The 60948-nt window shown below is 58.0% G+C and overlaps 1 protein-coding gene across 1 annotated transcript; it reads right to left on the reverse strand.

Moving 5' to 3' along the window:
• Window positions 1–33439: 33439 nt before the first annotated feature.
• Window positions 33440–48331, reverse strand: LOC105485925 (MAPK interacting serine/threonine kinase 2). Its single transcript, XM_011748563.3, has 14 exons — window positions 48186–48331; window positions 47891–48037; window positions 43712–43799; window positions 43475–43576; window positions 43294–43391; window positions 39433–39512; window positions 39065–39138; window positions 38712–38816; window positions 38553–38608; window positions 38374–38469; window positions 37798–37992; window positions 36989–37153; window positions 36095–36138; window positions 33440–35816 (listed from the first exon to the last, which is right to left on the reverse strand). The coding sequence occupies exons 2-14, from the start codon at window positions 47939–47941 to the stop codon at window positions 35573–35575; spliced, it is 1398 nt and encodes a 465-aa protein (XP_011746865.1). The 5' UTR covers window positions 47942–48037; window positions 48186–48331; the 3' UTR covers window positions 33440–35572.
• Window positions 48332–60948: the final 12617 nt, after the last annotated feature.

A 60948-nucleotide genomic window follows, 5' to 3' on the forward strand; every position in this document is an offset into this window, starting at 1 on the left:
CTGTCCTGGCTTGTGATACTTCAGCCAGAAGTCTGGGGACCCCCACTGCAGCCCCCCAAGCCCTCACCTGCCAAGCTGCCTCCTCTCCTGGCCACAGGAACTCGCTTCCTCCAAAGAGGACCTGCATCCTCTACCCCTCATTTCTGCCATCCCCACTGAGCCCCCCGCTGTCTCCCGCCTAGAGTCTGCAGCTGCTGCTTCCCAGCCTCACTCCTGGGCCCTCCATGGCGCATTCCACCCTCAACGCGGATCTGGTCATGCTGGGCCACAGGGCTTCCCTCACTCCTCCTGCTCCGGCCTTGCCATGGCTCCCACTTGCCCAGCTCCTCTGGGCTCTGGGCCTTCCATCCCTGAGCCAGGGGCACGGCATCCCCGTCAACATCACTTGCTCAGGGGGTCGTTCTGGACCAGGTCAGTGCCCCCTCTCCATTTTCAGCCCTCCTGAAATGCTCAGGAAATACAGATGACCTTTCAACAAGGCGGTTTTGAACTGCACGAGTCACTGATACATGAATGTTTCCAATAGGTTGCCCCAAGGGTGCCGGCCTCCCTGCCTCGCCTTCCACCTCTGCCACCCCCGAGACAGAGAGACCCGCCCTCCTACTCCTCCTCCTCAGCCTCAACATGAACACAAGGACAGAGGCCTTCATGATGGTCACTTCCACTGTGCGAACAGCAAACAGGTTTTCTCCTTTCACTTTTATTTTTCCTTTTTTTTTTTTTTTTTTTTTTTTTTTTTTTTTGAGACGGAGTCTCGCTCTGCCGCCAGGCTGGAGTGCAGTGGCCGGATCTCAGCTCACTGCAGGCTCCGCCTCCCGGGTTCACGCCATTCTCCTGCCTCACCCTCCCCAGTAGCTGGGACTACAGGCGCCCGCCACCTCGCCCGGCTAGTTTTTGTATTTTTTAGTAGAGACGGGGTTTCACCGTGTCAGCCAGGATGGTCTCGATCTCCTGACCTCGTGATCCGCCCGCCTCGGCCTCCCAAAGTGCTGGGATTACAGGCTTGAGCCACCGCGCCCGGCCTTTTTTCTTTTTTTTGAGACAGAGTCTCGCTCTTGTCACCCAGGCTGGAGTGCAATGGCGCAGTCTTGGCTCACTGCAACCTCTGCCTCCCAGGTTCAAGTCACTCTCCTGCCTCAGCCTCCCGAGTAGCTGGGATTACAGGTGCACACACCACGCCCGGCTAATTTTTTGTATTTTTAGTAGAGACGGGGGTTTCACCGTGTTGGCCAGGATGGTCTCGAACTCTGACCTCATGATTCACCTGCCTCGGCCTCCCAAAGTGCTGGGATTACAGGCGTGAGCCACCGCGCCAGCCTGTCCTTTATTTTTATTTTTTTGAGATGGAGTGTCCACTGTGTCGCCTGGGCTGGAGTACAGCGGCGCAATCTCTGTTCCCTGCAACCGCTGCCTCCTGGGTTCACGAGATTCTCCTGCCTCAGCCTCCTGAGTAGCTGGATTACAGATGTGCGCCACCATGCCCGGTTAATTTTGTATTTTTGTGGAGACAGGGATTCACTGTGTTGGCCAGGCTGGTCTCAATCTCCTGACCTCAGGTGATCCACCTGCCTCAGCCTCCCAAAGTGCTGGGATTCCAGGCGTGACCCCCACGCCTGGTCCCTTAGGCTTTTCTGAGTATATTTTCTGGTCTCCAGCCTCCGTTATTGTGAGAACAGGAAGCGGGTGTGCACAGACTAGGTGTCCTCACAAGGCCTCCGGTCGGTGAGAAGCCGTTCCTAGTTAAGTTCCTAGCTAAGTTTGTGGAGTCAAAAGTTGTACTCAGATTTGAGCTAAGTGATGGTCCACACCCCTAACCCCACGTCGAGGGTCGCTGTTCCAGGCCCGCCCACCTTACCTCGCTGCCAATCTCCCGCTGGGCCTCACTGCCCTCTCCTGAGCCCCCCAGGGGCAGACCCCTGGCCTACTTTTCTCCAAGGGGTCCTTGTCCTGCCTCCATCCTCCCCACTTGCAACCGAGCCAGCAGTCCCTCAAGTGCAATCGCGTACATGTCCCAAGGTCAGCCGGCGCTCAAGGGGCCCCACCTGCCCCCTCAAACAGAAAGCCTGGGGTTCTCCAACCTGCTGTGGGGTGAGTTCAGCTGCAACCAACCCGCCCCTCCCCAAAGAGCACGAGGGACCACACAGGCGGAGGGGGCAAACCCACCGCCCCCACTCCAAGCTAGTGGAGGCCCAGCAGCTAAGGACGACAGAGACAGGGACAGCGACAGGGACGGCACGAGCCACAGGAGGTCCCGGAACCATCCAGGGCAGGAGCCCGCCAGAAGACACCCAGCTGCCCATAAACACCCAGGAAGAGCCAGATCAGGTTAACAAAAGCACCCGAAGGTCAGAAGGGAGGGCAGGACACAACCCCTCCAGGCCCCGCAACAACAAAATCCAGCCCTGCCTCCCCCCCAGCCAATGAGGGGCAGGGTAAGAGGGACCCGGGAGGGGGAACCTGGGGCCTGGGGCCAGTGCCTGGCACACTGGCAGAGACCGATACTGGACCAAACCCGCTCCTTTCCCAGAAAGGAGGCCTGGGGCTGGGGAGGGAGGGACCCCGGAGCTGGGGGTCTCTGGGTTGGAAGGGCTGAAAGGTGGGAGTCTGGGCGGGGGTCTAGGGTGGTGGCCTGGTGGCAGGGGGTCACAGGATGTGGCACAGGCGGTGGCAGGGCCCAGGGTCAGGAGCCTGGCAGTGGTGGAGCTGGAGGCGAGTGGTCACTGAAGTGGGAGGCGGCACAGCCCAGGGGTCTCTGGCTGAGGTGGAGGTCTGGGGCTGAGTAGCTGTGGGCAGTAGTCTACAATCTGGACTGAAGGGCAGGCAGAGGTATCCCTGGAGGGGAGCGGCATGGTTTGAGGGTCCCTGATTGAGATCATGTGCTGAGCCTGGGGGTCTCCGGTGGGGGTTAGTGGCTCTGGAGGCAGCGGGGATGACACAGGGAGGGAGCGGCCCAGGGGTCTTGGGGCACGGGGGTGTGGGTGGGAGTGACAGGGTCCCTGGATGGTGGGGGAAGAGGAAGGGGTCTTGGGGGTCATGGGTGGGGGTGGAGGATATAGCAGGACCCCTGGAGGGAGGGGTCCTGGAGTTCTGGGGTCATAGGCTGGGGTTACGGACTGAGGTGGTGAGGACTGGGGATGGTGGGGGTCTCAGGTGAGAGTGAAGGAGTCTCGCATCCTGGGATGCAGGTCCTAGGGACAGTGGGTTGGGGTCCTGGAATGGAGGAGCAGATGGGAGTACACGTCCCAGGGTTGGAGGGTCCCGGGGTGGTGGGTAGGGGTGCAGGGCCAGGGCATGGAGGGGACCCAGGAATGCAGGCCGAGTGGGGTCCAGGGATGAGGAGCCCGGGGTGCAGGCAGGGGTTTTCCGCCAGAGGTGGAGAGGCCAGGGGATCTGGAGGCAGAGGTGTCTGGGGACCTGAGGTGCAGGGAGGGGTCAGGTCCAGGGGTGGAGGGTCCCTGGACATGGGGTATCCAGGGTCCTGGGGTGCAGGCTGGGTGGGGTTCAAGGATGGAGGGGCCCAGGGGTCCCAGGTGCAAGCCGAGTTGGAGGGTCCCAGGAACGGAGGGTCTCGGAGTGCAGGCTGGGTGGGTGCAGGGATGGAGGAGAGCAGGGTCCCAGGGTACAGGGCCTGGGGTCCCGGGGAACAGGCTGGGGGCACAAGCCAGGGGTGGAGGATCCAGGAGTCCTGGGGATGCAGGGGTGCAGAGGCCCAGAGTGCAGGCCTGGTGGGGTCTGGGGACAGAGAGGTGCAGGGTGGCAGGGACAGAGGGGTGCAGAGCCCAGGGAACTGGGTGGAGTCTGGGGATGGAGGGGTGCAGGCCGGGTCGGGTTCAGGGCCGGAGGGGTGCAGGGGTGCCAGGGACAGAGGGGTGCAGGGCGTTAGGTGCAGGCCGAGCTGGGTTCGGGGCCTGAGGCTGCAGGGGTGCAGCGGTCCCGCGGAGAGAGGGGTGCAGGGCCTTAGGTGCAGGCCCGGGACGGAGGGGTGCAGGAGTTCTGGGGCCGAAGGGGTGCAGGGGTCTCGGGAACACAGGGGTGCAGGGCCTCAGGTGCAGGGCCGGGGAGCAGGCCGGGAGGGTCGGGCCGGGGCTGGCGGGGTCGGGGCGCCCACCTGTGCGCGGGATGCGCTGCGAGCTGAGGCCCCTGCCCACCAGGAAGTGCACGTCGCACAGCACCTCGTTGTTGAAGAGGAAGGCGAAGCGCTCCTGCACGGTGGGCTTGCTGGCCTGCCAGGTTGTACGCGGCCTCGCGCTGCAGCGCCGCCGCCCCCGGGCCCGCCGCCTCCTCCGCCCGCTCCGCGCCCGCGGCCTGCGCGTCTGTCCCGGGGCCCGGCGGGGCGGGCGGGGTCGGCCCGGGGGCGGCGGCGGCGGCGGCGGCGGCCGCCGCCGCGTTGCCGGGGGCCGGGGCGGCGGCGGCGTTGGCGCTGGGGCCCGGGGCTGCCCCCCACGCCCGGGCCGACCCCGACCCCCGGCGGGCAGGACGCGCGCCCGCCGCTCCCACCCGCCGCCATTTTGTCGCTGCGGCGCGGGCGGGGAAGGGGAGGAGGGAGGGAGGGAAGAGGAGGGAGGGAGGAGAGGAGGGAGGGAGGAGAGGAGGGAGGGAGGAGGAGGGAGGGAGGAGGAGGGAGGGAGGGGAAAGAAGGAGGGGGGAGGGAGGGAGGAGAGGAGGGAGAGAAAGGGAAGGAGAAGGAGAGAGGGGAGGAGAGAGAGGGGAGGGGAGGAGGGAGGAGAGGAGGAAAGGAGGAGGGGAGGAGGGAGGGAGGAGGGAAGGAGGGGGCAGGAGGTGAGGAGAGGGGGAGGGGAAGGGAAGGAGGGAGGGGAGGAGGGAGGAAAGGGGAGGAGGGAGGGGAGGGGATGGGGAGGGTGTTGCAGGGGAGGGGAGGGAGGGACAGAGAGGAGAGGGAAGAGGAGGAGGGGCCTGCAGACGGGGAGGGGCTGGTGAAAGACCCTCTTGCTCCACTCCCTAAGCATCCTCACCTGAAGCCCAGACTCCAGACCAAGTTCCAGAATTTGGGGTCCAGGGCCCGGACTCCAGACCGGGGATCCTAAACACTGGAGCACAGACCTCAGTGCGGGACCCCAGGCCTCGGACCTTGAATCCCTAGATCCCAGACTCAACCCCAGACTTCAGACCCCAGCTTCTAGATCCCAGACCCCGGACCCAGGTGGTGGGTCCGCCCCGTGGCACGGGCTCCACTGTACAGAGACATAGCCTGAGGCCGGAGCTGCTGATGAGCGGGCGGAGTTCAGGCCTCGTTCTCTCACACTCAGCAGACGCCCGGCACCCTCTCCAGGTCAGCGTGGACGGAGCTGGGACTTCCCCAAAACGCTTACTATATACATAACGTCAAGGTAGACAAGTGCCACAAAGATTGAGGAACCAGGCTTGGGCGCAGTGGCTCACGCCTGTAATCCCAGCACTTCAGGAGGCCGAGGCGGGTACATCACCTGAGGTCAGGAGTTCGAGACCAGCCTGGGCACATGGCAAAACCCTATCTATACAAAAAATACAAAAATTAGCCAGGCAGGCGTGGTGGTTCACGACTGTAATCCCAGCACTTTGGGAGGCCGAGGCAGGAGGATCACGAGGTCAGGAGGATCGAGACCATCCTGGCTAACACGGTGAAACCCTGTCTCTACTGAAAATACAAAAAATTAGCCGGGTGTGGTGGCAGGCGCCTGTAGTCCCAGCTACTTGGGAGGCTGAGGCAGGGGCGTGAACCTGAGAGGCGGAGCTTGCAATGAGCCGAGATCGTGCCACTGCACTACAGCCTGGGTGACAGAGCAAGACTCTGTCTCAAAAAACAACAGAAAAAAAAAAATACGAAAATTAGCCAGGCGTGGTGGCCGGCACCTGTAATCCAGCTACTGGGGAGGCTGAGGCAAGAGAATCACTTGAACCCGGGGAAGCAGAGTTTGCAGTGAGCCAAGACCGTGCATTGCACTCCAGCCTGGCAACAAGAACAAAACGCTGTCTCAAAAAAAAAAAAAAAAAGGCCGGGCGCGGTACCTCATGCCTGTAATCTCAGCACTTTGGGAGGCCGAGGAGGGTGGATCATGAGGTCAGGAGATCGAGACCATCCTGGCTAACATGGTGAAACTCCATCTCTACTAAAAATACAAAAAATTAGCCAGGCGTGGTGGCGGGCGCCTGAAGTCCCAGGTACTCAGGAGGCTGAGACAGGAGAATGGCTTGAACCTGGGAGGTGGAGCTTGCGGTGAGCCGAGATCGTGCCACTGCACTCCAGCCTGGGCAACAGAGCGAGAGTCCATATAAAAAAAAAAACAAAAACAAAACTAGGTGTGGTGGTATGTACCTGTTGTCCCAGCTACTCAAGAGGCTGAGACAGGAGGAGCATCACTTGAGCCTGGAAGGTTGAGCTTTTGATGAGGTATGATTCCACCACTGCACTCCAGCCTGGGCAACAGAGCAAGATCCTGTCTCAAAAAAAAAAAAAAAAGAAAATAGAGTATTAAGAAAACCCAAGTGATAATGCTATTTTCAGTTCTCCATGGTTGGGTGGTTGAGGTAGTTACAATTATTTTTTATTTATTTTTTATTTTTTATTTTTAGAGTTTCCCTCTATCGCCCAATCTGTAATGCAGTGACGTGATCTTGGCTCACTGCAACCTCAGCCTCTTGGTTCAAGCAATTCTCCTGCCTCAGCCTCCTGAGTAGCTGGGGTTACAGGTACCCGCCACCACGCCTGGCTAAGGCTAATTTTGTTTTGTTTTTGAGACGGAGTCTCGCTCTGTTGCCCAGGCTGGAGTGCAGTGGCACGATCTCGGCTCCGCCTCCCGGGTTCACGCCATTCTCTTTTTTTTTTTTTTTTTTTTTTTTTTTGAGACGGAGTCTTGCTCTGTAGCCCCGGGCTGGAGTACAGTGGCCGGATCTCAGCTCACTGCAAGCTCCGCCTCCCAGGTTTATGCCATTCTCCTGCCTCAGCCTCCGGAGTAGCTGGGACTACAGGCGCCCGCCACCTCGCCCGGCTAGTTTTTTTGTATTTTTAGTAGAGATGGGGTTTCACGGTGTTAGCGATGGTCTCGATCTCCTGACCTCGTGATCCACCCGTCTCGGCCTCCCAAAGTGCTGGGATTACAGGCTTGAGCCACCGCGCCCGGCCCACGCCATTCTCTTGCCTGAGCCTCCTGAGTAGCTGGGACTTGCCCGCCACCACGTCCGACCAATTTTTTTTTTTTTTAGACGGAGTCTTGCTCTGTCGCCCAGGCTGGAGTGCAGTGGCGCGATCTCGGCTCACCGCAAGCTCCGCCTCCCGGGTTCACGCCATTCTCCTGCCTCAGCCTCCTGAGTAGCTGGGACTACAGGCGCCCACAACCGCGCCCCGGCTAATTTTTTGTATTTTTAGTAGAGACGGGGTTTCACCGTGGTCTCGATCTCCTGACCTTGTGATCCGCCCGCCTCGGCCTCCCAAAGTGCTGGGATTACAGGCGTGAGCCACCGCGCCCGGCCCGACTAATTTTTTGCATTTTTAGTAGAGACGCGGTTTCACCATGTTAGCCAGGATAGTCTTGATCTCCTGACCTCGTGATCCGCCCGCCTCAACCTCCCGAAGTGCTGGGATTACAGGCGTGAGCCACCGTGCCCTGCCCATATTTTTAGTAGAGACAGAGTTTGCCTGTATGGGCCAGGATGGTCTCAATTTCCTTACCTCAGGTGATCCGCCCACTTCGGTCTCCCAAAGTGCTGGGATTACAGGCGTGAGCCACCACGTCCAGCCAGCTACAATTGTTTTGAGTTATAATTTACAAGATCGTTATTTTTACTTTATTTTATTACTATTATTATTATTATTTTGAGGCAGAGTCTGGCTCTGTCTCCCAGGCTGGAGCGCAGTGACACAATCTCAGCTCACTGCAACCTCGGCCTCCTAGGGTTCAAATAATTCTCCTGCCTCAGGCTCGCGAGTAGCTGGCACTATCTGCCACCATGTTGGGCTAATTTCTATATTTTCAGTAGAGATGGGGTTTTGCCATGTGGGCCAGACTGGTCTCGAACTCCTGACCTCAAGTGATCCACCCACTTCAGCTTCCCAAAGTGCTGGGATTATAGGCATGGGCCACCACACCCGGCCAATTTCTACTTTAATTTTTATTTTAATTATTATTATTATTTTTAAATAAAGTCTTGCTGTGTCACCCAGGCTGGAGTGCAGCTGCAGAATCATGGCTCACCGCGGCCTTGAACTCCTGGGCTTCAGTAATCCTCCCCCTTGGATTCCCGAAATGCTGGGATTACAAGCAACTGAACCCAGCTTTTCCCTTCCTTCCTTCCTTCCTTCCTCCCTCCCTCCCTCCCTCTCTTTTACTTTTTTTTTTTTTTTGACAGAGTTTCCCGCTGTTGCCCAGGCTGAAGTGTAATGGCGTGACCTCAACTCACTACAACTTCCGCCTCCTGGGTTCAAACGATTCTATTCTCTTGCCTCAGCCTCTTGAGTAGCTGGGATTACAGCTGTGCACCACAGCAAATATATATATATATTTTTTTGAGACAGAGTTTCGCTCTTGTTGCCCAGGCTGGTGTGCAGTGGTGCGATCTAGGCTCACCACAACCTCCGCCTCCCGGATTCAAGTGATCCTCCTGCCTCGTCCTCCTGAGTAGCTGGGATTACATGCGCCACCATGCCCGGCTAATTCTGTATTTTTAGTAGAGACGGGGTTTCTCCATGTTGGCAAGGCTGGTCTCGAACTCCTGACCTCAGGTGATCTGCCTGCCTTGGCCTCCCAAGGTGCTGGGATTACAGGCAGGAGTCATCACAGCCAGCCTCTAAATGTCAACTTTCTTATCTCTCATTTCATACATTTGCAAAGTGACATATTTCCAGCCAGACCCTAAAGAGGACATCTGTGCAGTCCCTTCTAGAAGAGGTTCCAGAACAGACATACCTGCCACGGTGATGGAAATTAACAAAACAGTAGATTGTCTGAGGAAAGGGTGAACTTTACAGAATGCTGAGATGTTCAAGTGTTTTTTTGTTTGTTTGTTTGTTTGTTTTTTAAGAGATGGAGGCCAGCCATGGTGGCTCATGCCTGTAATCCCAGCACTTTGGGAAGCTGAGGCAGGCAGATTACTTGAGTTCAGGAGTTCAAGACCAGCCTGGCCAACATAGTGAAACCCTGTCTCCACAAAAAATTACAAAATTAACTAGGTGTGGTGGTGCGTGCCTGTAGTCCCAGCTTTTGGGAGGCTGAAGTGGGAGGATGGCTACAGATGGGGAGGCTGAGATTGTACCACTGCACTGCAGCCTGGGCGACAAAGTGAGGCCCTGCCTAACACACACACACACACAGATGGGATCTCACTTTGTTGCCCAGGCTGCTCCTGAACTCCTAGGCTCAAGCAATCCTCCCACTAGGACTCCCAAAACGCTGGGATGACGGGTGTAAGCCACCTGGCCATGTGGAGATTTTTTTTGTTTGTTTTGATTTTTTTTTTTTTTTTTTTTTGAGACGGAGTCTCGCTCTGTTGCCCAGGCGGGAGTGCAGTGGCCGGATCTCAGCTCACTGCAAGCTCCACCTCCCGGGTTTACGCCATTCTCCTGCCTCAGCCTCCCGAGTAGCTGGGACTACAGGTGCCCGCCACCTCGCCCGGCTAGTTTTTTGTTATTTTTTAGTAGAGACGGGGTTTCACCGTGCTAGCCAGGATGGTCTCGATCTCCTGACCTCGTGATCCACCCGTCTCGGCCTCCCAAAGTGCTGGGATTACAGGCTTGAGCCACCGCGCCCGGCCTGTTTTGATTTGTTTTTTTTGTGAGACAGAGTCTCGCTCTATCGCCCAGGCTGGAGTGCAGTGGCGCAATCTCGGCTCACTGTAAGCTCCGCCTCCCGGGTTCATGCCATTCTCCTGCCTCAGCCTCCCGAGTGGCGAGTGGCTAGGACTACAGGCGCCCGCCACCACGCCCAGCTAATTTTTTGTTTTTTTCATAGAGAAGGGGTTTCACCGTGTCAGCCAGGATGGTCTCGATCTCCTGACGTTGTGATCTGCCAGCCTCGGCCTCCCAAAGTGCTGGGATTATAGGGGTGAGCCACCACGCCCAGCCTAATTTTTGTATTTTTAATGGCGGGGGGGTTTCCATGTTGGCTAGGCTGGTGTCGAACTCCTGACCTCCTGATCTGCCAGCCTCGGCCTCCCAAAATATTGGGATTACAGGTGTGAGCCAACGCACCCAGCCCACGTGATTTTGAGAGGGGTGTGAGTGAAACAGGTTAATGTATGTGCCTCAATTAACCAAACTACACTTAAGATTTGTGCATTTGCGGCCGGGCGTGGTGGCTCAAGCCTGTAATCCTAGCACTTTGGGAGGCCGAGACGGGCGGATCACGAGGTCAGGAGATCGAGACCATCCTGGTGAACACGGTGAAACCCCGTCTCTACTAAAAAATACAAAAAAAAAAACTAGCCGGGTGAGGTGGCGGGCGCCACCGAGTAGCTGTAGTCCCAGCTACTCGGGAGGCTGAGGCAGGAGAATGGTCTAAACCCGGCAGGCGGAGCTTGCAGTGAGCTGAGATCCGGCCACTGCACCCCAGCCTGGGCGACAGAGCAAGACTCTGTCTCAAAAAAAAAAAAAAAAAAAAAAAGATTTGTGCATTTGCTGTAGGTAAATCATGCCTCTCACTAGACCTAAACATATTACAGATGGAGATTATCTGCGAGGGCAGAAACATGAGCCCACCTCAGCCGCAGGGGTGGCAAGGGAAGCTTGCTGAGCCTTTTTGTTCTTTGTTACTGCTATTTTTATATATTTTATTTTATTTCATTTTTTTGCTGGCTATTGAGCCAACACCTGCCCCAGTCCCTGGCACTGTGTTTTGAGCGTTTTTGAGTTTTTCCCCGGGTTTCTGGAACCAATCCCAGCCCTGTCTATGCGGTGGTGGCCTCTAGAGGGCGCCAGTCACCAAGCTGATGGCTGGATTTCCATTCATTTCTAGAGACGTGTGCAATTCATACAATAAAACTATCCTTGGCCAGGACGGTGTGATGTCATTTTCTTCCCTCCCACGGCCCCCTTTCCTCTCCTCTGGCTCCAGGATGCTCAGACTGGCTTGCTTGCTTGCTTGCTTGCTTGCTTGCTTGCTTGCTTTTCTTTCTTTCTTTCTTTCTTTTTTCTGAGACAGTCTCACTCTATCTTCCAGGGCTAGAGTGCCGTGGTGCAGTCACAGCTCACTGCAGCCTCCACCTCCTGGGCTCGAGCGATCCTCCTGCCTCAGCCTCCTGAGTAGCTGGGACCACAGGCGCGCACCACCATGCCTAATTTTTTTTTTTTTTTTTAAAGAGTCTCGGGCCGGGCGCGGTGGCTCAAGCCTGTAATCCCAGCACTTTGGGAGGCCGAGACGGGCGGATCACGAGGTCAGGAGATCGAGACCATCGTGGCTAACACGGTGAAACCCCGTCTCTACTAAAAAATACAAAAAACTAGCCGGGCGAGGTGGCGGGCGCCTGTAGTCCCAGCTACTCGGGAGGCTGAGGCAGGAGAATGGCGTAAACCCGGGAGGCGGAGCTTGCAGTGAGCTGAGATCCGGCCACTGCACTCCAGCCTGGGCAACAGAGCGAGACTCCGTCTCAAAAAAAAAAAAAAAGGAGTCTCACTCAGTTGCCCAGGCTGGAGTGCAGTGGTGTGATCTCGGCTCACCGTAACCTCCGTCTCCCGGGTTCAAGCGATTCTCCTGCCTCAGCTTCCTGAATAGCTGGGATTCCAGGCACCCACCACTACACCCGGCTAGTTTTTGTATTTTTAGTCGAGACACAGTTTCACCATGTTGGCCAGGCTAGTCTCAAACTCCTCACCTCAGGTGATCCTCCTGCCTCAGTCTCCCAAAATGCTGGGATTGCAGGCATGAACCACCATGGCAGCCAACACTAGGACTTTCATTCAGGAATATTATGCACACCAGAAAGACCTGATGTGGACGAAAATATTTAAAGAGTTCACAAAAAAATTTAGAGGGAGCAACTGAAGGAGATTAGAATATGCCATGTCAAAATATGCCAATTTAGGAACCGGGTGCAGTGGCTCATAGCTGCAATCCCAGCATTTTGGGAGACTGAGGCAGGCGGATCACCTGAGTTCAAGAGTTTGAGACCAGCCTGGCCAACATGGTGAAACACCATCTCTACTAAAAATATAAAATTAAGGCTGGGCACGGTGGCTCACGCCTGTAATCCCAGCACTTTGGGAGGCCGAGGCGGGTGGATCACGAGGTCAGGAGATCGAGACCACCCTGGCTAACACGGTGAAACTAAAAAATACTAAAAAAATACAAAAAATTAGCCAGGCATGCTGACGGGCGCCTGTAGTCCCAGCTACCCAGGAGGCTGAGGCAGGAGAATGGCATGAACCCGGGAGGTGGAGCTTGCAATGAGCCAAGATCGCACCACTGCACTCCAGCCTGGGCAACAGAGGGAGACTCCGTCTAAAAAAAAAAAAAATTAGCTGGGCGTGGTGGCACGCACCTGTAATTCCAGTTACTCGAGAGGCCGAGCCAGGAGAATCCCTTGAACCTGGGAGGGAGAGGCTGCAGCAAGCCAAGATCGCGCCGCTGCACCCCATCCTGGGTGAAAGAGGGAGACTTCCTCATGAGATAAGAGAAGGGAAGATAAGATAAGCCAAGCCTCAGGAGGAAATAAAGCAGAGACCTTTGGATTGAATTGTGGCCAGGACAGAAGGGGGCATGTCAACCTCTCTGTCTCACTGGGCTCTCCGTGCCCTTCAAGTGCTGGCCCTGAGCCCCCTTCTCTGCAAGCCCTGCCCACCAGCCCCTCTCCCTGGCTGCAGGGAAAAGCCAATGCTGGCGGATGCCTGGGGACAGCCATGTCCTGGCCACCTGGCCCAGCCCCCGGCTGGGGCAAGCAGTGAGGCTCTTCCTTGTGGATTTCAGGTACTCTCATTGGCAATGAAGGGCTGTGTGCCTAGTTCCTGACAGCTGTGTCACCTGAACAGTTCTACCCAGAAGGGGTGTGACTCCTCTGGCCTGTAGCATTTAATGGCCAGGGCAAGACCCTCCAGAGACCTGTCCTGTGTGCTGCATTGGAGGTGATGGCTGTGAGCCAGGAGTGAAGAGATGTGGGCAGAGCCACAGCCTCCCAGCAACAGAGCTGGAAATCAACCTGTGGGTGGTTTATACTTCATTTTTTGTTGTAGTGGTAAATAAAATACACGTAATGTAAATCTGCCTTCTTTTGTTTTGAGATGGATTCTCACCCTGTCACCCAGGCTGAAGTGCAGTGGCACGATCTCAGCTCACTACAACCTCCGCCTCCTGGGTTCAAGTGCTTCTCCTGCCTCAGCCTCCAAAGTAGCTGGGATTACAGGTGTGCGCCACCACGCCCAGCTAATTTTTGTATTTTTAGTAGAGACAGGGTTATGTCATGTTGCCCAGGCTGGTCTTGAATTCCTGGGCTCAAGTGATTCTTCCCCTGTCTTGGTCTCCCAAAGTGCTGGGATTACAGGTGTGAACCACCGCGCCTGACTTTGAATATTTTTTGTTTTTTGGTGGGGGATGGAGTCTCCTTCTGTTGCCCAGGCTGGAGTCCAGTGGCACAATCTCGGCTCACGGCAACCTCCGCCTCCCAGGTTCAAGCCATTCTCCTGCCTCAGACTCCTGAGTAGCTGGGATTACAGGCGCACACCACCACATCTGGCTAATTTTTGTATTTTTTTTTTTTCAGTAGAGATGATGTTTCACCATGTTGGCCAGGCTGATGTCGAACTCATGACCTCCGGTGATCCGTCCACCTCAGCCTTCCAAAGTGTTGGATTACAGGCATGAGCCGCTGCACCTGGCTTGCTTGCTTTCTCTTTCTTTCTTTTTCTTTCTTCTTTCCTTCCTTTTCTTTCTTTCCTTTTCTTTCATTCCTTCCTTCCTTCCTCCCTCTATCCCTTCCTCCTTCCTCTCTCCTTCCTTCCTTCCACCCTCCCATCCTCCCTCTTTTTCTTCTTTCCTTTCCTTCCTTCCTTCCTTCCTTCCTTCCTTCCTTCCTTCCTTCCTTCCTTCCTTCCTTCCTTCCTTCCTTCCTTCCTTTCTTTCTTTCTTTCTTTCTTTCTTTTTCTTTTTTTTTTTTTTTTTGAGACGGAGTCTCGCTCTGTCGCCCAGGCTGGAGTGCAGTGGCCGGATCTCAGCTCACTGCAAGCTCCGCCTCCCGGGTTCACGCCATTCTCCTGCCTCAGCCTCCCGAGTAGCTGGGACTACAGGCGCCCGCCACCTCGCCCGGCTAGTTTTTTTGTAGTTTTAGTAGAGACGGGGTTTCACTGTGTTCACCAGGATGGTCTCGATCTCCTGACCTCGTGATCCACCCGTCTAGGCCTCCCAAAGTGCTGGGATTACAGGCTTGAGCCACCGCGCCCGGCCGCTTTCTTTCCTTCCTTCCTTCCTTGTTTCCTTCCTTCATTTTATTTCTTTCTCTCTCTCTTTTTTCTTCCTTTTTTTTTTTTTTTTTTTTTTTCCTGAGACAGGGTCTTGCTCTGTCACTCAGGCTGGAGTGCAGTGGTACAATCATGGCTCACCCACTGCAGCCTTGACTTCCTGGGCTCAAGCAATCCTCTTGCCTCAGCCTCCCAAGTAGCTGGGACCACAGGTGCACACCACCCCACACGGCTAATTTTTTTTTTTATTTTTTTGTAGAGATGGGGCTTCACCATGTTGCCCAGGCTGGCCTCAAACTCCTGAGCTCAAGTGATCCTCCCACCTTGGCCTCCCAAAGTGTTGGGATTACGGGCGTGAGCCCCTGGCGTTAAGTCCTTACAGGAGAGTAAGGTGTGTGCAGGTAAACCAGATCCCAGGTGGGCATCTCCCACCTGAGGTCTAAAGGACACTGCCTCAACACACCCGGCGGTCGCTTGGTTCCAAGAAGGCAGCCATTGGTCTCTTCCTTCCCATCAGGACACTGAGATCATTCTTCCAGCTCCTTGAATCTGAGCTGGCTTTGACCAAGAGAAGATGATGGAAGTGACTGCGCCAGTCCCTGGCCTCAAAGTTCCTGCTTCCTTTCTCTGAGGTCACTTGTGCTTATGGAAGCCATGTGTCATGCAAGAGATGTGACTGCTGGGCATGGGGGTCACGCCTGTAATCCCAGCAGGTTGGGAAGCTCAGGCGGGTGGATCACCTGAGGTCCACCAAAACAAAAACAAAAATGAGCCGGGCGTGGTGACGCGCGCCTGGAATCCCAGCAACTCGGGAGGCTGAGGCAGGACAATGGCTTGAACCCGGGAGTCGGAGGTTGCAGTGAGCCGAGATTGTGCTATTGCACTGCAACCTGGGTGACAAGAGCAAGACTCCGTCTCAAAAAAAAAAAAGAGATGTGACCACCTCAATGTGTGTGAAAAGCCATGAAGGGTGGAACATGCCAGCCATGAAAACAGAGAGGGCCGGGCGCTGTGGCTCAAGCCTGTAATCCCAGCACTTTGGGAGGCCGAGACGGGCGGATCACGAGGTCAGGAGATCGAGACCATCCTGGTTAACACGGTGAAACCCCGTCTCTACTACAAAATACAAAAAACTAGCCAGCCGAGGTGGCGGACGCCTGTAGTCCCAGCTACTCGGGAGGTGGAGGCAGGAGAATGGCGTGAACCCGGGAGGCGGAGCTTGCAGTGAGCTGAGATCCGGCCACTGCACTCCAGCCTGGGTGACAGCGCGAGACTCCGTCTCAGAAAAAAAAAAAAAAAGAAAAGAAAACAGAGAGAAGCCAGGGAGCACAGAGGGGTTGGACGTGTCTGAAGAAGCCTCCTTGTTGGGAGGCCAAGGCAGGCAGATCACCTGAGGTCAGGAGTTCGAGACTAACCTGGCCACCATGGCAAAACCCCGTCTCTACTAAAAATACAAAAAAAAGGCCGGGATCCGTGGCTCACGCCTGTAATCCCAGCACTTTGGGAGGCCCAGACAGGTGGATCACAAAGTCAGGAGATCGAGACCATCCTGGCTAACATGGTGAAACCCCGTCTCTACTAAAGATACAAAAAGGCCGGGCGCGGTGGCTCAAGCCTGTAATCCCAGCACTATGGGAGGCCGAGACGGGCGGATCACGAGGTCAGGAGATCGAGACCATCCTGGCTAACACAGTGAAACCCCGTCTCTACTAAAAAATACAAAAAACTAGCCGGGCGAGGTGACGGGCGCCTGTAGTCCCAGCTACTCGGGAGGCTGAGGCAGGAGAAATGGCGTGAACCCGGGAGGCAGAGGTTGCAGTGAGCTGAGATCGCACCATTGCACTCCAGCCTGGGTGACACAGGGAGACTCCATCCCCCAAAAAAAAAAAAGCCAGGCATGGTAGCACATGCCTGTAATCCAATCTTCCCATCTACTCAGGAAGCTGAGGCAGGAGAATAATTTGAACTTGGGAGGCAGAGCTTGCAGTGAGCCAAGATCATACCACTGCACTCCAGCTTGGGCAACAGAGCAAGACTCTGTCTCAAAAAAAAAACACAATAAACAAATAAACAAACAAAAAGAAGCCAACTCAAGTGGATCCTCCTTCCCAGTGGCCTCAGCCAACGCTGCGTGGATCCAAGACATATTGCCTAGGCGGGATGAACCACCCAGCTGATCCCTTCCTAAACTCCTGACCTACAAAATCCTGAGCAAAATAAAATGGTTGCTTTTGAAACCACCCCCATGGGGTTGACACAAATTGCACGCTAGGTTCTGGGCAGAAGCACAGGTAGAAGGAAGCATGACGCAGGCTGCACTCTGGCCCACTTCTTTGGTACTAACAGACACAGAGCTCTGGACTCTGAGAACGTGTATCCTGTTGCTTCTGTAGAAAGGATTTCTGATGTTAGGACTCTAAGACTGTTGAAGAATTGATTTGGGGACCGGGTGCGGTGGGTCACACCTGGAATCCCAGCACTTTGGGAGGCTGAAATGGGCAGATCACGAGGTCAGGAGATCGAGACCATCCTGGCTAACACGGTGAAACCCCATCTCTACTAAAAATACAAAAAAAAAAAAAAATTTAGCCAGGCAAGGTGGCGGGCGCCTGTAGTCCCAGCTACTCGGGAAGCTGAGGCAGGAAAATGGTGTGAACCCGGGAGGCGGAGCTGGCAATGAGCTGAGATCGCGCCACTGCACTCCAGCCTGGCGACAGAGCGAGACTCCGTCTCAAAAACAGAAAAAAAAAAAAATTGATTTGGGGTCAGGTACAGTGGCTCAAGCCTGTAATCCCAGCACTTTGGGAGGCCCAGACAGGTGGATCACAAAGTCAGGAGATCGAGACCATCCTGGCTAACATGGTGAAACCCCGTCTCTACTAAAGATACAAAAAGGCCGGGCGCGGTGGCTCAAGCCTGTAATCCCAGCACTATGGGAGGCCGAGACGGGCGGATCACGAGGTCAGGAGATCGAGACCATCCTGGCTAACACAGTGAAACCCCGTCTCTACTAAAAAATACAAAAAACTAGCCGGGCGAGGTGACGGGCGCCTGTAGTCCCAGCTACTTGGGAGGCTGAGGCAGGAGAATGGCGTGAACCCGGGAGGCGGAGCTTGCAGTGAGCTGAGATCCGGCCACTGTACTCCAGCCCGGGCGACAGAGCGAGACTCCGTCTCAAAAAAAAAAAAAAAAAAAAAAAGATACAAAAAAAGTAGCCGGGCGTGGTGGTGAGAGCCTGTAGTCCCAGCTACTCGGGAGGCTGAGGCAGGAGAAATGGCGTGAACCCGGGAGGCAGAGGTTGCAGTGAGCTGAGATCGCACCATTGCACTCCAGCCTGGGTGACACAGGGAGACTCCATCCCAAAAAAAAAAAAAAGCCAGGCATGGTAGCACATGCCTGTAATCCAATCTTCCCATCTACTCAGGAAGCTGAGGCAGGAGAATAATTTGAACTTGGGAGGCAGAGCTTGCAGTGAGCCAAGATCATACCACTGCACTCCAGCTTGGGCAACAGAGCAAGACTCTGTCTCAAAAAAAAAAACACAATAAACAAATAAACAAACAAAAAGAAGCCAACTCAAGTGGATCCTCCTTCCCAGTGGCCTCAGCCAACGCTGCGTGGATCCAAGACATATTGCCTAGGCGGGATGAACCACCCAGCTGATCCCTTCCTAAACTCCTGACCTACAAAATCCTGAGCAAAATAAAATGGTTGCTTTTGAAACCACCCCCATGGGGTTGACACAAATTGCACGCTAGGTTCTGGGCAGAAGCACAGGTAGAAGGAAGCATGACGCAGGCTGCACTCTGGCCCACTTCTTTGGTACTAACAGACACAGAGCTCTGGACTCTGAGAACGTGTATCCTGTTGCTTCTGTAGAAAGGATTTCTGATGTTAGGACTCTAAGACTGTTGAAGAATTGATTTGGGGACCGGGTGCGGTGGGTCACACCTGGAATCCCAGCACTTTGGGAGGCTGAAATGGGCAGATCACGAGGTCAGGAGATCGAGACCATCCTGGCTAACACGGTGAAACCCCATCTCTACTAAAAATACAAAAAAAAAAAAAAAAAATTTAGCCAGGCAAGGTGGCGGGCGCCTGTAGTCCCAGCTACTCGGGAAGCTGAGGCAGGAAAATGGTGTGAACCCGGGAGGCGGAGCTGGCAATGAGCTGAGATCGCGCCACTGCACTCCAGCCTGGCGACAGAGCGAGACTCCGTCTCAAAAACAGAAAAAAAAAAAAATTGATTTGGGGTCAGGTACAGTGGCTCAAGCCTGTAATCCCAGTGTTTTGGGAGGTTGAGTCAGGGTATCGCTTGAGCCCAGGAATTCCAGACCAGCCTGGGGAACATAGCAAACCTCTGTCCCTACAAAGAATTTGAAAACATTACTGGAAGTGGTGTCACGTGCCTGTGGCTTCAGCTACTTCAGAAGCTAAGGTGGGAGGATTGGTTGAGCTGGGGAGGTTGAGGTTGCAGTGAGCTAAGAACAGGCCACGGCACTGCAGCCTGGGTGACAGAGCGAGACCCTGTCTCAAAAAAAAAAAAAAAAAAAAAAAAGAATTGATTACAGGATCTCTGATGTTAGACTCATAAACCTCTTTTTTTGTTTTTCTTTTCTTTTCTTTTCTTTTTGAGACAGAGTCTCACTCCGTTGCCCAGGCTGGAGTGCAGTGGCGCGATCTCGGATCTCGGCTCGCTGCAACTGTCACCTCCCGGGTTCGAGTGATTCTCCTGCCTCAGCCTCCTGAGTAACTGGAATTACAGGCACCTGCCACCACGCCCGGCTAATTTTTGTTTGTTTTTGTATTTTTAGTAGAAACGGGGGTTTCACCACATTGGCCAGGCTGGTCTTGAACTCTTGACCTCAAGTTATCTGCCCACTGCAGCCTCCCAAAGAGCTGGGATTACAGGTGTGAGCTACTGCACCTGGTGCCTATATTTTCATTCTGGAAACTAAGACAGTTCCTGACACACAGTATACCAAATATATGTTACTTCTTTTATGATAGGAGGGCAGGAGGAAGGGAGAGAGGAAAGGATAAAGAGAGTGAAAGAGGTTGGGCGCGGTGGCTCACACCTGTAACCCCAGCACTTTGGGAAGCTGGGGCGGGTGGATCACCTGAGGTCAGGAGTTCGAGACCAGCCTGACCAACGTGGTGAAACCCCGTCTCTACTAAAAATACAAAAAAATTAGCCGGGCATGGTGGCTCATGCCTGTAATCCCAGCTACTGGGGAGGCTGAGGCAGGAGAATCCCTTGAACCTGGGAGGCAGAGTTCGCAGTGACCCAAGATGGCACCATTGCACTCTAGCCTGGGTGGCAGAGCGAGACTCCATCTAAGGAAAAAAAAAAAAAAAGAAGACAGGAGGAGGCCGTCTCCTGGTACAATCACCCGCCCACACCCCATTTTACAGATGACCATGGTGAGGCCCGGGGTGGAGAGAAGCCCGGGCTCACATGGAGGGTCCAGAGTCCGGATTAGGAGGCCCAGCCAGAGATTACCGCCCATTCAGCCCCCTGGGTTGCATGGTTCAGTCTGATGCACTTTTATTTCCAAGAACAAAGGGTAAACGGACTGTTATTAAACTATACCACCAGTGCCCTGCACAAGCACACACGCCAGATACACACACACCAGACACACACACAACCAGACACACACACACACGCACCAGACACACACACACACCAGACACACACACACACCAGACACGCACAAGCACACACGCCAGATACACACACACCAGACACACACACAACCAGACACACATACACACGCACCACACACACACACCAGACACACACACACACCAGACACACACACACCACACACACCAGACACACACCAGACACACACACACCAGACACACACACACCAGACACACACACACACCAGACACGCACACCACACACCAGACACACACACACCAGACACACACACCAGACAGATACACACCAGACACACACACACCAGACACACACACACCAGACACACACACCAGACACACACACACCAGACACACACACCAGACACGCACACCAGACACACACACACACCAGACACGCACACCAGACAGACACACACCAGACACACACACACACCAGACACGCACACACACCAGACACACACACCAGACACACACACCAGACACGCACAGACACCACACACACACACCAGATACACACATACCAGACACACACACCAGACACGCACACACACCAGACACACACACACCAGACAGACTCACACACCAGACACATACACACAGGGGCACAAGTGAAGCTGGCCAGGTCTGGCCAGGCGCAGGGGCTCACACCTGTCATCCCAGCACTTTGGGAGGCCGAAGCAGGTGGATCACCTGAAGTCAGGAGTTCGAGATCAGCCTGGCCAACATGGAGAAACCTGCATCTCTACTAAAAATACAAAAATTAGCCGGGCGTGGTGGTGTGCACCTGTAATCCCAGTTACTTGGGAGGCTGAGGCAGGAAAATCGCTTGAACCCAGGAGGCGGAGGTTGGAGTGAGCCGAGATCATGCCACTGCACTACAGCCTGGCGAGAGAGCGAGACTCCATCAAGAAAGAAATAAAAGAAAGAAAAGAAAAGAAAGAAAAGAAACAAACAAAAACAAACAAACTGGCCAGGTATGAATAAAGTGGGTGAATTGTGTCAATGCCAACAGCCAGGTTACGACACTGTAATAGACTGTTGCAAAATGTTACCATTGGGAAGAAACTAGGCACAGTGTTATTTCTTACAACTGCATGTGTTTCCAATCATTACAGCAAAAAATTCAATTACAAAATATATATATATTTTGAAACATGATCCAGAGTGCAGTGGCATGATCACAGCTCACTGCAGCCTCAAACTCCTGGGCTCAGTTACTTCTCCCTCACCTCAACCTCCTATGTAGCTGGGACCACAGGCACACATGACCACACCCGGCTAATTTTTTTTTTTTTTTTTAGACAGAGTCTTGCTCTGTCGCCCAGGCTGGAGTGCAGTGGCCAGATCTCAGCTCACTGCAAGTTCCGCCTCCCGGGTTCACGCCATTCTCCTGCCTCAGCCTCCCGAGTAGCTGAGACTACAGACGCCCGCCACCACGCCCAGCTAGTTTTTTTGTATTTTTAGTAGAGACGGGGTTTCACCATGTTGGCCAGGATGGTCTCGATCTCCTGACCTCCTGATCCGCCCGCCTCGGCCTCCCAAAGTGCTGGGATTACAGGCCTGAGCCACCGCGCCTGGCAACACCCAGTTAATTTTTTATTTTTTGTAGAGATGGGGCCTCACTACATTGCCCGGGCTGGTCTCAAACTCCTGGGCTCAAGCAGTCCTCCGGCCTTGACCTCCGAAAGTGCTGGGACCACAGGCATGAGCCACCAAGCTTGACTATGATTATCTTGAGGAACGATGCTGCTGGTGACCCTCCGCCTACATTTCGTGCCCAGGCAAGGGCCCTGCCTGCCTCCCCTGTGTCCTGGCTGGAAGTGGTGGCTGTGAGGGTTTCTTTTTTTTTTTTTTTTTTTTGAGACGGAGTCTCACTGTGTCGCCCAGCCTGGAGTGCAGTGGCGCGATCTCGGCTCACTGCAAGCTCCGCCTCCCGGGTTCACGCCATTTTCCTGCCTCAGCCTCCGAGTAGCTGGGACTACAGGCGCCCGCCACCACGCCCAGCTAGTTTTTTGTATTTTTAGTAGAGACGGGGTTTCACCGTGTTAGCCAGGATGGTCTCGATCTCCTGACCTTGTGATCCGCCCGTCTCGGCCTCCCAAAGTGCTGGGATTACAGGCTTGAGCCACCGCGCCCGGCCGAGGGTTTCTTAATGTTGCCTGCCTGGCCCTAGGCCCACAGGGGAGGGATGAAGTCATTCCTGGGAGGGCAGGACTGCTGGGTGAAGGACCAGGGACTCTGCAGGGGTGAGTCAAGTTGGCCAATGAGCCCCTGTACAGAGTGGCCAGGGCTGGAACCCACCTCATCATGTAGCCTCCTTGCAAGGGGGGACACTTTGGTTTGGTTTTGGTTTTTGTTTTGTTTTTGAGGCGGAGTCTTGCCCTGTCTCCCAGGCTGAGTGCAGTGGCGTGATCTCAGCTCACCGCAACCTCTACCTCCTAATTGCTTAAACTCCTAGGGTTCAAGCAATTCTCCTGCCCCAGCCTCCCAAGTAGCTAGGACTACAAGTGTGCACCACCACGTCAGGCTAATTTTTGCATTTTTAGTAGAAATGGGTTTCACCACGTTGGCCAGGCTGGTCTCAAACTCCTGACAAGTGATCCACCTTCAGCCTCTCAAAGTGCTGGGATTATAGGCGTGAGCTACCGAGCCTGGCCAGGTGACACTTTTACCATACTGATAAAATGCTGCAACCCTGTTTGTGTTTCTGACGGCTGGGGGGCGGCAGGTACTCACTGACTCCAAGCTGGGCACTTTCCACATGTCTATGGAAGGGGATTTGGGAACCTGAGGCGTCTGTGGCCCCCCAAACCAAGGCTGTGGGGGTTGACCAACCCCCTTTACTTTTTCTTTTCTTTTTTTCTTTTTTAAGAGATGGGGTTTCACTATGTTGCCCAGGCTGGTCTTGAACTCCTGGGCTCACTGAATCCACCCACGTCAGCCCCTTAAAGTGCTGGGATTACAGGCGTGAGCCATCGTGCCTGGCCCAGACACGCCCTCTTTTTTTTTTTTTGAGACGGAGTTTCACTCTGTCACCCAGGCTGGAGTGCAGCGGCACGATCTTGGCTCACTGCAACCTCCGCCTCCCGGGTTCGAGTAATTCTCTGTGTCAGCCTCCCGAGTAGTTGGGATTACAGGCACCCACCACCACGCCCGGCTAATTTTTTCTATTTTTAGTAGAGACGGGGTTTCACCATCTTGGCCAGGCTGATCTTGAACTTCTGACCTCATGATCCACCCATCTCGGCCTCCCAAAGTTATGGGATTACAGGCGTGAGCCACCGCACCTGGCCGACAAGCCCTCTTTGTTGGTGTCTGTACCTTCTGCCATTTCGCAAAAGGTGCTCACAAAAGGGAAACTGAGGCAGGACATGGTGGTTCACACCTGTCACCCTAGCACTTTGGGAGGTCAAGGCAGGGGGATCACTTGAGCCCAGGGACTCCAGACCAGCCTGTGCAACATAGTGAAACCCCATCTCTACAAAAAATTACAAAAATTAGCTGGGTGTGGTGGCGCACACCTGAGGTCACAGTTACTTGGGAGATTGAGGTGGGAGGATGATTTGAACATGGGAGGTCAAGGCTGCAGTGAGCCATGACAGCACCACTGCACTCCAGCCTGGGTGACAGAATGAGTCCTTATCTCAAAAAAGGGAAACTGAGGCAGGGGAGCGCTGGAGCTGTTGCCCTCACACTTCATACGGGGAAACCGAGTCTCCCTTGGGGTGGTGGGATGAATGTACCCTAGGGCATCTTCCCAAGGCTGCCCACAGACCCCAAACCCTGCGTGGCAGGGAGTGAAATGTTTGCTTGATAGAAGGAACGAACACAGCTAGAAATGGAATGAATAAAGGGCCGGGCGCGGTGGCTCAAGCCTGTAATCCCAGCACTTTGGGAGGCCGAGACGGGCGGATCACAAGGTCAGGAGATCGAGACCATCCTGGCTAATACGGTGAAACCCCGTCTCTACTAAAAAATAACAAAAAATTAGCCAGGCGAGGTGGCGGGCGCCTGTAGTCCCAGCTACTCGGGAGGCTGAGGCAGGAGAATGGCGTAAACCCGGGAGGCGGAGCTTGCAGTGAGCTGAGATCCGGCTGCACTCCAGCCTGGGCGACAGAGCGAGACTCCGTCTCAAAAAAAAAAAAGAAATGGAATGAATAGGGCAGGTGCCCCTGGGGAGTCAGTGAGGTTCCAACCTAGGGGTGCCATCTTCTATCGGGCCACCCAAACCCCGGATGGGAACACTTGTGTCAGCGGGTCCCCCAGCTCACCCAGGCATCCCTGACACAGGGAGCCAGCCCTCCCACACTCCCTCCCGCAAGCTTACCCCAACCCAGCTTTTTTTTTTTTTTTTTTTTTTTTTTTTTTTGAGACGGAGTCTCGCTCTGTCGCCCAGGCTGGAGTGCAGTGGCGCGATCTCGGCTCACTGCAAGCTCCGCCTCCCGGGTTCACGCCATTCTCCTGCCTCAGCCTCCCGAGTAGCTGGGACTACAGGCGCCCACAACCGCGCCCGGCTAATTTTTTGTATTTTTAGTAGAGACGGGGTTTCACCGTGGTCTCGATCTCCTGACCTTGTGATCCGCCCGCCTCGGCCTCCCAAAGTGCTGGGATTACAGGCGTGAGCCACCGCGCCCGGCCTACCCAGCTTTGACCAAGGAGGTAGGGTCACGTCTGACTTGATTCCATCACACTTCACTTTAAATAGGTTTCTCATTCTTCAGGGTGAGGCAGAGACCAGGACACGCCACAGGGTTGCCTTTGGCAAGAGGACAATTAAAGGCCAGAATGAAAGGGGCTGATTCAGCAGGAGGGATCCCTGTGGTTCGTGACAATGGCAGGAAATAAAATGTGTGTGCGTCCTTCCACTCTGCAGAGGGAGGAGAGAGATCCTGCTGGCCTCCTCCCCGCCCTGGGGCAATAAATCAACCCTCAACACATTCTGTTTTTGTTTTGAGAAGGAATCTCGCTCTGTCACCCAGGCTGGAGTGTGGTGGCACAATCTCGGCTCACTGCCGCCTCCATCTCCTGAGCTCAAGGGATTCTTCTGCCTCAGCCTCCCAATAGCTGGGACTACAGGCGTGAGCCACCATGCCCGCCTAATTTTTGTACTTTTTAATAGAGACGGGGTTTCACCATGTCGGCCAGGCTCGTCTCAAACTCCTGACCTTGTGATCCGCCCGCCTCAGCCTCCCAAAGTGCTGGGATTACAGGCGTGAGCCACCTCACCTGGCCAATCCTCAACACATTTATTGAGCACTTATTGTGTTCCAGACCCTATGCAGACTTGATCCTGTTGACTTTTGAATTCATTATTATTATTACTTTATTTTTTTTAACAATAGAGATGGAGGTCTCACTATGTTGCCCAGGCTGGTGTCAAACTCCTAGCCTCAAGCGATCCACTGGTCTCAGCCTCCCAAAGTGTTGGAATTACAGGCATGAGCCACTGTGCCCAGCCATTATTATTATTTTTATTTATTTATTTATTTTTTTTGAGACGGAGTCTTGCTCTGTCGCCCGGGCTGGAGTGCTGTGGCCGGATCTCTCAGCTCACTGCAAGCTCCGCCTGCCGGGTTTAGGCCATTCTCCTGCCTTAGCCTCCCAAGTAGCTGGGACTACAGGCGCTCGCCACCGCGCCCAGCTAGTTTTTTGTATTTTTTAGTAGAGACGGGGTTTAACTGTGTTAGCCAGGATGGTCTCGATCTCCTGACCTCGTGATCCGCCCGTCTTGGCCTCCCAAAGTGCTGGGATTACAGGCTTGAGCCACCGCACCCGGCCTGTGAACAGGTTTCTTGACTATTTCTCGGTCTCTCGGTCTATATCCTCCCAACTCAGGCTTGTCTCTCACCGCAGTGGGGCTCAAGGCAGTTGCACCTCGGCACAATTTTCTTCGTGGTTTTAGCTTTTTCTGGAAAATCAGCTTAGTCTGCCTACCACAGCCGCTCTGCTTCCTGTGGTAAGGCCACTTTCCCTGGGCACAGAGAGAGTCCTTGCCCCTCTAGCGCCGCCTCCCTTTGTGGGACTGGTGCTGGCCACACTTCTTACAGAAAGGCTCTTGGGGCCGGGCGCGGTGGCTCACGCCTGTAATCCCAGCACTTTGGGAGGCCGAGGCAGGTGGATCACGAGGTCAGGAGATTGAGACCATCCTGGCTAACACGGTGAAACGCTGTCTCTACCGAAAATACAAAAAATTAGCCGGGCGTGGTGGCAGGCGCCTGTAGCCCCAGGAGAATGGCGTGAACGCGGGAGGCGGAGTTTGCAGTGAGCCAAGATCACGCCACTGCACTCCAGCTTGGGCAACAGAGCGAGACTCCGTCTCAAAAAAAAAAAAAGAACCTGGGTTTTCGGAACGTTCACCATGTTTGCAGGAGCGCTATTGGCATGGAAAAAAAAGGTTTTTTTTTTTTTGTTGTTGTTGTTGTTGTTGTTTTTTGCCAGAGTCTTGTTCTTGTCGCCTAGGCTGGGGTGCAGTGGTGCAATCTCAGTTCACTGCAACCTCCGCCTCCCAGGTTCAAGCGATTTTGCTGCCTCAGCCTCCTGAGTAGCTGGGATTACAGGTGCCCGACACCACGCCCGGCTAATTTTTTTACTTTTAGTAGAGACAGGTTTTCACCACGTTAGTCAAGCTAGTCTCGAACCCCTGACCTCAGGTATCTGCCCGCCTCGGCCTTCCAAAGTGCTGAGATTACAGGTATGAGCCACCACACCTGGCCAAATACGTATTTTTTTTAAAGAACAGCTTTGGGTTTCGAAGAAATTGTGAAGGTCACAGGGTTTCCGCACAGTCCGCACCCCACACCTGGTTTCTCCAACAATCTGTGTGTGTGCTGCTGTCTTTTTTTTTTTTTTTTTTTTTTTTTTGAGACGGAGTCTCGCTCTGTCGCCCAGGCTGGAGTGCAGTGGCACAATCTCGGCTCACTGCAAGCTCCGCTCCGCCTCCCGGGTTCCCGCCATTCTCCTGCCTCAGCTTCCCAAGTAGCTGGGACTACAGGCACACGCCACCACGCCCAGCTAATTTTTTGTAATTTTAGTAGAGACGGGGTTTCACCATGTTAGCCAGGATGGTCTCGAACTCCTGACCTCGTGATCCACCCGCCTCGGCCTCCCAAAGTGCTGGGATTACAGACGTGAGCCACTGCGCCCGGCCATGTGCTGCTGTCTTTTCAAAGGATCCCGAATCACTGCTGCAATGTAGAGGTGATTCTGCCATGAAGGATTCAGTCTGCTCCCGCCCCTGACCCGGTGGGACACATGCGCAAACCCTGGCCTGGGCACCTGTGAGCCAGAGCTGGTAGTTCCCTTCACAGAGGGGCAGACTGGGCTCTGGAGGCTGGGGGTGGCCTCGGTCACAGCCTGTGAAAGCCTCCCAGTTCCTCCAGCTCCAGAATTTTCCTGCCACTCTACAAGAAGAGACTGGAAGAGGGCGGGATTGGCAGAGAGGAAACCACAAAAACAGGATTGAGAGCAGCAGCTCAGAAGACAAGCTGTTCCTGGCAGGCGGCCGGGGGCAGGCAGCGGTCAGCGGGGGGGCCTGGCAGGGCCGGGCGGGGCTCGGTGCCACCCGGGAGGGAAGTGACTTGGCCTATGGGACCTCCCACACTTCCTACACACAAGCCAGGCTGGGCAAGGGAGAAGGACAGCAGGCCAGGGAGCCCTGAGGATGGCCGGGTGGGGCCGTCTGTGCGCTTTCATTCATTCATTCATTCATTCATTCAATCTGTTATGTGTGAGGTCACAAACTAGGACAAAGGAGGAGACAGCTAAGCTCAGCCCACCTTCCAGTGTGGCGGATGAGTAACCCAGGGCGAGAAACGTTCACAGATGGTCATGCGGGCTGTGACGTGGCCTGAACTCCTAGGGAGCACCTGCAGAAGTGCTCCCAGATCCGCGGCTGAAGGGTGCAGGGGAGAAACCAAGTGCAAAGGATGTTCGGGAGGCCCCGCTGGAAGGGGGAGCAGGTGCATAGACCCTGCATCCAGAAGCAACTGGGGCCGGAGAAATTGAGAGGAGGGCAGGGTTTGAGGGGGAGGCTTGGAGGCTGGGAGCCCTGAGCCTTGAACTCCTGGGCTCAAGCTATCCTCCCACCTCAGCCTTCCAAAGTATTGAGATTACAGGTGTGGGTCACTGCACCCAGACTAAATAAAATTATTATTAGGCCGGGCGCGGTGGCTCGGGCCTGTGATCCCAGCACTTTGGGAGGCCGAGGCGGGCGGATCGCGAGGTCAGGAGATCGAGACCACAGTGAAACCCCGTCTCTACTAAAAATACAAAAAATTAGCCGGGCGCGGTGGCGGGCGCCTGTGGTCCCAGCTGCTCAGGAGGCTGAGGCGGGAGGGTGGCGGGAACCCGGGAGGCGGAGCTTGCACTGAGCCGAGATCGGGCCACTGCACTCCAGCCTGGGCGACAGCGTGAGACTCCGTCTCAAAAAAAAAAAAAATAAATAAAATAAAATAAAATAATAATAATTATTATTATTATTTGAACCTAAACTAGGTGCCAGGGCAACCAAGAGCACTTTGTTTTTGTGCTGTGGGCAATGGTGAGCCATGGGAGGTATTAGAGCAGGGGAGGGCCATGATTGGTTTTAATTCACTAGGAGAAAGGAGGCAGAGGCAGGAATGGGAGCTGGAAGGTCAGCAAGGAGTCTGGGGCCTTGGCCTGGGGTAGCAGTTGCAGGGAGGACAAAAGTGGGGGTGATTTTGAGAGGAGACTTGGGAGTTGAGATTCAAAGGGTGTGATGGGGGGAAAGGAGGAGAAGACAGGGAAGACCAGAGCCAGGAGAGAAGAGAGACCCCAGGGATGGGGCTGAGGAGGGAGCGCTGTCCGCAGCTTGGACGAGGCTCAGCCAGGTTGGCCGCAGCACCCAGAGAAAACCTGGGGGCTTGGGCCCTGTGGGTTTCTGGGGGCTGCTACTGTCAAGGGTAGAGGCCAGACCCCACCCTGTGCTCATCTGGCCCAGCCCTCTGTTCTCCGGATGGGGAAACTGAGGCCCGGGTTGGCAGTCCTTATCTTGCCAGCTCCATAACCCCTGCTCCAGGGGACAGCTCGGAACCTCGATTTCCAGTCTGTGCCTTGAGGCTGTGGGGGAAGCTAGCAGAGGACCCTGGCCCCTCCCTCCCACGGCAGCTGCAGAACAGGGCTAGAAGGACTGGACTGCATGGGTCGTGGGGTTCAGTCAAGACCATGGGGTGGCCACGAAGTGCCCTGCAGGGGGTGACAGACCCCCCAAGTGCCCGGCCCACCCTTCACCTCCCCCAGCAGTCAGCCCTGCAGGGCTGGGCCCCTCCTGACCATGGCTGTGGTCTCTGCTCCAACTGGGTCTCCCAGGAGCCCTCCTCCTTTAGGCCCAGCTGGAATCCATCCCCGGGCCATTCACATGAAAAGTCCAGAACAGGCAAATCCCCAGAGACAGAGAGTGTACTAGTGGCCCCCGGGGGCTGGGGAGGTGGGGAGAGGCGGTGACTGCCGATGGGACAGGCTTGCTTTCCCGGGGGATGAGAATGTTGCAGAATTGGATTAGAGGCAAAGGTTGCACAACTTTACATGTGCTAAAAAAAACCATTGAATTTTAGACGAAGTGGGTGAATTACGGTGCTGAGTTTTTTTTTGTTTTGTTTTGTCTTGTTTTTTGAGGCGTCTGCCTATGTTGCCCAGGCTGGAGTGCAATGGTGCAATCTCGGCTCACTGCAACCTCAGCTTCCTGAGCTCAAGCGATTCTCCTGCCTCAGCCTCCCTAGCAGCTGGGATTACAGGCACCTGCCACCACGCCAGGCTAATTTTGTATTTTTAGTGGAGATGGGGTTTCAGTGTTGGCCAGGCTGGTCTCAAACTCCTGACCTCAGGTGATCCTCCCACCTCGGCCTCCCAAAGTGCTGGGATTAGGAGAGTGAGCCACCGCGCCCGGCCAGGTGCTGAGTTTTATCACAGTAAAACGGTTATCCGAAAAAATAAAATGCTGCCTGGGTTCCCTGTTGCCTTTGGGGTGCAGCCCCCTCCCCCGCCGTGGTCGAGTGTGTCCCCCACACGGTGCTTACTCTCGCGCTCCAGCCTCTCGGTGTGCGGGTACCATAACCTTCCTTCCCCTCCTCACGCCTTCTCCCACGCAGGCTCCTGGGGCAGGGCAGGGAACCCTCCCGTCCTGAGCGCCATCTCTCTGGCCTCCAACCCGCTCCGCTTCCAAAGCCCGCCCCTCCAGACCTCAAGCCCCGCGTTTCCAGGCCCAGACTTGGCCCCAGACACAAGCTCCACCCCGACCTCCAGTTCACAAGCCCCGCCCCTCTGGGCAAAAGCTCCGCCCCCCAGGCCGTAAGTCTCTGCCTTCCAGGCCTCAGACCTCACCCGATACGCAAGCCCCGCCCCTTCTGGGAACCTCCCCCATGCCCCGGCCCTCCAGGCCTCAAACCTCGACCCAGACGAGGCCCCGCCCCTTCAGATTCCAAGCTCCGCCCCCCAAGTCCACGGCTCCGCCTCCAAATTATAAACCCCCATTCCCAGACCCCAAGTCTCGCCCCCTCCAGGCCTCAAGTCCCGCCCCCTCCGGCGACGTCATCGGTTTCTTTGTTGCTGGGTTTCGTCGCTGCCCTGCGCTACCAGCCTGTAGCTCACCTGGCTGCCCTTGGATCCCGCTTGGATCCAGAAACTGAGGCACACAGTAGCCTGGACACAGCTGGGATTTCAGCCCAGGCTGGCCTCCTTAACCATCAGGCTTCGCTGTCCTCCTTCCGCTCCCGCCTCCAGGAAGCCCTTCCTGGTCTACACCCAATCCCGGGATGTGAGGTCAGCCCTTGGCCGTCCAGCTCATCTTCACTGCCACCAGCCCCAGCACAGAGTCCTGACTGCAACAAAAACTTAATAATGGCTTGGCGAGTGAACCCTAGAGCAGGCAGGGGCCGGCCATGCGCGGAAGGTTAGAATTACTAGGACTTGTTAGGTCTCACAGTCTCAAGGTAGCGGCAACAACGTCTGTCACCCTCTCCCAGGAGGAGACTCTGCCCTCCCCCTCCCTTTGAACCTGGGCGGGCCTCGCGCCTCCTGTGAAACCAGAGAAGGTGGCCGGGGTGGCGCCGCCTGACTTCCCAGCAGGTCAGCCTGGCAGCTTCTGCTTTGTTCGCTTGGAACCCTGCTTACTGGAGACCGTACTGGGAACACAGCTGCCATGTTGTGAGGGAGCCCAAGCCACACGGGGAGGCTCCCTGCAGGCGCTGGTCCCCGTTCACAGCTCGCAGCTGAGCCCTGGCTGGGTGTGGGGCTCACGCCTGTAATCCCAGCACGTTGGGAGGCCGAGGCAGCTGGATCACTGGGCCAGGAGTTCGAGACCAGCCTGGCCAACATAGCGAAACCCTGTCTCTACTAAAAATACAAAAAATTGGCCGGGCGCGGTGGCTCAAGCCTGTAATCCCAGCACTTTGGGAGGCCGAGACGGGTGGATCACGAGGTCAGGAGATCGAGAGCATCCTGGCTAACACGGTAAAACCCCGTCTCTACTAAAAAAATACAAAAAACTAGCCGGGCGCAGTGGCAGGCGCCTATAGTCCCAGCTACTCGGGAGGCTGAGGCAGGAGAATGGCGCAAACCCGGGAGGCAGAGCTTGCAGTGAGCTGAGATCCAGCCACTGCACTCCAGCCTGGGCGACAGAGCCAGACTCCATCTCAAAAAAAAAAAAAAAAATACAAAAAATTGGCTGGGCATGGTGGCTCACGCCTGTAATCTCAGCACTTTGGGAGGCTGAGATGGGCAGATCACCTGAGGCCGGGAGTTCGAGACCAACCTGACCAACGTGGAGAAACCCGACTCTACTAAAAATACAAAATTAGCTGGGCATGGTGGCACATGTCTGTGATCCCAGCTACTCGGGAGGCTGAGGTGAGAGAATCACTTGAACCTGGGAGGTGGAGGTTGCGGTGAGCTGAGATCACACCATTGCACTCCAGCCTGGGCAACAAGATTGAAACTCCGTCTCAAAGAGGAAAAAAAAAAAATTACAAAAAATTAGCTGGGCCGTGGTGACACACGCCTGTAATCCCAACTACTCAGGAGGCTAAGGCAGGAGAATCCCTTGAACTCAGGAGGCGGAGGTTGCAGTGAACCGAGACATAGCACCACTGCACTCCATCCAGCCTGGGCTGTGAGTGAGATTCCGTCTCGGAAAAAAAAAAGGACAGGGTCTCACTCTATCACTCAGCCTAGAGTCAGTGGCATGATCACGGCTCACTGCAGCCTCGACCTCCTGGGCTCAAGTTGTCCAACTGTTTCGGCCTCCCATGCAGCTGGGACCACGGGTATGCACCACCACGCCTGGGTTTTTTGTTTTGTTTTGTTTTGTTTTGTTTTTTGAGACAGAGTCTTGCTCATCACCCAGACTGGAGTGCAGTGGTACCATCTCGGCTCACTGCAGCCTCCGCCTCCCAGGTTCAAGCAATTCTTGTGTTCTTGTGCCTCAGCCTCCTGAGTAGCTGGGATTACAGGCATGTTGCACCACACCGGGCTAATTTTTGTATTTTCAGTAGAGGCAGGGTTTCATCATGTTGGCCAGACCTCAAGTGATCTGCCTGTCTTGGCCTCCCAAAGTGCTGGGATTACAGGCATGAGCCACTGCACCCGGCTGATAGCCTGTCCGTTTTTTTTTTTTGAGACAGAGTCTTGCTATGTCACCCAGGCTGGAGTGCAGTGGCGCGATCTCGGCTCACTACAAGCTCCACCTCCTGGGTTCACGCCATTCTGCTGCCTCAACCTCCCCAGCAGCTGAGACTACAGGCGACCACCGCCATGCCAGGCTGATTGTTTTGTATTTTCAGTAGAGACGGGGTTTCACCATGTTACCCAGGATGGTCTCCATCTCCTGACCTTGTGATCCGCCCGCCTCGGCCTCCCAAAGTGCCAGGATTACAGGTGTGAGCCACCACACCCGTTTTTTTTTTTTTTTTTTAGAGATGGACTCTCGCTCTGTCGCCCAAGCTGGAGTGCAGTGGCGCGATCTTGACTCACTGCAACCTCCGCCTTCCGGGTTCAAGTGATTCTCCTACCTCAGTCTCCTGAGTAGCTGGGATTACAGGTGTGCACCATCATGTCCGGCTAATTTTTGTATTTTTAGTAGGGACGGGGTTTCACCCTGTTGATTAGGCTGGTCTAGAACTGCTGACCTCGTGATCTGCCCACCTCTGCCTCCCAAAGTGCTGGGTAATTACAGGCATGAGCCACCGCGCCCAGCCGAGCTCAGCTTTTGGCCGCTGTCTTCCCAGCGGTGCATCCAGGCATCCTGGGGCAGAGACAGACCCCACAGGAGCCACTACCTCAAAACTCCTGACTCAGCACCACTGCCAACAACGTGGTTTTGCAACAATAGGTTGGGGGCGGCTCCTTATGCAGTGACAGAAAACTTGAACTCAGGCACACACAGCAGGTTTTTTGACTTTTATTAAATCTTTACAAAACAGAATACAAAATTCCGGCATTGACAGTTGGTGTAAAGGAAAACTTCTGAGCTCCGTCAGTTCACCTGGTACAATGGAATTAAAGTGCTTGGATGTTTTTCCCCCACTTAAAAAAAACTTTGAGGTTTTTTTTTTTTTTTTTTTGTCTTTTAAAAACATCGTAACATTAACACATGGCCGTTCACTGTCCCCCAGCGCTGGGAGCTGGCCTGGGGCCCAGGGTTCTCCAGGATCTTCACTCATTCACAGTAATGGTTCTGACCAGTCCTCCAGGTCGCACATGGATGCGACAGGGGTGGGGAGGGAGGAGGAAGTGACTGTCCCACCTTCAGGAAAAAAAAAAAAGCTGCTAGCAGCTCAGACGCGATGGCTGTGGGCGCCTGCAGCGGGCGGGGGTCTGTTTGCTTGTTCTTTTATACAAAAAGGCAGAGAATCCCCCGTTACAAAACATAGAATCACTGACGGGCGAGACATGATGGGGGAGGGGGGTGGGCGGCCTGCCCCACCCCCCAGGGGTCTTTGGAAGGGGCAGTCCACAGATATGGGCAGTGGGGACCAGGGAGGGCAGAGCACCCCCACGGCCACCGGACTGTGACCATCGTACGAGATTCGGGAGGGGCAGCAGGGCCAGGCGGACGGTCTCCGAGGCCCCCACCCCCAGACCCCCCGACATTCAAGTATTCTTCAAGAACAGGGAAGCAAAGTCAACCGATGTTTTTTTTTCCTTAAAAAAAAAAAACAACTAAAAAACTAAACACAAGGAATCCCGACTGCGGATTTAGAAGCCAGAGGGGGCTGCCCCAGGCGTGGAGTTTGGGGACTGGGCTGGGAAGGGCGGGTGGTGACCCTAGCTGCCCCCGCAGCACAGCCCCGCACACTTCCAAAGTGGAACCCTGTATTGCATAGAACGTCCCCACCCGCAGGGAGGGGCGGCAGGCTCCGCAGCCCCCAGGGGTTGGAGCGTGGAGGGTGGGGGGACTGAGCAGGCCCCTCCATTCCTGGGTGCCCGAAGGGGGGCCAAGGCCGCGGCCATTTTCCTGAAGGTGGCAGACCAAAAACGCTGCCCTGGGGGTGGGGATTCGGCCAGACCCTGGGGTCTGGGCCCAGCTCTAAGGACAAGGACGGAGCTGACAGAGCTTCCAGGCCAGGCCCGAGGGGTGGCGCGAGGCAGGACGTGGCCACGGTCAGACTGAGCCCTGAGAAGGGGCACTCGGTTGCCCCAAGGGGGTGTCTTCAGGACCCCCCACGTTGGCTGACAGTGCCTGTCCAGTCCCTCTGCCTGCTTCGGTGGAAATAGCCTCAGGCCGGGCGGGGCTCCTGCCGTCTCAGGCCCTGGAGCGGTGGAGAGGGGCAGCGGCGAGCCCCTGGGGTCAGCTGCAGTTTAAGGTCAAGGTTGGAGGCCGAATCTGGCCACCAGGAGTCCTGGGCAGACAGACAGGCCTTGCAGGAAGCCCCGATTGTCAACTATCATGGGGACAAGGCAGGCGCGGGTGAAGGGCTGGGGGATCCCATGGGGCGGGTGGCTGGGCTGCCCTCCACCTGCCTGCCTGGCCCCTCTGGAGACAGGCAGGTCCTCCCTCCCCAACCAAGCCACCAGGGGTGCTCTCAGGGTGAGGGATAGAGGGGAAGAGCCTGTCCCTGAAATACTGCGGGCTGGGAGGGAACACAGGGGCAGGGCCCCGGGCCCCTCCCCAGCTCTGGAAGATGGCGAACGCTGTGGTCTGCTCTCCTGAGTCACTGCAAGCCACGTGGGCAGATGGCGGGCAGTACAGGTGACCTGGGGGCTTCACAGTACAGGTGAGCAGGGCTGGGGGCCGGGAAGGGGACAAACCCAGCCACATACCCTCTGCTCACCTCCCCGGGTGCCTGCATTGCTTTTAACCGTCCGAAGGAAAAAATAAGGGGGAGGGGTAGAAACGGGAAAGAAAAACCCAAAAGCAAAAACCTTCTATAAAACGCCCCCCTAGCTGAGCTTAGTGCCTGGGAATCCAGCCAGAGGCGGGGCAGCCCGCAGGACACCGGCTGGCGATAGCTTAAAAAACCTTTAGATTTGATTGGGGGATGGGTGACCTATGTACAAAGGGGAGAGACGGGAGGGTCAGGCACGGTCTCCCACCAGGACCACGGGGGCCGAGGACAGGCTGGCCCTTTGCCGCCGCTGCGCCAGCTTGGACTGGGAGGGTGGAGACAGCTGCAGGCAGCGTGAGGTAGCTCGGACCAGGACGGGCTGGCCCTGCCCTGCAGCCTCCTCCTCAGCCAGGTCCTCGTCGTGCTGAGCCAGCTGCCGGTTCATGGCAATGGCCTCGGCCGCAAAGGATGTGAGATCTTTGGCACAGCTGTTCCTGGGAAATGGGGTGGGGGTAGGTGGTCACCAAGGAGGCATCCCTTACGGGACCGCTGGGGTCTGTGCAAGGCCCTGGGGGAAGGGGCTTCATGCTCTCCTCCCACCCCGACCCTGGGGCTCCTCTGAGTGCCAGGGCCCCACCGGGATCTCCACTGAGTTACCAGGCTTGCCTGCATCCCTGACCCCAAAGCAGCTCTCCAGGTCTTTCCCAAGTGTCTTAGCCTGGAAACCCCGCCCCCTGGACTTGGGGGTCCCGAGCACCCCTGCAGGCCTCACCTCTGCAGGACCATCGGAGTGGGCAAGGTGTTCTCCGGGGCGCACTGCAACGAAAGCGGGCAGGGGGCAGGGCTGGAGAGCAGCTGGGGCCGCCTGGGGTGCCGGGTGGGGTGTCTGGCCAAGGGATGCCGTGCCCATCCCATCACTAGGACCCCACGAGAGACCAGAAGGGCACCTGGGTGCCCCGGGAGCCAAGTCCGTGTCCCAAGGTCTCTATGGCGAGGCTCCATGTCCACCTGCCCAGGGAACCCGAGGCTGGGCCAGGCTGAGGTGTTGCAGGACCCAGTGAGAGTGGAGAGTAGAGCCCCAAGCTCTACCTCTCCCGGCTGTTCCCAGCCCAAACCCACCTCCGCCCCCCTCTTAACCCACGAGTCTCTGGATGCTTCTGGAAGGAGTTTGGAGGCCCCCAGCCCCTCGCCTGGGGACACAGAGTGACCCCAGCTTCTATTTTTAGTAAATCCCCACTCCCTGGGGTGGCAGCTCGGCTCAGATGACCTCTGGCAGGAGAAACACCCGACTCCGCCTGGATCGGAGGCCACACAGGGAAGGGTGGGGGCAGAGCCTGGGCCTGAAACTGACGACAGGCTGGGGTCTCTGTGAGCTGGACTCGCCGTCTGCTTGACTGCAGCTTGCTGCGGAGTGTAGGTCCCCACCACCCTCCAGGAAGGTTCTCTGAGTAGCTGCTTCTGGGAGCTGCCTGCCTGGCCAGCGGGCACCGCGCATAGGTGGGTGGCGGGGATTTCCGCTGCAACCCTCATCCCAGGGCAGAGCCTGTGCTCAGGCCTCAATGCATCTCAGAGTGCCAGGCTACACCCTCGGGGCTTCCCGTGCTTGCTCTGAGGCCACCCTGCAGCCTCCCATACCCTCCCTGGCGCCCCTGGGGCTGGCACTCACCCCCTGAACCCAGGGGTGCTGCAGGACTTGGGCAGCGCTCAGTCTCTGCTTGGCGTCACGGACGAGCAGCTTGGAGATGAGGTCTTTGGCAGCGCAGGAGATGTGGGCCCAGTCCTTGTCGGGGAACTCATACTTGCCCTCCTGGATGCTCTCAAACAGCATGTTCTGGGGACACAGAACACAGAGGAGCTTAGATCTGCCCAAGAAGCTGGATACTGTGCACTGACATGTGGCTCCATCAGGACCCCAACCACCACGAGACCCTTGACCATGCACACCTGGGGCGGAGGGGACTGGGAGCCGGACCAGGAGAGTCGGCTCTACCCAAGTGCAGCTGGATTTACAAAAAGGCAGCTCTGAAGGACCTAGTTCCAAGGGCCACAGGCCACAGATGCTGAGCCTTAAGCAGCGGGCAGGCAGTCTGAGCCTGATCCCCCCAAACCAGGAGCATCACTCCACCTCTCAGCTCTCTGAACCCTGTCTGCGTTTTCCCCTGGGCAGGCAAACCTGAAAAGCCTTCAGGAAACTGGAGGACAGGGCGGCACTGCCCTGTGGATGGTATCAGGGAGTAGGGCACACAGGGCAGGTCCCAGCGGGTTGGAAGGCATACAAGGCAGGTCCCCGGGGGTTAGGGGGTGGTCGGGGGAAGGTCCCCTGGACTTAGGGAGTGCGCAGGGCAGGTCCCCTGGGGTTAGGGGGTGCGCAGGGCAGGTCCCCTGGGGTTAGCGGGTGCGCAGGGCAGGCCCAGGGGAAGAAGGTGTCCAGGACAGGAGGGTGCCCAGGAGAGGAGGGTGCCTGGGCCGCCGCACCTGGCAGGCAGGGCAGGCCTCGCCGCGGTCCCAGCCGCAGTCGCTGCCACAGCGGCCCACGAAGGGCGGGTAACCACTGAGCAGGATGTACAAGATGACGCCCAGGCTCCACAGGTCGCAGCGCTTGTCGTAGATGCTGGCCTCCTCGCTGAAGGCCTCCACCACCTCCGGGGCCATGTACTCCGCCGAGCCGCACTGCGGGCGGGGGAGAGGCGCGTCAGCCGGGGCTTCCCGGCATCACGTGGGAGCCCGGGTAACTGCAGGTCACCTGCGCCAGCCGGCTCGGACCCCGCCCCACCCGACCAATCAGCGGCTGCCGGGAACGCGCCCCGCCCAATCAGCAGGTGCAGAGCTCGCCCCGCCCCCGCCGCAGCCCCGCCCCACCCGTCCAAACACCGATGGGTGGGGGCGCCTAATCGAGGCCCCGCCGCGTCATCCCGCCCAACCAATCAGCGGCTGTTGCTAAGCGGAAGCCCGAGCTCCGCGGCCTGGAACTGCGGAGCGGCCCAGGCTCCGCGAGGTTATGCAACCGTAGAGCAGGCAGCCGAGCCTCCAGGCCTGCCCGCGGGCCCTCACCGGGGTGAGCAGCTCCGGGGTGGAGATAGGGGAGCAGTCCCCGTTGAGTTTGATGCCGCTGCCCAGGTCGAAATCACAGATCTTCACGGGGGAGACCTGGGAGGGGCCAAGAGGGCCGTGAGCCTGGGGTCCCACGCGGCCACCCCTCCCGCGGGACCGCTCTGCCCGGGCTGGCATACCTGATTGGGGTGCTCACACAGGATGTTTTCCGGCTTTAGGTCCCTGTGGGCGATGCCTGGGGGAGAAGCCACAGAACCACGAGGGGGTGAGGGGCTGGGGGTCTTCCAGGAGTCCTTGGCAGGCGGCCTTAGGGGACTCAAGGCGGGCTCACCACCCACCTTTGTTGTGCAGAAAGTCCAAGGCACTGGCCACGTCCTGCACCACCACGCTGGCCTCCAGCTCGTTGAAGTGCCGGCGCTTGTGGATGTGGCTCAGGATGGAGCCTGGGCAGGGCAGAGCAGGACAGGGGGAACACACAGGTCACCTCAGAGTCCCCGCAAGGCCCACACCCACCTCCACTTTGGAGGGGACGCCCCAACACCGGCTTCCTCTGGCCCAAAGGCCTTACCCCTGAGCCACCATTTGGGCAGGACACAAACCCCACAAGCCCCCTCCTGCAGGTGGCACTAGGCCCCCATCCCATAATACCTCCCAGCTCCCTCCCTCCCCACAGCCTGGAGCCCCCAGGTACCTCCCCGCATCTTCTCAAACACCAGGTAGAAGCGGTCCTCCTCCTCAAAGAACTCAATCAGCTCTAGAACGTTCCTGGGGGGGGTGGGAGGCAGGAGAGGAGCTGAGGCTTCCTGAGGCCCCTGGGTACCTGCTGCTCAGCCTAGGAGGGGCCCACCCTCTTGGTCCACTGGAGGCTGGGACTTGGGCAATAGGCCGGCCTCACGCTGCCCGCCTGGGGCTGCCAGCCAGCCTTCTTCAGGGAGGGGAACGCAGGGCCTGGGAAACTGGGTGCCCTACAGATGCTTGCTGGGGGTGATGTGGCACTCAGGCCCTTCATCCGCTGAAAGACGGCTCAGGCCAGTGCTGTGGCAAGGGTGGCTCACCTACCTGTGTCCCTGGCACTGGTACAGCATCTCCACCTCCCGGAAAACCCTGCTCCGAATGTGGCCTGGCTGTTTCTCAATGATCTGAAACAGGCAAGAGGACACAGCACCTGGGTTGGCGGGACGCTCACAGCTGAGAAGGGGCCAGAAACTCCACTGCCACGGCTGGAATTCACCACACTTATACCCTGCAACTCTAGAAAGCAGGGCTCACGCCTGTCATCCCAGCACTTTGGGAGGTTGAGGCAGGAGGATCGCTTGAGCCCAGGAGTTTTAAGACCAGCCTGGGCAACACAGCCAGACCCCATCCCTCCAAAATGTTTTTGTTGTTGTTGTTGTTGGTTTTTTTTAAGATGGAGTTTCGGCCAGGCATGGTAGCTCAAGCCTGTAATCCCAGCACTTTGGGAGGCCGAGACGGGCGGATCATGAGGTCAGGAGATGGAGACCATCCTGGCTAACATGGTGAAACCCCGTCTCTACTAAAAAATACAAAAAACTAGCCGGGCGCGGTGACGGGCGCCTGTAGTCCCCGCTACTTGGGAGGCTGAGGCAGGAGAATGGTGTAAACCTGGGAGGTGGAGCTTGCAGTGAGCTGAGATCTGGCCACTGCACTCCAGCCTGGGCAACAGAGCGAGACTCCATCTCGAAAAAAAAAAAAAAAAAAAAAAGATGGAGTTTCGCTTTTGTTGCCCAGGCTGGAGTGCAATGGCACAATCTCGGCTCACCGTAACCTCCACCTCCCGGGTTCAAGCGATTCTCCTGCCTCAGCCTCCTGAGTAGCTGGGATTACAGGAGCCTGCGACCACACTTAGCTAATTGTTTCGTATTTTTAGTAGAGACGGGGTTTCACCATTTTGGCCAGGCTGGTCTTGAACTCCTGACTTACAGGTGATTCACCCACCTCGGCCTCCAAAAGTGCCGGGATTACAGGTGTGAGCCACCGCGCCCGGCCCCAAAATGTTTTTTAAGTTAGTGGTGAGCTATGATGTTGCCACTGCACTCCAGCCTGGGTGACAGAGGGAGACCCTGTCTCTAAATTAAAAAAAAGAGATAGAAACATCACACACCGGGGCCTATCATGGGGAGGGGGGAGGGGGGAGGGATTGCATTGGGAGTTATACCTGATGTAAATGACGAGTTGATGGGTGCAGCACAGCAACATGGCACAAGTATACATATGTAACAAACCTGCACGTTATGCACATGTACCCTACATCTTAAAGTATAATAATAATAAATAAGTTAAAAAATAATAATAAATAAATAAATAAATAAATAAATAATAAAAAAAAGAGATAGAAAGCTGGGCTCGCCTAGGGGGGCCTGGAATTTACTGCAAGTCAAGGATAAGAAAGAAAGAAAGAAAAAAAAAAAAGGTCAGGTGCGGTGGCTCACGCCTGTAATCCCAGCAGTTTCAGAGGCTGAGGCAGGTGGATCATGAGGTCAGGAGATTGAGACCATCCTGGCCAATATGATGAAACCCCGTCTCTACTAAAAATACAAAAATTAGCTGGGTACGGTGGCGGGCACCTGTAATCCCAACTACTTGTGAGGCTGAGGCAGGAGAATCACTTGAACCCGGGAGGTGGAGGTTGCAGTGAGCTGAGATCGTGCCATTGTACTCCAGCCTGGGTGACAGAGCAAGACTCTGTCTCAAAAAAAAAAAAAAAAAAAAGCCAGTGGGGGCTGCTCTCCACCTGTGACCCTGACAGCCCTCAGAGACATACTTGGGCCTTCTGCAAAATACCCCCACAGGATGTCAGGGTCTCCTGCCCTGGGTGGCCACCCTTCCTGACCCAGAGACAGTCAGCTGTAGTCCTCTGTCTCCACAAGGCGGATCCCTGGTGACCCATAGAACTAGGGAGGCCTCAGGACACCTGGCTGCCAGCCCACCAGGCCCCACCTCACATGTGGTCACAGCACCAAGTCCTGCTCCCCGGCTCCGAGCCAGCCTGGGCAGACACTTACCCATCGCCTCAGCCAGTATCTGTTTGGGGCCCGCCCTGGTTGGCTGCCCCAGCCACTGGTGGATCCAGCCTCCCTGAGCCCCAGAGCCTCAGGAAGCCACCCCACTGTCCCCAGCAGCTCCAGCTGCTCCCCACCACCTTCACTCACAGAGGTGGGGTCAGGAGGTGTCTGCAGCTCCCGACCTGGCACCTGCTGGGACCCTCTTCCCAGGCTGGATACGCTAGCCCCTCTCACTGGGCGGGTGGCTGGCTGCCTGAGCACTCTGCCCAGGGTTCCCTGCCCACTGCGATGGCCTGCTCGCAGTGGGGATGTGGCATTCCACTCGAGTCCCTGGCTCCTGTCTCTGCAGTCCCGTGTCTACACTGAGAAACAAAGCTGCCCCAGCGAGGGGCAAGAGAACAACTGGACGCCAGGGTGTCCTGAAATACCACCGCCCAGGCCACTGCCAAAAGCTGAGCCCAGCAGGCACTGCAGATGGTTCTGGATAAAACTGAACCTCGTCCTGTCCCTGAGGTGGCCGGCTAGAATGCTGCCTCAGGGAGGGGGCGCAGCCCCTCCTGGCATGGAAGGGGCCTATTCTGAGGTCCCAGCTTAGGGGCTCGGCATCCAGCCAGCAGCCTCATGGCACCGGGGGACCCCCAGGCAGCTTCCCGCAGCATGACTCCCGCTGAGGGCAGAGGGCCCACACCCCAGTCCCCGTAGAATGAAATGCTCCTCAGACTCACAGGTCCCAGCGATTCGCCTGACTTGCCCAGGATACCTCCTCCTCCCCCTGCCACCTGGCCGGACCAACTCCTGGACATCAGTGGCCAACACCTCCAGCAGGAAGTCCCCCAGGCTCTCCAGATCCCAGCACTGACCACACCAGGTCAAGGTGGCAAGAAGACCAGGGAGGTGGCTCTGAGACACCAATTAGGAACCCCCAGAGGCCACACAGCATGAGTCAGGCTACCTAACCCCCGATCCTCAGTGTCCCTATCTGTCAAACAACAGGAAGCAAGGATGCCTGTGGGGCCGCCAGGAGAGGACTGTGCTCAGAGGGACGCCTGCTGTGCAGAAGTGTTCCGGAGGGGCCTCGTGCTCCTGCACCATCGCCTTGGCCTGCCTGGGGGCTCCCAGGAGGCAGGGAGTGTACTGCACCTGTCCTTGCCTGCTGCCACTGTGGTCCCAGCACCCGGCCAGTAACCTCCCCAGGCTGGCCACCCCTCTTCCTCCACCTCCTCCTCTTCAGAGGAAAGCTCTGGCCTGGCCGTCCACCAGGACCCACAGGCTCCTGGCCAGCCCTGCTCGCCAGGGCACACCTGGCCCTCTTTCCCAGGCAGCCAGCCCTCCCGGGACCCCACCCAGCCCGGGAGCCGCATGCCAGGTCACGAGGGAAGCCTGGAAGATTTCTTGGAATACAGGATCCAACCAGCCCACAAGGTCATAGGGTGACAACCAGGGCCTCAACAGCGCTCCTGCTCCCAGCCCTTCGGTCACACCCTGGGTTTGGCAGCCGCCTGGGGCTAGGGTGACACGGGGCTCTCACGGGCCTGCACTGAGGTTCTCCAAACGCAGAGCCCCTCTGGGCCCTGGGATATGACGTTGTATTTTGATCCTTGAAACCAAACTGTCACGTACCCTCAGGGACGGCTCAGAGGCAGGGACTGCCCAGGGGACCCAGTGGGCACAGTGCCTCTGACTGAAGCCGCCACTCTGGGTGGCCACTCTGGTACCAGACAGGGCCACTCCCGCCGCTGTCATTCCCAACTGGACTCAGGGCCCGGTGGCCGTTTTTAGACACTGGTCTTCCTGGCTCTAGGACGGGGAGCCGGAATGCCACACAGTTTCCACCTCCCCCCACTCCCCGCACTCATCCCATGGTGCTGGGTTCCCCAGGGCGCGGCCGCGGGCCCACCTTGACGGCGTACTCCTGGCTGGTGATCAGGTTGATGCAGGTCTGCACTCGGGCATGAGCGCCCTCCCCCAGCACATCCTCCTGCAGCTGGTAGACGTCTGCCGGGCAGCGAGGCGGGCGTGAGAGGGACCCCGGCTGTCCCCCGCTCCCGGCTCCCCCAATGCCCGCCATCCCTGCTCACCTTCAAACCTGCCCGAGAAGCTGTCGGTGGCCCGGCCGCGCTTCTTCTTCTTGCCCCTCTTCTTGGCGTCCGGGATGTCGATGGGCTGGCTGGCGGGCATGTCTGTTCCAGGAGGCACGCCCAGGGGGCTCAGGACATGGCCCTGGCCGGCTGGTCCCCACCCCCCTGCAGGGGCTGGCCACTGCCATGGCGGCGACAGCGGCTGCCCCGTGCCCTCCTCCCCCTCAGGCCCCTCACCAGGGCGGGCTGAGCACTGCAGGCCAAAGTCAGAGTCTCCGTGGTGGGGCTGGTCTAGAGAGAAGGCCAGCTCGAAGGGGTTCTGCCCCTGCAGGGGAGAGGAGAGGAGAGGCACTCAGACCCCATCCCTCCCCACGCAGCAGGGAGACCTCTCCTGCCCCAGTGCCACAGCGCCCAGGCTGACAAGCCCTGTGCTGAGCATGACGAAAAAATCAACTCGGTCCCCGCTCACACGACACCAGGATCAGCTCCCAATGGGGCGGGCAGCATCAACTGGGGGACCCCCCAGCTCCTGGCATTCACCTCCTCGCTGCCCCACACTCAGTGTGTGTGTGGATTTCTTTTAATTGATGTTTTGTAGAGATAAAGTCTTGCTATGTTGCCCAGGCTGGTCTTAAACCCCTGGACTCAAGCGATCCTCCTGCCTCCATCTCCCGGAGTGCTGGGATCACAGGCGTGGCCACATGGGGAAGGTGTTCGGCCTCCTAGCACCTCAGCAAGGAAAGAGCAGGAGATGCAGAGTCTCCTGGGGGGGTCCATGGAATCTGCCAACCCAGGTGGTGATTCTGTCCCCCAGGAGACACTGGGCCATGTCTGGGGACATCTGTGGTTGTGGCTGGTTGGGGGAGCTCCTGGCATACAGTGGGTGGAGGCCAGGGACACTGCTCAGCACCCTGCAGTGCCCAGCACAGCCCCACCCCAGATAAAGACGGGCCCCAACCTCCACGGGGCCACGGGGACATGGGCCACAGGGACATGGGCCACGGGGACATGGGGCCGTGGGGAAGACCTCCTCCCAGCCACAGAGCCCTGGGGGCCTCTGGGAAAGGGGTGCATTGCGGGGAGAGGACAGACACGAGCAGATGGCTCTTGGGAACCCTGCCTCTGATGCCAGGGTTGAGTCACGGTGGGGCCCAAGCCATGTCTTGCACCTCCGTCTGCTTGTCCACAGAATGGGGATGGCTGACCTCTGGGGCGGGTTGTGCGGATCAAAGGCGGCGGGGCAGAGGGAGGGAGGTGAGTCACTGGGCGGGCTGCCGGCCTGGTGGCTGTGCCTGCTTTCCCACGGCCTCCTGGACCATCTCAGGGAAGCTCAGTCCTCCCTGGGCCTCAGTTTCCCCCATGTAAAATGGCACACCACCACTTCTCCTTCCCCTAAGCTGCTCCCCTCCCTTTTGCTCAGTGCCTGGGGCTGGCGGGGTGAGAATTCAGTGCCTGGTGCTCTGGGGCCTGCTGAAGGTGGGGGCTCTGCCTCCATCACCCCGCCTTCTGCCCCACCCAAGCCTGGGCACCTGCCCTCCTCCGCCCGTGTCCCGTGGCTGCCCGGCACACCTTCCCTCCGCAGCTCTGTGCGTCTAAGCCCACCCTCACCCACCAGAGGCTCATCTGCTTCCAGCCCCCCAACCTGGCAGCTACCAGTTACTGAGTCAGTACACACGGTGCTGTACTGGTCTTGGGGGCTCACGGGAGAGGCAACCTCAGGCGCGAGTGTGCCAGGCCCTGCCCAGACCACATCCTGCACTCCCATCTCAGTGCCAGACACTCCTGGAGGGAGCCCCTGGTGGGCCCTGGTACCCAGCTAAGGAACCCGCCTTGGGCCCTGGCGGCCAGGATTCAAATCCAGGCCTGCTGCTCTGGGCAGGCTGGGGCTGGGTCAAGAAACGACCCAGCCCCAGGAACGTGGGAGCAAGACCCTGACCGGGGGCAGGAACAGTGCAGGTTACGTAGACTTTGCCCCCGTGGAAGATGGTTGGAACATATGCACGTTTCCACAGAGCGTGGCCCAGCATGGGGACTTCCGGCCCTTTACAAGGGGCCAGGCCTTTGAAGCTGGGGAACTGAGGCCCAGTCAGGTTCCTTGTACTACTGAGCTCTCACTCAGCCTCACCTGTCCAGGTGAACCAGGCGGGAGGGGCCTGCACAGGTGGCGGGGGTCCCAGTCCCAGTGAGGATGCTGGGTGCTCTGGGCCAGGTCACTGCCCCTGTCTGGGCCCCAGACAGCCTGAGTGGGGCTCAGCAGAAGTAAGACTCCAGTGGAGCCCATGGGAGACCCGAGGCCAGCAGATGGGTGGAGGCCAGAGGGCAGAGTTTGGGAGGGGCCGAGGGCCAAGCTGCCCTCCTGCCTCCCCACCCACCCTGGCTTGGGCAGATAGCTGCCAGGAGGCTGCTGGGGGAGGAGGGAAGGAAGGGGGGCTCCAACTAGCCCCCATGGGGAGTCAGCACTCCCATAAGGCTCCTGTCTGGAGGCCCCTGGTGGCCCCGGGGCAGCCACCACAAGGCCGGTGACCAGGGTCTAAGGCCAGACTGGCGCTCACCTGCTGTCTGACCTTGGCCTAGTGACCTCGCCCCGAGGTCTGTCACGGGTGAGACAGGAGGCAGCTGCCCCCAACTTGTGGGAGCTCACAAGAGTGAAAGGACCTGAGGGGCCACAGAGCCCAGCGTGAGCCCCTGGCCTTCTCTGGCCACCGTTCCCCCGTGCCAGCCACAGCCTGCAACTCAGCAAAGCTACAGATGGACAGCCGGAGCCACCACGGCGGAGGGGCACCATGAGACTCCACCATGAGACTCCACGGCCTCCTCGCCCATGTACATGGGAACCCCGGGCACACACGCCTGCCGTCTCGGAGCCTCACTTTCCTGTCTGCAAACGGAAAGAAACCCAAGGCGCCTGTAGACGTGCCTTCCTGCTGGGCTGCTGCCTACTGGAGGCAGGGAGGGTATTTCAGGAGATGTGGCCCCAGTCCAGGAAGCAGCCGTGAGTGGTGGGGGCTGTGGGGGCAGATTCCTAGAGCAACCGGTCCCGGCCACCTGGAGAAACACCTCACAGCCAGGACTGCCTGCCAGGCCCTCCTCCACTGAGATGCCCACCTTCCCAGCTCCCAACCGGGCTGCCCTGGTCATGCAGAGGCCGGCCCACAGTCCCGGGCAGTGTGGGCGGTCCTGGCCCCACTGTTCTAGGTCTGGCTGCGGGACTCGAGTCAGCAGGCCTTGGCAGGAGGCGGCTGGAACCATCTAGAAAGTTCAAGTGTGCTTTGGCTGCCTGGCTGGCCCCATGCACTGACCCTGTATCAGCTCACGCCTGACCCCAGGAGGGAAAAGACCACTGCGCTGTCAGGTCCTCCTCTTTCCCGCCCAGCCCGACACTCTGATGGTGCCAGGCCTGCTGTCCTAGGGGAAAACTAGGCATGGGTGGCAGGGGTGAGTGGTGCCCTGGGGTGCTGGCTGGACAGACCTGGGAATTCTTCTCAGAGTTTCCCCTTGCTCCTCCCACCCTGGAGCAGCGCGTGTGTACACACAAGACACAGACACACATACACACACACACACTCTCTCTCTCCCCCCCCTTCTCCAGTCCTGCCTTCCCTACCGGGCAACAGGTCCCTGCCCAAGGAAGCCCAGTGAAGCGATTACATAACCCCGGCCTGCGGGGTGGGGCGGGCTGGCTGACATCACTGCGTCCCCTGGGCCAGGTCCTGCGGGGCCCCTGCCCAGCACCTGCCCTCCCCTTCCCCCCCAGATTTGCTCATCTGAAACCAGCACTCAACAGCAGTCACCGCCCGGGCGGCGCAGAAACTTCCCGCTCCGACAGGAAACAGCGCTTGGGCCTGGGGTGTCTGCAAAGTGCAGGGCTGAGGGGACATCCCATCCCCTCCCCCACAGCACAGGCCCCCTGGGGGTGGGTGCACCTGACCAGCCCGGCCTGGGGATTCTGAAAGGAAGTCCCCAGAAGCCACACGGAGGTGGGAATGTGGCCCGCTGACCTCTCCCCACCAGGGCACAACCAGCTGGGCTTGCAGGGTACACCCCCCATAAGCAACATGCAGCGACCGGGACAGGACTGCAGCCTGCTGACCCCCCAGAACACAGCCGGCAGGGGCTTGCAGGGGACACATGGCCTGGCCCCCTGACGGGGAGGGGGCTCCTGCTCCCAGCCTCACTTGGGGATCCTGGAGGAAGGATCCGGTGGCCAAGGCTGGAGAGAGGACTGCGGCCTGCTGACCCCCCATCCTCGCATACCGACCCCGCTTCAGCGCATGGCCGGACCGGGCAGCCCCGGGTGTAGGGCGGGGGCCAAGCACGAGCCCCGGGAGCCGATCTTAGGGGCGAGCCGCGCGCCCCCCACGCCGGCCATTCCGGTGGTCCAGCCCGGAGCGCCCCCAAACCGACCCCGGGCCTCACCTTGAACGAACGGTGGAAACCCTGAAGTTCGGCTGGTTTCTTCTGCACCATCTTCTGTCCGGGCCCCGCCAGCGGGGGAGGGGACCGAGGGCCCGGGGGGCGGCCCGAGGGCGGGCGGCCGGACGGGGGGCGGCCGAGGAGGGGACCCTGCGGGCGGGAGCAGACAAAGGGAGGGCGGTGAGCCGAGCTCGGCCTGCCGGGAGCGCGGACCGGGCGGGGGCGGCGGGGGCTCCGCGGGGCCCGTTTCCCGCTACCGGGTCGGGGTCCCCGGGGCCGCCTTGTGGTTCGCACTCACCGGGGTCGGGCTCGGGCCGGGGCCGCAGTGCCGCCGCCGCCCCACGTCGCGCAGCCCGGACCCCGCTCCGCGGACCGCGCGGGGAACAGCGCTGCCGCCGCCAGCGCGGACCCCTCTTCCTGGGCCGCCGCCGCTGAGAGGAGCCGGGCGCGTCGCCGCCGCCGCCACCTTTATAGGCCTGGATCCGCTCTGGCCCCGCCTCCGACGCAGGCTCCGCCCGGCCTCGCCCCCTGCGCACGACGTGGGCGGAGCCAGAAGAGGACTCTCTGGAAGCCCAGTGCGGCTGCGCTCTCCGGCGGCAGGCCGTGTCCGAAACGGCTAGCGTACGCCTGCGCAGTGCGGCGCACTGGGGTCTTGCGGAACCCCGTAGCGCCCATGCTGCACGGCCCGGAGCTGGCCTGTCTTTGCCACCTGAGGCTGGCGGGACACGGGGGACCTGCGGGGCACTGGGCTGAGTCCTGCCGCCTGGCCCCACACAGGGCAACTCCCTCGGCCTGTCGACCCGGGCCTAAGATACCCCCACTCCCTTGGGTCATGCCCTCGCTGTAGAACCTGCCATGGCTCCCTCTTGCAGTTCTCCGATGCTGGCTCCAGCTGTCCACCTCGTGCACCACCAGCACGCTTGGAGTCCCAGCCACTCCCTTCTAGTGCTGGGGGACCAGCCACCACCACCACCACCTTTCTGTTTCCCCTGGGCCACTCTGCCTCGGGAGCAGTGAGCTCCCTGAGTTTGCTTTGTGGTTGGCAGGAACCAGAGTAGAGGGTGGGGACCGAGATCTGTGAAGGACCCTTCCTCTGTCCTCGAACGGCGTTTCAGGGAGAACTGGGACCTGAGACTCACTGGGAAAAAGCCCAAGGGGTGGATGGTGGCCAGGACAGGAAGTAAAACACAGTCCCGTTTTGGCTGGGGCCCCAAACCGGGCTTAGATAGAATCAGCCCGTCCTGAGCTGCCAGTCCCCCAACACACAGCATCCTGGTTCAAAGTCCTCCCCAGGCCCCAGGCCTTGGGCACACAAGGAGTGGGGGTTCACCTACCGTGGGTGGACTGTGGTCTCCTCTTCTGCAGGGGTTTCCAGAAACTTCGCACAGCCCCCAACCAGGCCCTGAGCTCAGAGAGGCTGGAGCCCCACTGACCTGAAGCTGGGAACCCCTGCCTGCGAAGGCCACGGCTCTCAGGCCACAATGGCTGGGGGGCCTGGCTTTAGCCACCCCTGGGGCATTGTGAGGAGGCTGTGGGGGATTCCCAGTCAGAATGCAGCCCAGCGCCTGGCATTGCCCTGACTCTTGGCAATGGGGGGACAGAAAACCAGGTTCCCCGGCCCCCCTTATTGTGCGTGCTTGTGTGTGTGTGGGTTCATACACACACACACAGACACACGTTAGCTCCAGGTGCCAGCTGGGGTGGAGCTGCTAGACCTGCTTGCCCGGACCTGGCTCACGGAGGGTGCCGACTAAATAGTGCTTTGAGGAAAGGATGAGAGTGTGTGTGTGTGTGTGTGCGCGCGCGCCCGCTCTCACGTAGGGGTTGTGTGGTTGTGTGAGCCTGTTGAGGCCACTGTAACACAGAACCACAAACTAGGAGACTTAAAACAACAGAAATGGGCCGGGCGCGGTGGCTCAAGCCTGTAATCCCAGCACTTTGGGAGGCCGAGATGGGCGGATCACGAGGTCAGGAGATCGAGACCATCCTGGCTAACATGGTGAAACCCCGTCTCTACTAAAATATACAAAAAACTAGCCGGGCAAGGTGGCGGGCGCCTGTAGTCCCAGCTACTCGGGAGGCTGAGGCAGGAGAATGGCGTGAACCCGGGAGGCGGAGCTTGCAGTGAGCTGAGATCCGGCCACTGCACTCCAGCCTGGGCGGCAGAGCAAGACTCCGTCTCAAAAAAAAAAAAAAAAACAGAAATGTATGCTCTCACAGTCCTGGAACCCAGAGGTCTAGAAGTGTGGGCAGAGCTTTGTTTGCTTCCTCCGAGGACTCTAGGAGGATGCCTCCTGCCTCTCCCAGCTTCTGGGGGCTCTGGTGGTCCTCGGTTGGTGGCCACATCGCTCCAGTCTCTGCCTCCTCCTCTGTGTCTGTGTCTTTTCTTCTTATTTTACCTTTTTATTTTTTTTTTTTTTTGAGACAGAGTCTCATTCTGTCACCAAGGCTGGAGTCCAGTGGCACAATCTCAGCTCACTGCAACCTTTGCCTCTTGGGTTCAAGTGATTCTTCTGTCTCATCCTCCTAACTAACTGGGATTACAGGCATGTGCCACCACACCCAGATAATTTTTTGTATTTTTAGTAGAGATGGGGTTTCACCATGTTGGCCAGGCTTGTCTTGAACTCCTGACCTCATGATCCACCCGCCTCGGCCTCCCAAAGTGCTGGGATGACAGGAGTGAGCCACTGCGCCTGGCCTATTTTACTATTTTTTGAGACAGGGTCTCACTCTTTCGCCCAGGCTGGAGTGCAGGGATACATTCATAGCTCATGGCAGCCTCAACTTCCTGGGCTCAAGCGATCCTCCTGTCCCAGCCTCCTGAGTAGCTGGGACAACGGCACCTTGCCTGCTGATTTTTAAACATTTTGTAGAGATGGGGTCTCACTGTGTTGCCCAAGCTGCACTAGAATTCCTGACCTCAAGGGACCTTCCCACCTTGGCCTTCCAAAGTGCTGGAATTACAGATATGAACCACTAAGCCTGCTGTCTGCTCTTTTTATTTTTATTTATTTATTTATTTATTTATTTATTTATTTATTTATTTGAGACGGAGTCTCGCTCTGTCGCCCGGGCTGGAGTGCAGTGGCCGGATCTCAGCTCACTGCAAACTCCGCCTCCCGGGTTTAGGCCATTCTCCTGCCTCAGCCTCCCGAGTAGCTGGGACTACAGGCGCCCACCACCTCACCCGGCTAGTTTTCTGTTTTGTTTTTTTTTTTTTTTTTTTTTGAGACAGAGTCTTGCTCTGTCGCCCAGGCTGGGGTGCAGTGGCCGGATCTCAGCTCACTGCAAGCTCCGCCTCCCGGGTTTAGACCATTCTCCTGCCTCAGCCTCCCGAGTAGCTGGGACTACAGGCGCCTGCCACCTCGCCCGGCTAGTTTTTTGTATTTTTTAGTAGAGACGGGGTTTCACCATGTTAGCCAGGATGGTCTCGATCTCCTGACCTCGTGATCCGCCCGTCTCAGCCTCCCAGAGTGCTGGGATTACAGGCTTGAGCCACCGCGCCCGGCCTTTATTGTATTTTTTAGTAGAGATGGGGTTTCACCATGTTAGCCAGGATGGTCTTGATCTCCTGACCTCGTGATCCACCCGTCTCGGCCTCCCAAAGTGCTGGGATTACAGGCTTGAGCCACCGCGCCCAGCCTATTCTCATTTTTTTTTTGAGATGGAGTTCCCTTTTGTTGCCCAGGCTGGAGTGCAACAGCACGATCTCGGCTCACCGCAACCTCTGCCTCCCAGGTTCAAGGAATTCTCCTGCCTCAGCCTCCCAAGTAGCTGGGATTACAGGTACGTGCCACCACGCCCAGCTAACTTTTTTGTGTGTATTTTTAGTAGAGATGGGGGTTTCACTATGTTGGGCAGGTTGGTCTCAAAGAACTCCTGACCTCAAGTGATCTGCCCGCCTCAGCCTCCCAAAGTGCTGGGATTACAGGTGTGAGCCACCGCGCCCGGCCTCCTCTTCTTCTAAGGACACCAGTCATTGACTTAGGGCCCACTCAGTGTGATCTCATCTTGGTTCCAGACCCTATTTTCAAATCGTTTCTCGTTCGCGGGTACCAGGGTTAGGACGTAGACGGGTTTTTCCAGGGGTACTCAGCTCAGTCCACAGAGGAAGTGAGACCATTTCCTGGTGTGCGGCTGTGTATACACTGTCCTTGGTGCAGGTGTGGAGCTATGTCCATCCTTCAGTGTGGACCCACATGGGTTCAACATTCACCCTGACTACAAGAAGCAGACCTGAACCAAGGCTCAGCCCGTGTCTGGGCTCTCTGTCCAGCCAGGCTCAGGCACCAGACAGGAAAAGCTGATCTGGGAACCAGGCCAGAGGGGCAGGCCCATTCCCAGCACCACAGCCAGGCCCTGCCTTGGGCCCTGTCCCCCTCCCACAGCCCCAGTAGGTGGGAGCCATCAAGAGCCTCATGCAGGCTGGGCGCGGTGGCACACGTCTGTAATCCCAGCACTTTGGGAGGCCGAGGCGGGCGAATCACAAGGTCAGGAGTTTGATACCAGCCTGACCAACATAGTGAAACTCCGTCTCTATTAAAAATACAAAAAAAAGGCCCGGTGCGGTGGCTCAGGCCTGTAATCCCAGCACTTTGGGAGGCCGAGGCGGGCGGATCACGAGATCAGGAGATTGAGAGCATCCTGGCTAACATGGTGAAACCCCATCTCTACTAAAAATACAAAAAATTAGCCGGGCGAGGTGGCGGGCGCCTGTAGTCCCAGCTACTCAGGAGGCTGAGGCAGGAGAATGGCGTGAACCCGGGAGGCGGAGCTTGCAGTGAGCTGAGATGGCGCCACCGTACTCCAGCCTGGGCGACAGAGTGAGACTCCGTCTCAAAAAAAAAAAGCCTCACGCAGCAATCAGGAAAACTGAGGAAGCTCAGACACAGGAAGACGACCTCCGGCTCTAGGGATGTTCCACCCAGGGTTCCTCCCCATTGGCCCTGTGGACGCTCAAGGCTCAGTCATCCTCCGGGGCGGGGCCGTCCTGGGTACTGCAGGGAGCTGAGCAGCATCCCTGGCCTCCATCCACTCCATGCCAGCACTTGGCCAGTCACCTGGCTTCCTCTCCTCCTCCTCCTCCTCCTCCTATTACCCCCGGGGTGGAGCCCAGAGGACACCCAGATGGCTCTCAGAGGGACATGGGTGGGGAGCCTGGTGCCCTGTGCCCTGGTCCCAGCTGATCTGTTCCCCAACAAGCCCTTCGTTTAACAAGCCCTTCGTTTCTTTTGAGGGGGGTCTTTCAGGGTGCAGATCCTGGGCCGGGCATGGCCAGGGGAACTTCCTAGGTGAAAGGGATTCTGCAGATGGAACTGAGTTAGCCACGCCCGGCTAATTTTTTTTTTTTTTTTTTTTTTTGAGACGGAGTCTCGCTCTGTCGCCCAGGCTAGAGTGCAGTGGCGCGATCTCAGCTCACTGTAAGCTCCGCCTCCCGGGTTCACGCCATTCTGCTGCCTCAGCCTCCTGAGTAGCTGGGACTACAGGCGCCGCCACCTTGCCCGGCTAATTTTTTTGTATTTTTAGTAGAGACGGGGTTTCACCATGTTAGCCAGGATGGTCTCGATCTCCTGACCTTGTGATCCGCCCGCCTCGGCCTCCCAAAGTGCTGGGATTACAGGCTTGAGCCACCGTGCCTGGCCAGTTTTTGTATTTTTAGTAGAGACGGGGTTTCACCATCTTGGCCAGGCTGGTCTCGAACTCCTGACCTTGTGATCCGCCCACCTTGACCTCCCAAAGTGCTAGGATTACAGGTATGAGCCACTGCGCCTGACTGGTTTAGAATTTTGAAACCGTGGTCTCCCCTTAGTATTGTGACAACCACAGATGTCCCCAGGCGTCGCCCAGTGTCCCCTGGGGACAGGATCTGCCTTGGGTGAGACCCCCTGGTTTAGGGGATTCTATGGACCCCCCAAGAAACTCTGCATCTCATGATGCTCTGACCTGGTGAGGTCCCAGGAGGCTGCAGACATTGAAATCCACACCCTGAGTGGGGAGAGAGAAAGGAGGTGAATCCCAGCAGCGGGGTTCCCCCTGGTTTATGCTGTCCGCCCCATGGGGCCTCTATCTGATGTCTGGTGTGAGCAGGGAGAAAACTCAGTATTTTCCAAATAATCAGCAAGGGGTTTGTCAGCCTCAACAGTTTGGACGTTTGAGCGGGACTGTTCGGTGTGCTGGCGGCTGTACCAACAGGGATGGGCGCTGGCACCCTCTCCTTTCCTTTCCTCCCCAGCAGAGGCAGAGTCCTCTCTAGTCGACCCTCTCCCTAGACCAGCCCTGGACAGGCAGCCAGGCCCAGGCTGGCGGCACGAGATGGCCAGTAGCCCCTGGAGAAGGGGAGGGTCACCCACCCGCCTGTGTGGGCCGTGCCTGGCCCTGCCCTGCTGTGAGCTGTGCCAGCCCCTGGGGGCCCTACGAGGCTGGCCACCCCTGCCAGCCTCGCCCCCTGCCCCCACCCCCACTCCCAGCTGGGGCCCTGGGAGTCAGACCTCCACCTGCCTGGGGCGGGGAAGAGCCTCTCTGGCAGGAGGCAGGAAGCCTGGTCCGTGCCCCGGGTGACCGTCTCCTCAGTCCGGTCCTCCCGCAGTGTGGTCTGGGCTGGGGCAGTGAGGGTGGGCACTAGCCAGCCCGGAGGTAGGTGGGTGGGACAGGCAGGGCCTGGGGCCAGGACAGCAGCTCCATGACTGCAGGGCGGGTCAGCCAGCCTGGGAGGGAGCTCAGGGTTGCCCTGGAGGAGCACCAGAGTGAGGAGGAGGGCCTGGGAGACGCTGGCCCCAGAAGGAGGACAAACAGGAAATGAGGTGTGGCTGTGGGCTGGAATCAGCATCAGCTGGAGCCGAGCTCTGGCTCCTCTCCTCCCCTTCCTCCCTCCTCCCCTCGTCCCCTTCTCTCCTCCCTCCTCCCCTCCTCTCCTCCCCTCTATCCTCCTCTCTCTCCTCCCCTCCCCTCTGTCCTCCTCTCTCTCCTCCCCTCTCCTCCTCCCCATCCTCCCTCCTCTCCTCCCTTCCACTGCTTCTTCCTCTCCTCCCCTCATCCCCTCCCCTTCTTCCCCTCTCCTTCCTCCCCTCCTCTTCCTCCCCTCCTCTTCCTCCCCTCCCCTCTTCTTCCTCCCCTCCCCTCCTCTCTGCCCCTTCCCCCTCCTCTCCTCCCCTTCCCCCTCCTCTCCTCCCCTTCCCCCTCCTCTCTCCTTCTCTCCTGCTGCAGTTCAACCCCTGCCGCCCCAGCACCCAGCACCTTGCTGCACCGCTACCAAATCCACACCTGAAAACGCCCATGCCCCCTAGACACAAGGACAGAGACCCCCACTCCCCCCACGCACTGACGTCCCTCCCACTCTCCAGCGGGCTCCCCCTGCGGCGTTCCTGGCACAGCCACCACCCTGTACCGCAGTGTCTTGCCTGGCCCTGGGGTGGCTTGGAATGGCTTCCAGGTCACCTGGGACTTGGCCAAGGTTGGGGGGGGCAGCATCTCCAGCAGGTGGCTTATTTTTTTATTTTTATTTTTACTTTTTGAGACGGAGTTTTGCTCTTGTTACCCAAGCTGGAGTGCAATGGCACTATTTTGGCTCACTGAAACCTCCACTTCCCGGGTTCAAGCGATTCTCCTGCCTCAGCCTCCTAAGTAGCTAGGACTATAGGTACACAGCATCAACCTGGCTAATTTTTGTATTTTTACTAGAGACGGGGTTTCTCCATGTTGGGCAGGCTGGTCTTGAACTCCTGACTTCAGGTGATCTGCCTGCCTCAGCCTCCCAAAGTGCTGGGATTACAGGCGTGAGCCACCACGCCCGGCCTAGCAGGTGGCTTCTTTCTTTCTCCTCACCCCCCAGGTCCCCCACCCTGGAGCCCTCACCAGGCCTAACTAGGGGTTCGGCTGTGGCTTCCTCTTCCAGGAGGTCACGGCAGGGCCCAGCCAAGCCTGTGGGGCCAAGGTGAACCTGATCTTGGCTAGGAGGGGCTGTGGCTCCTTTAAGGAGGGATCAGAACATGCCCTGAACCCTGTGGGCTCCCCCACCCCAAGCTAGGCCTGGTGGCTTCTCCCGGGACACCCCAGCCCCACCTCACCTCGTCACCAGCTAGCCTCATTAGCTGGGACAGGTGAGCGTCGACCCCAGCCCAGAACCTGTTTTGGGTGCACTGGGAGCAGGTCAGGCCCCGGGAGGTGCTGATGGAACGGAACCAGAACTGGCCACACTGGTGGGTGACGGACCTCAGGGTGTGGTGGGTGGGGGGACGGGCTCCGGGATCTTCACAGCTCCAGGACTCACCTGACTGAGCTGGCTCTGCCCAATTTCTATCTTTGACCCCGGCTTACGGCCCCCACAGACACCCAGTGTGCACCCAGCAACCCGCACTGGAGATCCCAGCTGTCTGGGCCATGCTGGCCCCATGCTCCTCTCCCATAGGAGACCCCCAGCAAGCCCAGTTCCTTTCTGGCTGTCCCACCACTGGTCCCACCTCCCGCGGCCTTCCGGGGCCCTGGCAGAGTGGCCTGGGGCACACAGAAGGCTCAGGGATGAGCTTGAGTTGTTCCCTGCAGGCCGGCCCCGGGGTGACCCAGACCCCTGAGCCACCTCCCGCCCTCACGGGTACTTCCTAAAGGTCCCACGGCCACTGGGTGGCATGGCCTTCCATCCAGGAGAGGGACAGACTCCTGCTTACTTCCTGGGACAACAGATGCTTGGTGACAGTGGAGGCCGCACCACCCACCCCACTGCGAGACTCCGGAGGGATGGAGGCCCATAGGCTCAGCCTGCCCTGGGTCCTGCAGCTCCCTAGAGGTGGCCGGTCCTGCCCCTGGTCATGGAGCAGGCTTGGCAGGCCTCAGCCCAAAGGTGTAGAGCGCCCGCTTCCTTGGGGGCGACCTGTTTGCCTCCTGCCAGCCCTTGAGCGTTTCCTCATTTCTGTAGAGTGATTCTTTTTTCTTTATTTTTTTCTTTAGTTCTGCAGAATGCAAAGCGACTTTCAGCCTGTGTTGGATGTAGGGTGTCCCCAAAGCCCCAGAGGAGGTGCCCAGGCAGGTCCTGACTTGCCAGCCCTGGGCCTCTTCCTCCCCCATCTCCTTTGAGCCCGGGGAGGCAGGTTGGCTATACAGTCCACCCTGACCACCCCTCTTAGGGCCCGGCGGGGTGTGTGCAGCAAGGGATCCTATGGGGGGTTCCATTGTCTGGAGGCTTTTTGTTTGCTTGTTGTTTTTGAGACGGAGTCTCGCTCTGTTGCCAGGCTGGAGTGCAGTGGCTCGATCTCGGCTCGCAGCAACCTCCGCCTCCCAGGTTCAGGTGATCCTCATGCTTCAGCCTCCTGAGGAGTTGGGACGCGCACCACCATGCCCAGCTAATTTTTATATTTTTAGTAGAGATGGGGTTTTGCTATGTTGGCCAGGCTGATCTCGAACTCCTGAGCTCAGGCAATCAGCCCGCCTCCACCTCCCAAAGTTCTAGGATTACAAGGGTGAGCCACTGCGCCAGGCAACGCTCAGCTAATTTTATTTTCTGAGATGGGGGGGGGGGTCTCAACATGTTGCCTAGGCTGGTCTTGAACTCCTGGCCTCAAATGATTCTCCTGCCTCAGCCTCCCAAAGTGCTGGGATCACCACGCCAGGCCCAGTTATTCACTGTTTATCTTCAATTCAAACTTAGCTTGGTGTCCGTATTGTATCGGACAACCCTCCGGGGGGGTGACAATAAAGACCTTTCCCCTACAACATTTAAAAAAAAAAAACTTGGTGTGGGTGGTCTGAGTGTGAGCAGATCGGGGCGTGTGTCTGTGTGCCTGGTGGAGGCAGGTGTCCCTGGGAGAGGCCCCGAGCCTGGGTCCTTGCAGGCTCAGCCATGGGCCCGTGTGGGAGTGAAGAGGTGGGGGTAGGCTGTGCACACTTGCACACTCTTGCAAGTGCAGTGGGTGCCACGAGACCCCACCTCACAGTCCCACCTGCCTGGCCCTCCAGGGACCAGAACCACAGCCTAAGGGGCGTCCCTTGCTATGAAGGGCCATGGGCAGGGTCATTTCGGGACCCCTGCAGGGCTGAGACCTCTGGCCATGGGGCCACGCGGCAGGAACATCTGATGCAAGTGGCCGCAAGCGTCCCTTCCTGCCGGCTGACTCACACTCACTCCACTCCAGTGGCTCAGCAGGCCTGCCTGGGGAGACAGCCAGGACCCGCGGTCCTCCAGTGGGGGCAGGGAGCGGGCACGGCAGGTGTGGCCTGGAGCCCGGGGCTGCCCACCTGCCCTGGCTGTGGGTGTCTGGCCAGGAGCCCGGGGCAGCCACGGGGCCATCCACCCTGCTCTGACGGAGTGGTATCAGGGGCAGCGTGCATGCCCCACCTCCCTGGGGTTCAGCTCCTGCACAGTCCCCAGGGAAATGTGGGGCTGGGCTGGCCTAGGAGATGGCCAAAGGCCAACGCCCTGCCCCAGTGACTGTGAACAAAGCACTCTGCTGGTCACCTGGCGTCGTCTCCTCCTCCTATTACCTGGGGGTGGAGCCCAGAAGACACCCAGATGGCTCTCAGAGGGACACGGGGAGCCTGGTGCCCTGTGCCCTGGTCCCAGCTGATCTGTTCCCCAACAAGGCCTTAGTCTTGTTTTTTTGAGACAGACTGTTGCTCTGTCGCCCAGGCTGGAGTGCAGTGGCAGGATCTCGGCTCACTGGAACCTCCGCCTCCCAGGTTCAAGCAATTGTCCCGCCTCAGCTTCCCAAGTAGGTGGGATTATACCCGGCTAATTTTTGTATTTTTAGTAGAGACGGGGTTTCACCGTGTTAGCCAGGCTGGTCTCGAACTCCTGACATCAGAAAATCCACCCAACTCAGCCTCTCAAAGTGCTGAGATTACAGGGGTGAGCCACCCCACCCGGACACAAGGCCTTAGGTGTTTTTTGGGGGTGTTTCAGGGTGCACATCCTGGGACGGACATGGAACTTCCAAGGTGAAAGGCACGCTGCAGGTGGGACTGAGTTAGGATTTTGAGAGGGGAGATCACCCTGGATGACTGGGGAACTCAGTGTCCTCACAGGGTCCTCATGAGAGGGGGCAGCGGGGTGAGAGTCAGAGAGAGACTGGAAGAGGCTGCCCTTGGCTGTGAGTGGGAAGGGGCCCGAGCTGAAGGATGTGGGCGCCTCTAAACGCTGGGAAAGGCAAGAACTGGATTCTCCCGGGAGCCCCCAGGAGGGACTAGCCCTGCGCACACCTTGATGTTAGCCCAGTGAGGCCCCCGTGTCGGGTTTCTGACCTCCAGAACCGTGAGAGAACAGATGTGGGTCGTTTCAAGCCCCTGCACGTGTGTGATTCATTGCACAGCCCCAGGAGGCTCACACAGGCGGTGGTTTCCTGAGCTCCCACTGTGCAGATGAGAATGCTGAGGCCAGGGCAGCCCCGGCCAGGCCCCGCGGACTGTCACAGGTCCTGGGAGGCGCCAGGGGCAGAGAGATGCGGCTGCGGTCGGGCAAGGCCCTGCAGCCTGGGCATGGGACCGGCGCAGGGACAGGGCCCCCTCCCCGCAGGGCTGGATTTGCTGCGTCGCCAAATGCCGGGGCTGATCGGCTGCTGGGCGTGTGACCCCGCGCCTTTGAAATCCGCGGAGCAACGGGTCGGGCCCTCCCTCCCCGCCCGCCGACCGCACCCGCGCCAGACCCGTCCCCGGGCGTCGCCGCCTCCTCCTCCTCCGGGCGGCCGGGGCTCTGGGCACCCCCCGCACGGTGCCCCGGGGTGACGGGCGTGGCGCAGAGCACGGAGTCTGGGGTCCCGGCCGCGCGCCCTGGGAACCCCCTCCCCTGCGGCGGCCGCGCGCCTGCGCACTGGTTCCGGGGCCGGGGCCCCTTTGCCCCGGGGGCGGGGAGCGGTTGCCGAGGCAACGCGTTTGCGTCAGCGAACCTGGCGCGGCGCCCGGGCTCATAGGGCGAGGGAGGCGGGGCCCGGCTCTGGACCAATAGGGCTCCAGACATTTGTGTGGGGGCGTGGCCAGAGGCCGCGCTCCAACCAATGGAATTGTTGTTGTCGGGGCCGCCCTAGCAGGGCGTGCGCCTCTTAAGGGGACCGTGCGCGTTACTCCACATCTCGCTCGCGACTGTGTTCTGGGCGGATTCCTAGGGCTCAGGGTTGGGGGTCAGTGGGCCTGGCGGGGGGGCAGAGGGAATGGAGGGCGCAGACTCGCAGTTGGAGGTCAGCGGGCCGGGCCCAGGCCCACGTCCTCCTCTTTTGCCCGTTTGTGTGACTCTGGGTCTGGTCTGGGTTTCCCGAGCTTCAGTTTCAAACTCCAGGTGCTCAGAGCTGGGGAGCTGCGACAGTTGTAGGGGCGGTGCATTCACGGCGCTGCTCCCCTGGCCGGCGCCCCTGCATTTATGCAGCGCCCACGTTTTGTACTAGGACCCCCTGCAACAACCGGTCTCTCTGAAGGTCACAGAGGAGCCGGGGGGCTGGGGGACCCCAGAAAGTGACCAGGCCTGGATGAGCAGGACTGAGCCGCACGCCTTGGCCCTGCACCAACACCTCTTCCTCTGTGGCCAGGAAACATTCCTTCCAAGGACCCCTACTGGAGGGGGTGGGAGGGTTGGTCCCCCAAGGCCCAGGGGCTGTGCAACTGAGTCAAAGCACAGAGGCAGGTGGTCAGGATCGGACATCCAGCAGCCACAGCCACAACCCCTCACCCCAGGCAGGCCTCACTCTCCACTGTAGCCCTGATCAATGAATCACAAGTGAGGGCCAGGAAACGAGATTGAAGGACCCACGGTGTAGACAGCAGGGGAGGTGGCCCCACCAACCCACCCGTCTGGCACCCTCTACATCCCAAGTCTGGAGTGTGCCAGTGGCAGCCCTCAGGGCGAGGACAGGCTGGAAGCCCGGCACCCCTGCCAGGCTGGCCTAGAAGAATGGGGGTGGCCCCTCTGGCCATGGGAAGTGGTACATTCACAGGTCCTGCGAATGACATGGGCATCTTTGGGGGCTGTTATTTAGCCGACCACAGAGTGTCTCAGGCTTCCTGGCGAGAGCCTGGACCCCATCTTCACCAAGTACTGCCCTCCTGCTGGGACCTTGGGGTCTCCTGTCTGCGGCCAGCCCAGGACC

Source organism: Macaca nemestrina, chromosome 20 (assembly GCF_043159975.1).
Source record: "Macaca nemestrina isolate mMacNem1 chromosome 20, mMacNem.hap1, whole genome shotgun sequence".
Lineage (NCBI taxonomy): Eukaryota > Metazoa > Chordata > Mammalia > Primates > Cercopithecidae > Macaca > Macaca nemestrina.

Bases quoted from the DNA above. Each gene is read 5' to 3' on its own strand.
- LOC105485925 (XM_011748563.3), bottom strand. From the start codon at position 47,941: ATGGTGCAGAAGAAACCAGCCGAACTTCAGGGTTTCCACCGTTCGTTC. The intron at 38,609-38,711 runs GTGGGTGGTGAG...CTTCTCCCCCAG, and splicing joins GGACTTTCTGCACAACAAAG to GCATCGCCCACAGGGACCTA. The intron at 36,139-36,988 runs GTGAGTGCCAGC...CTTTCGTTGCAG, and splicing joins AGCACCCCTGGGTTCAGGGG to TGCGCCCCGGAGAACACCTT.